Raw genomic sequence first — 72089 nt, forward strand, 5'->3', positions numbered from 1 at the left:
CATGTTGACATAAAGAACAACTTTATCAGAGATATTATAGCGTAGAAAGAAGTGATCCTACAATACATTTTAACCAATAGAATGGTTGTTGATCCATTTACAAAGGCAGTTCCTAGAGACATATTCGTGACCCACAGAATGTCATTAGGATTGCATAGAATGTGATATGTGTTATTGTAGAAGATCATTGGTTTATGTATTTGTGGACATATGTATTGTACTTGTTTGTTTATTGTGACTTGATGTTTTATCAATAAGTACAAATACATTATGAGATTGACATATACACACATATATTATTGAAAAGTGTTGACACCTATTTAAATTTATTAAAAGATAATATTTGATTAGAGGGGGATTTTGAAAAAAAAAATGAATTCAAAATAATTCAACAATCAGATTTTGAAGCCACTTCTTTGTTGAAGAAGTTGAGTGAATATCGTCGGATCTTCAACGATTTCAAGTCTTTCCTCTATAAAAGGAACGCGAGGTTTCGGAACCAAGGGGGGCTTATCTTTGTCTTTCGTTGAAAAAAAAAAAGTGAAAAGTGAAAGGAGAAGAAAAGGAAGAAGATAGAAACGTCAAAAAAGGAGGGGGATTTCTCTTCGAAGAAAAAGAATACAGAAAAGGGCAAAAAGCTTCTTCCCTTTCGGCTGAAAGTACAGCAGAAAGAAAGACAGGAGTGGACGTGCATCAGACCAGCAAAAAAGGAAAAAAGAAAAAATGAAACGTGCACTGTTCATCTTCCTCGTAGGCTCTTCTGCTGTGTGACGCCTCCCCGCAGCCCGATCTCCTCGCCGGTGCACCAGCAGTCAAGCCACCGCACCATCGGCCACCCCCATGCGAGCACCACCCACGAACTCGCGCCACCGTTCGTTGCCCCTGCTGTGGCCATGAAGACCCGACGCCTCCGCTCGTCCGTCCGCAAGACCCACACCAGTGCCGGCGACGACGATTGAAGAACAGTCCCCCGAAGTCGCGATGCCGCCTCTGCCGCCCCTGCTCTCCATCCGCCGCCAACGCCGTTGATCCAGCAATCCAGCGGTCCGCCTCTGCCCAAGTTTCTGAAGCTCCACTGCCGTGATCGTCCCCCCTGCACAGCATCTCCACCGCTCGCCTTCACAGTCGTGCTATGCCCTCCATGTACACCATCGTCGCTGCAGCACCGGAGCTGCCTCTCGCTGCAACACCAGCAGCCGTGCCTTGAAGCACCGCAGCGCTCGAGACTGCGCTGGTCATCTCCCCCGAGCAACCACCGCTCGGCCCCTGCGCCGGCCACTGCACCATCAACTCCGCTCAAGCCCTCTTGCTGCTGAACTTGCACCGTTGCCCAGCCTGAGCTCTGCCACCGCGTCCCCTGCCCGGGTAACGCCACTCCGCCAGCTCGAACCAGATCCGCACCGCCTACAACCCGCCGGTTCGCGATTCAGCCGGTCATCGCCGCGCCACTGCCCAGACACCCGCAAGCTGCAGCACCCGTCGCTGCGCCCTACTCGTCGCCATACCTCCGCTCACCCGTTGCTTGCTGTACCTCCGTGATCGAGAAGCCCAAAGCCACTACTATCCCGCTTCTGTCCGTGCATTGTCGCTTCTTCCCTGCAGGTGCACCAGCGACGACGAGCCGTGCGAAGCACCTGAGCTACCCCCACAAAGCCCGCCATGAGCTTGATCAGAAGCTGCTGTTGCATTGCAACCGTCACAGCCCGATCCCGACGCGAACCACCGTTCGTGAATCTTGGCGCCGATCCAAATAAGGTAGTTTTCTTTAACCAAATTTCTTCTCAATATTATTATATAAACTGAAATGTTTGATGTTAATCGAGGCTTTAGGCATTACCTAATAGGATATTATTGGTAAAAATTACTATAATTACTAATTTGGTCCGTAAGATTTCGGACCATTTTTTTAATTATGTTGATTTTGACGATATCTTGGCTTTAAAATCATTATAATTATTAAGTTGATCCGAGAGACTTCGGATTAATTTTTTAATTATTTTGATTTTTCCTAATTGTTGTAATGTTTATGGATAAAATAATCGTTAATTTAATCCGTGAGATAACGGATTATTTTTTCAATTATTTTAATCCTTCATTTGATAAATATCTTGAGTTGTATTTGATAAATTCTTGTTTTGGAAAACATAAAAATCTAAATATTGCATTAGAGCATTTGGGTTTAAGTAAATTAGGACTATATTTTTAGGGTTAGTAAATTAGAATTGCATTTATAGGATTATAATTTTTAGATTATACTTTTAGATGGGTGATTTTTGTTAGGGCTAATTTTAAATAATGTTGGCATGTCTTGATTTTTTATATAGCTTTTAAGATAAGATATAGTTTAAGTTAAATTGATTCCTAAAATAAATTAGAATAACATTCACTTTAGTTAGTCTAATTAGTTTTTTTTTTAATTCTGAATTTCAATAAAAAGAATCCAAAAAATATTAGGTACATATTAATTAATTTGCATAATAGGTTTAATTAGAATATTGTCATATCTAGAACTTAGGTACTTAGGTCCATACACATTTCATATTAAAGCAACACACCTAGATGTTTTTTAGATTAAGTCAATTTTCATTTAATAAAACAAAAAGAGGAACAAAAAATGTTATGCATGCCATATGAGTTATAGTTTTTAATATAAAAAAATGAAAATGCTAAAAGATGATCATTGCACCATTAAGTTGCTTTCTTGTCAATAAAAAACATTATGTCATTAAAAAAAATCATTTCCTTGGTTAGTTAATAGGTTAATTCATAATTAATCTCATATCATCATTATTTAGCATAGGTTGCATATATGCATTAAAAAATGAATCATCAATAAAATCATAAAAGAGCATGCATATAGAAATACCATGTCATTCATCCCATATCACGTAGCACATGCATATTTAGGATCATATAAATTAAATTGCATACATATAGTGATAAGTTTAAGTCATACCATATGAATTGCATCTCGCATGTCATTAAAATAAATTCATGTATATTAAGTTAGATTAAGATTGCATAATAAAAATTAGGTGTCATGTCATTCAGAAATCATGTTTAGGGCTTGCATTTTTATTAGCATTTTTTATTAAATGTTACTTTATTGATTGTGCACCTGCATGATCACCATTTGCATGTTAGTAGCTTAAGTTAAAATTAATCAACATTGCTTGCAAAAATATTTTTAAAATAAAAATAAAAATAAAAATGTACCGAAAGGGCGTTAGACTAATCTAGCGTAACTATGTCCCCGGACCTATTGAATCTCTAGTTCGCAAAAGTAAAATATTCTCCCATACTTTACTCGGGTTTCTAACCAACCCTAATTAGTTAGTGGCGGCTCCAAATTGAGTATAATTACATGTTTAAATAGATTAATTTCTTAACATTAAGTCGCGGTTGGTAGAACTTGGGAGAGTCCATACCAAGTCTTCGGACTTAGTAATCCATTAGCCTTCTTTAAGTAATTCACATTCAAAAAAATCGGGAAGGTCGTGACAAAAAGTATGTCGGCAGGCAATGATTGACTCACTCACATGAGCAATCACCTCAAAGGCTATAGTTAACACATTGAGATGAGACGTTATGTACGAACAAATGCTAAAGAACAATTTTAGTACATAAAATAAGATGTCGCATTGATTGGAGTCAAAATGAGATATGTGATTTATTTGTAATAAGACCGAACATAATAATCCCATAATCATGTATGCCTGTAAAATGCCGGATGCGAGTACTTAATTTGGTGCTATAGAAAGCGAGCTGATATAACACTTGAGCTAAACATGAGTTTGTGAGAAGCACGTAACTATGTTTAGGCTAAGATCTATATAGTGGATATATTTAATAAATGACATACACTCTTAAAGAAAGAGAAATCCACTATAGCATGTAATTCATACTACATATGCATTGTTCAACCGACAAGGGAATGTTAGTATAATTATCCTTATTTACTCATCGTGTGAGCTCTTGAAGTAATTTATAATTTACCTCATTTTATGTCATATATTACTTCTGACTATGTTCTCGAAGTGAAATATCAATATTGCTATTTTAGCATGTTATCGGCGGTCATGAATAGATATGGCCTTATGAGACATGTCTAAGAAAGCAGTTATTTTGAAATGGAAAGAGACATGAGTGCGAAGGAAGACTATTGTTATTTTACATCTATCACATGTATTTACTGGTCGACCAATTATATCACCTTATGTGCTTACAGATATAATTGTAAATACATGGTGTTTTGAGAATAGTCAAGTATAGCCTTTAAGGGATAGGTATACTTGGACTGATATAACAAGATATGTCTAGGGTACTGTAAGACATCAATTGTTTATTTCTTTTTAGGGTTGTAGCCATTATGTCATCCCTAACAGGTGCATAATTTGAGCTCCCAAGTGCAGGTGTACTCACTGGTCGAACGGTTTATTTGCTAGTATGAATTATTTTGTAAAGTTGATGAATGTCGAATGCCTTATATTATTGATAGAGTGTTATCAAGCTTATCATGTCCAAGTGGGAGATGTTGTACTTTAATTAGTACGTCCATGATGAGATGCGATTGGAACCCACCGTTTCATCTTGATATGCTACGATGACAATGCACCTTTTGAAAATGTATGAGGGGAGATATATAAAAGACTTCTGAAGATAATCGTTGACATGGTTGGTAGAATGTACGTTAATTTCTCTTATTTTCTTGTCCCATTTCCATCAAAAGAAAATGAAGGCTTTTCATTTCTCTTTTACAAAAACAATTAGCATTTACGCTGTGAAATTGAATGTTTTCCTCATGGTTACATTCAGACCAACGTGAGGTAATATTGTTTGTGATTCATCCGCAATTCAACGATTGTTCCGGGGTAAATTGTTGACTACGCATCAGAAACAGATAAGTCGTCTTCCGCCGACTTGACTTCCAACATAAAGAGTGAAGAGAACCAAACCAGGACTAATGGGGACCCCATGCAAGAGAAAACAAATGAGAGAGAGAAAGAGAGAGAGAGAGAGAGAGAGAGAGAGAGAGTGAGGAGCAGAGGAAGGACGACGATCAGGATTGTTATTGCAAGCACCTCTTGAGCCCGGCAAAATCGCAACCAATGAATGAATTGGAACTAGACCACGATCATCTCCCAAAGACTTAAAAAAAATGAAGAAAAAAACGATGTGATCAGAGACTACTACCAGTTCATCAACTCAACTTCCCAGACGGGGGGGCACGCTCATTGATGCGACTAAAACGACACCGTCGCTCCACGGCAACAAAAAGTCACCCTGTCTTCTTTTGTATTTTCCTTCTTCTTTCTCGGTTTATTTTTGTAGGTCTACTCCCCTTAAATTGCATGCGCTAATTTTAACATCATCAATATTCTAACCCAAACTATTTTTACCTGGTAAAAAATACCGACTTTAACTCAAACCCCAATTTCAACACAAGTTTTTGGCATAAAAAATATCGATACGTAAATTCAAACCCCATTAAATTTCCATGAAAAATGCTATATAGGTTGAGTCCGAGGGCAAAATTTGTTATCAACTAAAGAGTTTTTGCTTTTTTAATAAGACCAAAAGTATTGAGCTAAAATTGTAACCTGAGCCAAATTTTCTATGCTAATAGTGTTCATTTTGATTCCAAAATTGAGAGTCGTGATTCATTCTAAAAGATGAAGAATCCAATTTTAATAAGGTTTTGCATCATGTGGGATGAACAACGTCACTGAACATAAACTTGTTGGCGTTCTGTTTGAAGTACCCACTATTTGTGTTAAGCCAAAAATCATAACCTGATTTAAGATTAATACTATAAAAGGTAATTAGGGTTGAAATTTGTTACCAACCAGAGAGTTTTTGCTTTTTAATAAGATTAACGCATTTTAATACACGTGCCTTGTACAAGTTTATTTGCAGAAAAAATTACCAACAGAAATTGGTACTTCAACATGAGAAAGAAAAAACACGAAAATTTGTTCTTTCTAGAATCTACACAACATAATTTTAGTCTATGCTAAATTGTTGTCTACAATTGAAATTCGCTTGTTTTCTCAAGAAAATGAGCTCCTCCTCCTCCTCTGTCTGAACCGAGTAAGGCGCTACTTCTAACAATTTACGGAAAGGTTTTAGCAACACCTCCTCCTCCTCTGTCTGAACCGAGTAAGACGCGCTACTTCTAACAATTTACGGAAAGGTTTTAGCAACAAAATATATTTATTATAAGTAATTTGGTATAATAAAGAACCCATAAAAGTTAAGTTCTCACGAGAATATACGCAACGTAATTTAACAACTAAACGATGCTAATTTTTTTTCTTAAATTACAATTTGGCCTCAATAATTTTTTTTTAATAATATTAGTGTACTATGCTCACGAAAATTGAAATGCACTGGAGTGATATACTTGTTTGAAGACTTCACGAGAAAGGAGAAAATGATGAATCCTCTTAACCTCATTAGACTCGATTACTATATTAAAGTTGAATAGCCAAGGATATACCGTGGCTCGTTTTGAAAATGTCAAAGGATTCTACCATGGATGCACTGAAATATCTATATATTTGGCTTAAGAAACTAATAAATTTTTCTTCTACTTATGAGCCTTGATATGAATCATCTATCCTGTGGAAATTAAAGTTACTGTCTTTTAAGCTTGTGGAACTTTAGTTTTATCATTAAGAAAGGGAGGAATGGTTTATGATGAAACGTCCGTAGTTGTGTTCTCCTTTCTAATTTAGGGGCTTTTATGACTACCATGGAGATAAAGAGATGCATGTTTATCTTTATTTTCCCAATCTAAAATTTTAAAGATTTGACATTTTTTTGTGACATGAAAAACTATTTAAGTTAAATTTGGCATCGATGCACTAGTTTGGGATAATGAGGTGAATACAAAGGGTTAATATTACAAAAAACTCAAACCCAAATACTTGTGACAAATTTAAACCAAATTAATTTTCGATAATAAAAAATTCTAAACTTGTATACTTGTGGCAAATTTACCCTTAACCAAAAACCTTGAATCGACATTTGTGACAAATTTATCTTCTATTGGTTTCCATTAAATTTGATTAATATTACAAAAAAATTGCAACCGGTATACCTATTATAAACGAAGGGTAAAACCCCAAATTGATACTAAAGGTGACTGGTTTTCGGTCCAGTCTGGAGGTGTGATCGTAGTTGGGAAAGGGAAATACTAAAAGAGGAAAGGAGGCCTTGCATGAGACATTGTTTTCCGGTTTGTAAGAGACATTTTTAAAAATACAAAATAAATAACAAACAATCAGTTTGGGCAAAATCGAGTTCCCTAGACACCAATTCCACTTGTTGGAACTAGGAACCGGACCGGCATTTTCACGAACTGAACCAAAATGCTAGTTCAGTCCAATCTGGGTAGTTCCCAATTTGGTCGGTTTGTCTTACTCATCCCTAATTGATACATATTTTTATTATCACATATCATCTAACTCAGTAATTTAACGATAAAAATCAATGAAAACCTATGTAAGATAAGTTTGTTACATATATATGAATTTGAGATTTTTCGTGATATGTCAAATAAAAATTAGTTTAGGGTTATATTATAAGAGTATATTGTTTTGAGGTTTTCTATATTACTGTGGGAATAAAGCGGCACAAATATGGCAGTTTAGAATTTTTTATGAAATTAATCCAAAATTAAATACCAAACATCTAAATATTAAACTTTCATAATGCATGAACACATGATACTTTGCAAGCTCAAAATTCTTCATTTTTTACGAAAGTTTTGAAGATATTGACAGCAACGCGGTGGTGAAAATCTCTGGCAAGGGAAAATCTGACACCTGAAATGTGGCAGGTTGGTTTTCCCCCTTCCTTATTTTTATTTTTCGGTTGACCATGGGTAAAAAAGTGTTGGGAATTACTGATCCCCGATAACCCGGATTCGACACTAAATCGAACCCCTAAATCAATGCGGAAGCGAAGCCCAAGAAAACGACACGCATCACCGATCGTAAAGCACACCACGGAGTCGAGCGTACCTTGTTAGCCACAGATTAAACACCAAACGCCAATGGAGGAAGAGAATCCGGTCGAATCGATCCGATGAAGCCTTGAAGGGAAGAAATTGGAAGCCGTATGCCTACTGTCCTTTTGGGAGAGAAAACACGCGAGAGAGAAAACGTAATTCTTATTCAACGCACATTACTTTCTCTCTCTCTCCCTTTTTATACCCCTTCTTTCCACGGGCCCTATTCCCGTGGGCCGGGCTTTCTGGGCCCAACTTTATGCGGATGGGCCTTAAGCCCAAATCAAATAAAGCCTTCATCTCCCACTCGCACATGGTGGTCCAAAACCAACATGGGCGGACAGGCTCTACTCAGGCCCATCGAGAATAATCCATCATAGACTCTCTCTTTAACATGGTGGGCCAAATAGATTCTCTTTACCTCTTCAACATTCATACTGGTGAATAATCCGTGCGACCAGCATACTTTGAGAGCTCGTTACTATACATCTGTTAGGAATATATAGCAGCTCATAATGGGCGTCACACTCCGAGTAGATTTAGTATGCAGTACCCTAGATCGATCGTTCACATTTATATCTCTCTTAATCTCTTTTAAACAATGATATATATTGTATTCACAATTATAATTATCACAAAGACAGTTATAATTGGTCGACCAGTGAATACAAAACTATAATGTGATTCTCCAAAATCGATCTTCCTTTTCCTTCAAACTCTCAATTTCAGTCCAGCTTGCTTTTCTAGAAATGCCCCATTAGATCGAATCATCACATGACCATTGGCAACACCCTAAGATAGCAAACACTAAATAGAAATCTTGAGAATAAGTAAGAGTCCCGAGGGGACTAAAAATTGAGGAACTCTTTTCCTCAAGAGTCTCACACGTCATAAAAGTTGAGATCAAACTTTTGCCACTCTTATTGGTCGTCTTATGCATACGTAGTATGAAATACGTATTACGGTATTAACTCCTTTCCCATGGAGCGTATGTCTACACTTTTCAATACCGTACAGATGATAGTTCAGACATACCTAATGTCTAACTTGAGTTCACGTATCTACTCAATCACAAAATTCATCAGAACTCATATCTGGCATTTTAGACGTATAAAGTAAAATATGTGGGTTATTTTACTTTCGGACATAGTAAGTATTATGTCCTCATCTTAACACTCAGTTAAGGCGACATACGTGTTTTAAGCTTGAGCTCTCGATTATCACCTAGATAATAAGCTTAAAAACAGTCTCATCTCTATTTATCACACAAGAAATAGAGGCGATTACCCGTGTGAGTGGGCTAATCTTATATCTGTCCGACATACTTCTCAACTTAAAATAATGCACTGAGCATTAAGATGCATAAAGATCATACAAAGATTCATAAGCATTAATCAATGAAAAACAAAATTTCATAAATGTGAACAACTCAGGGAAATTACAATTCAGTACATCAGACTCTACGCAATCCTAGAGATTTTACATGACCACAAAACACATCTCTAGGTATTGGCTTTGTCATAGGATCTGCTACCATTCTATGCGTAGATATGTACTGTAAGTTCACATCCTTTCGTGCAATCATATCTTTTACAAAGTTATACTTGGTATCTATATGTTTGGTCTTGCCATGATACTTTGGATCTTTGGTGTACGCTATAGCTGCTTGGCTATCACAGTTAACCAACAATGGATTTGCAGCTTTCTCAATAACACCTAAATGATCCAAGAATCTCTTAAGCCAAACTGCTTCTTGTACTAGCTGGCGATAATGCCACGAACTCAGCTTCCATCGTGGATAAGGCTATGCAGGTTTGCTTCTTACTACTCCATGATATTGCGCCATTGCTCGGTAAGAAAGCAAATCCCGAGGTAGATTTCCTTTCATCTAAATCTCCTCCCCAATCAGCATCCGAATAGCCTTCAAGTCGCAGATCCTTTCCTTGGTAATTCAACTTGTAATCAGCAGTTCCTTTCGATACCTCGCATTCTTTGACAGCTTTCCAATGTGCTTTGGACCTGGATTGGATTGGTATCTACTCACCATTCCAACTGCAAAACATATGTCGGGCCTTGTACACATCATAGCGTACATCAAGCTCCCAACAGCACTTGCATAAGGAACATGTTTCATTTGTTCCTTCTCTTGTGGAGTCCTTGGACACAGGCTATGGCTCAATCCTTCACCTTTTGCAATAGGAGTGTCTATGGGTTTGCAATCTTGCATACGAAACCGTTCTAAAACTTTGTTTATATAAGTTTCTTGCAAAAGAGACAACGATCTCTTCGAACGATCTCTTGAAATCTTAACTCCAAGAATGTATGCAGCCTCACCCATATCCTTCATCTCAAAGTTGGAAGACAACCAACTTTTGACAGTCTTAACAAACTCCATATTGCTTCCAGAATTAGTATATCATCAACATATAATGATATGATCACAAATTGATCCTTGGATCTTTTGATATATACACAATGATCCTCATCAATCATCGTAAAATCATATGCCATTATGGCATTATGAAAGCGTATATACCATTGTCTTGATGACTGCTTAAGACCATATATCGACCTCAAAAGTCGACATACTTTTTCTTCTTGGCCTTTCACTATGAAACCAACAGGTTGTTCCATATATATCTCTTCCTCTAATTGTCCATTGAGGAAAGCAGTCTTTACATCCATTTGATGTAACTCAAGATCCAGACTAGCCACTATTGTCAGAATAATGCGAATCGAGGTAAATCTCACTACAGAGAAAATGTATCTTCATAATCAATTCCTTCCGTTGATTATACCCTTCGCCACAAGGCGAGCCTTATGCCTTTCAATCGAGCCATCAGCCTTTCGCTTTATTTTGAAAACCCATTTGTTCCCAATAGCTCACAGCGTCCTTTTTGCGATCAACCGGTTCCCGACTTGGTTTGATTTCATTGACTCCATTTCCTCTTCCATTGCATTGATCCATTTTTCCTTACTAGGGCAATTCAGAGCCTCATTAATATTTCTTGGCTCATCCTCATCTTGTGGAGCAACCATAAAAGTTTCCCTTCAATGCCAAAACGTCGACGGGGAATACTTTGGCGACTTGTTCGCCTAATGGGAGATTGTACACTTTGCACATCATTTCCCATTATGCTCCCACTTGGATTAGGTAATGATGTCGTCTCATCAAGTGGTTGCAATTGAGAATGAGTTGAATTCAATTCATCACTTCTCATATTACTCCCACTTGGACGAAGTCCACTAAGGTCATTATCCTGATCCAAGGTTTCAAATAGAGAACAATCTTCCCTATTTCGCCCTTCTTAGGAAATTCATCCTCTAAGAATGTGACATCTCGTGATTCAAACTCAGTTATACTTCCACTTTCTTGCTCACCTATGAACACATATCCTTTCGAGTGTTCGTAGTATCTTATGAAAATACTCTTCTTTCCTCTCGGGGACCCAATTTCCCAAATTTGTGAGAGGATTCATGTGTATAGGCGGCACAACCCCATGGCTTAAGAAAACTTAAGTCCGGTTTTCTACCTGTCCATAACTCATATGGAGTGGAAGTAACCGATTTGGAAGGCACCCGGTTAAGTAGATAGGCAGCTTAACAATGCATCACTCCAAAAGGTGATAGGTAAGTTAGCATGCGCCATCATAGACCTAACCATTTCCGGTAGGGTTCTGTTTCTTCTCTCTCGCAACACCATTTTGTTGAGGAGTATACGGAATAGACAACTGTCTTTCTATTCCTTTTTCATCACATAATTTTCTGAACTCATCGATAAATATTCTCGACCTCGATCGGATCTCAATGTTTTTATTTTCTTGTCTAATTGATTTTCTACCAGGTTCATAAACCTTTGAAACAACTTATTGCTTCAGACTTATGAGAAATCAAATAGACATATCCGAATCGAGTATAATCATCAATAAAGGTGATGAAATAAACAGCCCCATGCCTTCCTCTCACATTCATTGGACCACGTACATCGAATGGATTAAATGCAAAGGAAATTCAGCTCTTTTCCCTTTCCCAAATGGTTTCCGTGTTGTTTTTTCCTTCTAGGCAATGCTTACATATGGGTAAATCGACTTTTTCAATGTTACCCAACAAGCCCTCTTTGGCTAGTCTATTCATACGTTGTTGGCCAATGTGACCAAGTCTAGCATGCCACACATTCACATCATTATCATAGGTATTAGAAGATGTGATAAGGGAATAACAAACATTAGCATTAACATAATCAATATCTAATACAATAAAACCATCCAGAAAATAGCCACAACCATAGTAATTTGTCTCCAAAAACAAATTCACACCTCTACTACAAAAGTTCATACTAAAACCTAATTTAACCAACATTAATACACACACTAAATTCCGACGAATCTCCGGAGCGTACAATACATCATGAAGAAACAAGGTGCGTCCACCACGCATATTCAGTTGGCATGTGCCAATTCCTTTCACTTCAGCTCGGAGTTGTTTCCCACATAGATCCACTTAGTTCCGCTTGGTACTCGTCGGAATTCCACGAAGGATCCTCTATCCTTTGCTACATGGTCTGTCGCTCCTGAATCCACAGTCCACAAAGGATTAGACTCAGTTAGGAACACAGAACTCGACACATAAGTAAAGTTCTGAAAAGTACAAGGGGTGCATACCTTCTTTGGCTCACGACAGTCGCGAGCATAGTGACCCTTCTTGTCACAATTTGTAGCATTTCACCCTTGCAAGCTTTTTCATGCGAGGACGCTTCCCTCTTCCATGTTGGTTGAATTTGGGTTTCTTCCCTGAAGGACCTGCTTCTTCCTTGCCTTTCCCCTTATCAAACCAGTTAGGGCGCTTGCGCTTGGAGCTCGAAGCTCCATTTGAGCTAGAACCAGCATAATAGAGTTCAGCATCCGGCTTAGCCGCCAACAAAGCGGTCCTCTTCCAGCTCAAGATGACGCACGCATCCTCAAAGGTTTTGATGTTTTAATTATGAGTCGGGTGCACCTTCATATGCTCCCAACTCGAGGCAAGGAACGAATCACCGCTTGCACTTGCTGCTCATCTCGTGAGGACATGGCCAAAGATCTTTCAGCTCGCTTATCATGTTTGACATCTTTCTAAGATGTTGCTTCATGGTCTGACCATGAGGCTTCTTATAAGAGTCAAACCTGATAGTGAGCTGCCTCAGTCTAGTCACCGAAGTATGACCATATCTAGCTGCCAATGCCTCCCACAATTCCTTGGCATTATCAAAACGCCGAAACTCTCGCATGACGTCATTTTCCATGCTGCTCAACAACGTGATGCGAGCTAGAGAGTTCATTCTTTTCCACGCTAAGAAAGCTTCTTTGTTTCTTTTGTGCTGTGCAGTGGTTCCCTCTTCAGGTTCTTCCATGGTCATGACAAGAGCCTCAAGTGCTTCTTGCTCTTCCAGCACATACTGGATTTTCATTTGCCAAATTTCATAGTTGTCACCATTGAGCTTTTCACCTTTGTTCAGCTCGGCAACTATGCTCTTTGTGGTCAAGCCATTGATCCGAACAAATCGACAAATATGCACGAATTATTAATGCCTATCATTTATGCATCCCTATTTACATAGACCCATCATATTAATGAATAATTTCAAGTAAGGTTTCAGAATCAAAAGGTCACTATGTTTCCAATCATCCTCCAAAATCCTAACTTAAAACTATCATCAATATAATTTTCTTATGCAAAATCAATTCTATGAAGCTACAAAACTTCTAAAACTACCCATAGCTAATTACCCACAAAGAACCAGCAATAACAGAAAAGCAATATATAATAGAACATCTAATAAAAACAATAATGCTTTCAATTAACACAATTAGGTAGTAATCATTACATAATATGTCCACAAATCACACTTAACATATATCAGCCAATACAACTAACACCAAGTCAAGACACGAACGGGAAAGATCCTCTTTTGTTCAATTTCTTGATCTTTTCCCTTGAAACAATACAATAATATTCATTTACAAAATCCATCACAATTTTCTTATAGGAAGCAGCTCCGTTGATATCCCATATGCGATTCAACACATCTTGCCATTCAGTGGAAGAGTATTTATGAAAAATCGCACCATCTCGATTGTGACATAGGACGACCATTCCATATGACCTGTTGAATTTTCCCGTTGACTTCAAGGACGTGATCAATTAAGTCACCACTCTCCCATCGATGATCGCCGCCCGCCTATCAACTTAGACAAACTGCCTTTCCTTTTGTTCATCGGTCACCGCGCGAATAGGTGTGCGCAACCTCGGGGAGGCATTGTTCCTGCAACAAATGCAGAACAAATAAGGGATTACATATAATCCACATAGACTTAATTGAAAAAGAAACACATTCTTTTCCCTTTTTTTTTTCTTTTTTTTTTTTTTTGGGTCAACGGTCAACGGTCAACGGTCAGTCAACGGTCAACGGTCGTCGCCGGTCAACGGTCGTCGGTCGTCGGACCGGACGGACCGGTCGGACTAGACGGACCGTTCGGGCGGACCGCCGCACGTGCGCGCGCGTGCGCTGGATGACGCCACGCGACGTCGCGGCACCTCGCCACGCGCGTGCCATCGCCCGGCGGTCGGGACCGTTGGGTGACGTCATGATGACGTCAGCACGCGTCGGTCCGTGGACCGGCGCGTGCCGGTTCGCCGGCCGGCGGCGCGCACGCGCCGATTCGCCGACCGGCGCGTGTGAGGCACGCGCCTGGCGATCGAGCGCTTCCGGGCGCGTCGCGCCCACGCGCAGCGCCTTCCGGTGGCGCGTGTAGGCGCGTGCGGCGTCGGCCGGCCGCGCTCGAGACATCTCCAGACTCGTCTCGACGTCGCCTTTATCCCAGTGCTTTCATAATTTGTTTTTAACATTCGAAAACTCATGAAAATGGCCGAAGAAGTCTCGGGTGTCGGGATTTTCGCCCGGTTCCGTACGGCCGAAAGTTTCTTCGCGAAAACTCAATCAAAAACATCAGAATTGATCGGGAAAAACGTGAAACCTGGCTCGATACCAATGTTGGGAATTACTGATCCCCGATAACCCGGATTCGACACTAAATCGAACCCCTAAATCAATGCGGAAGCGAAACCCAAGAAAACGACACGCATCACCGATCGTAAAGCACACCACGGAGTCGAGCGTACCTTGTTAGCCACAGATTAAACACCAAACGCCAATGGAGGAAGAGAATCCGATCGAATCGATCCGATGAAGCCTTGAAGGGAAGAAATTGGAAGCCGTATGCCTACTGTCCTTTTGGGAGAGAAAACGCGCGAGAGAGAAAACGTAATTCTTATTCAACGCACATTACTTTCTCTCTCTCTCTTCCCTTTTATACCCCCTTCTTTCCATGGGCCCTATTCCCGTGGGCCGGGCTTTCTGGGCCCAACTTTATGCGGATGGGCCTTAAGCCCAAATCAAATAAAGCCTTCAAAAAGGAAAAGGGAAAAATCAAATGAAAGGTTGAAAAGTGTTGTCACTCCTAGATTGCTTTGCAATCGTAGAGATTTCATCTTTACGGTCACTCGATTCCGAAACAAGTGTGTGATCGAGGTGGTGTGCGCCGTGGTGCGAGTGGAGGGAAGCGACGAGGAAAGGAGATCGTGGTTTTCACAATCGTATTTTCCCACTCGCAGTCGGGTACAATAATAGCATATAACACTAGACTAACACTTCTTAAGAATATCAGGAGAATTTCCAACTTTCTTGATAAGGCAATCGACCTGCGGATATGCTTATGTTTAAATATCACGCTCTACTTGTAGCCTCCTAGAAAATTAGCTTATGTTTTGTTCATTGATAAAATTAGGATTATAAATTTTGGATATATTTTTTTCATTTTTACCAAAAAATCAATTTCATGCAAGTTTTGGAAGTAATAATCTTATTTCATTCACTGTTTAATTTTCAGAGGAGGAAAATTAATTGACATTCTTGGATTTTTTTTAGTTAATTATATATGTAACACGATAATCCATTAAAAATAAATCCAACGTGTGCTTTGGAGAAATGAAGGAATACAAAGAGATTTATGACTAACCAATCGGACCCGATCGGAATCAAAGACAAAAGAAGAGATCCATCTTCTATGAAGAGGATTTTGCAGAGGCTCGTCACGCAAAAGAGAGAACGAACGAGAGTGTCCAGCTCAGTGTAATTACAGTTCCTATGAGGAGTAGAGGAAGGACAACTATCGGGTTGTAATTGGAAGGAGACGGTCGTCTTTTGGTTCTTTTGTTACTCAATGTAACGATCATCTTCTTTACATGGCGGTTTTTGAATTTTTGAGTTCGAAATACAAGTCATATACCTCTAGTATCTATCAACGTGTGCTTGGGCACCGCTTGTGTAGGCATCGACCCATTAGCGATGTTTTGAGCTCTTGGATATCTACTTTCATGACCTTGACCTCATCCCTACGAGGGCTTTCTTCCTCGATCACTTGGACGCATTCCGGTCCCTCAATACATTAATCGATGTGTCCTTGTCATGTAGCGGAGCCATAGCTTGGTTGATGCCGGTCGTGAAGTCTTCCCGAAACGAGACCTCAACCTCCATGATGCGGTCTCTCAAGTCATTGAGTCCTTCCATGAATTCGGTCATGGCACTCTGTACCTTCATGAGCTTCTCATTGAGCGCGGCTACAGCGTCCATCGAGGCTTCTCTTTTCTTTGTTCAACTGCAAGTCTTTTGACTTGAACGGCCTTTGCATCCATGACAGCTTCAAACAATTGGTGGAGAGAAGCTCTAGAAGAGAGAAATGAGCATTTTGTACTACTAAAATGGTTGGATGGATACAAATGAGGGGGAGAGCACCCATTCTTATACTTGAGACCTTCATATTACCACCATTGATCGAGAATTCATCTGGCGAACGAGATCATACCACCCAACCTACCAACTATCGACACTAATGGCAGGAGAGTTCTAGACTTTGGCTCAATTACCATATTGCCCGCCCTTGGAACATTCCGGAAGCTCCCTTGTTGGAAATCCTAGCGATCGTAGGAGGTCTTCCTAAAAAACATGCAATTTTTTAGCCACAAAAACCTCTTGGTCGTGCCAACATGATACGTTGTTATATTACATCATTTCTCTCACTTTATTATATTGGAAAAATTAATATTCAATTACTAATTCTAACTAATGTTATTTTTTCATGTGAAATTAGTTGTCTCTTTCTATAGAGGCTTTTTAAGAATTTTATATATTTTTATATAGTATGAAATCAAATAATTAGAAATTATTTTAATTATTTTGCTACTATAGCAGAAATTTATTGGTTCTTGGTATTATAATATGCTTCAAATTAAGATAAGTAATGATTATGTTATATAACAATTTTTTTTTTTTTTTTTGATTCTCAATATTATAATATCTTTTCCTGGGTTCAGGTTTGTTATTAGAATAATTGTACTTGTAAATTGATGTCAGGAAATTTGGTATCTCTCTTTACAAATTTGAGTTTGAGATAAAGCTCAACGGAAGTTCCAAAACCAATCAAATCGGATTGACTCAAATTGGATAAAAACATAATCTAGTTAAGCCCCCGCTATCTTGGAGTTTTGGTAAAAATGATAAGAGTAATTATATTTAAGGGAAAATTCCAAACAATGACCCGAAATGAATCTTTTTTCAAATAATGACTCAAAATGAACTTTGTGTCAAATAAGCATCTGAAGTGGATTCATTGTTTCAAATAAAGACCCGAAGTGAATTTTGTGTCAAATAATGATCCAAAGTGATCAAGTTAATATCTATTGAGGACCTTAGTTCACTAGCAAACATTTTCCGGCGATTAAAATTGGGGCAATTTTGTCATAAATTTGTGATTTGAAAAAAAAAAAAAGGAAAATTCTAAATTAATTAAGTTTAGGTTATTCATTTAGATGTTTATGTTTTCTTCTTTCTTCTCCCCCACTGCTCCTCAACCAAATTGCTACCCGATCATTGTCATGACTCAATTCTCGTCGCTCCTCACCTTGCTCAACCAGCGGAGAAGACAAAGAAAGAAGCATTTGGTTTTCTTCTTGTTTTTGAATTCGTGCCTCAACCGGCAAAGAATTTGGGTCTTCGACTTTGTGGAGGATGGGTACAAGGAATGGGGAGAACTTCAGTCTTTGACTTTGCAGAGAATGGATACAAGGAATAGGGAGATTGTAGAAACCTAGGGTTTTTTTTTTTTTTTTTTTTTTAGGATTTGTTAATTTTCCCTATATTTTTGGACAAAATTGCCAAAACTCCGGTCGTTGGAAATGTCACATCGAATATTTGGCTAACCAGCAAGCTCAGGTTCTTATTTGGAATTGATTCAACTATTTCGGGTCCTTATTTGAGACGATGGGTCTACTTTAGGTCTTTATTTGACACAAAGTTCATTTCGGGTCTTATTTGAGAAAATTAGTCAACTTCGGGTCCTTATTTGGAATTTTCCCTATATTTAACGTTAATACCGAAACGTCAAATTGATACATGTGTGATTAATTTACAAAAAAACTAATTTTTGATCACAAAAACCCCAAATTAGTACTCCTTTGATAATTTTACCTCCAAATACCTATGAAAAGTTTATCATCTATTAAATTTTACTATTAAATTTATGAATTGAATATCACGTGAAAATTGACTAATATACCGGTTTGAGATTTTACTTTCTATTTATCACAATTATACTAGTTTTGTGGCTTTTTGTAGTATTAATCCAATTTAAGATATAGTATATTTGTTGTAAATGTATCAGTTTGGGATTTTTGGCAAACAAAAAAATTAGTTTGGAATAAATTTGTCACAAGTATATCAATTTGGGGTTTTTCATAGTATTAACTCAAAAAAAACTTAGAAAATATCGGAAAAATGACACATGAGTCTTCAGTGTGGTTCTTGAATTTTAGCTCAATGTGTAATATCATTCACAATATTTTAATTAATTCTATGTTGTCATTGAACTTAAATTAATAGAAAAATAATATTAAATATTTTCATATAATTCATGGACTAGTTTGAATATTTACAAAAAAATTCAGGGATTATGTTAAAGAAATTAAAAGTATATAGACCGCATTATATTTTGAGCCAAAATTCAGGGATCATTTGGGTCATTGTCCAGGATAAATTTGACCACTTGATTTATAGCGACAATCCCACGTGCTGGGTATAATTTAGAAATTAATAGACCCATTATACATCGAAACTATACGTAAGAGAAAAGCATGTAAAAACTCTTAACTGGTGAGGTTAGGTTCTTTGACTTATGCATCAAACTGCATTCATATTTATAAGTTATCAATTGATGTTGATAAATTTAGGTTAGATGAAATGGTCAAGTACTTTTTCAATTTTTGTAGAATAGTGCGCTCGATTCAACCATAGAACTCCATTCTACTCATCTTCCTTAGCAACGATACTCGAACCGTGCTAACGGTGAGCTCACCAAGCGACTTGCATCCTTTCGTACAAAATCTCTCAAGGAATGACATCACGAATATCCAAATCATTTGTTGAATTTTTTATGTTTAACAAAAACTTGTGACTGTCATCAAATTCTTTCGAAAAGTGTGACATACAGAGGATAAAATCTCCAATTGATACGTCTGTCAATTGTTACGTGTCATTCATCTCAATAATTTAATAATAAAATTTAATAAAAATAAATGGAAGGTAAATTTGTCATAAGTATACTAGTTTGGTTTTTTGTAAATTGTAGTGACAAAATTAATTTGGAGTAATTTATTACAAGTGTGCTAGTTTGGATTTTTCGTAATATTAATCTCTATTTTTAATTTTTTATCACAACACCAACATCAACCATTATAAATATAATTACTCTAATAAATTCATTTATTTGTCTATCTTGGTATCGAAAGTTACTTTATCCTTTTAAATAATTTTGAATTCAAGTTTAATGTGGAACGCAAGGGGCTATCAAACAGCAATCCACATTATACGAAACAGGGCATACAAGAGAGCTAAAGAAGATATAGAACTCCAATTGCTACTTCATGTATTTGGCCTAAAAAGGATCATTTCAAAAAGGGAAAATTTTAAATAAGAACTCAAAGTATTCTCGTTTTATCAAATAAAAATCTCAAATAGAACTTGTTTAAAAAAGAATATAAAGTGTCCTCATTTTCTTAAATAAGAGTTTAAAATTAATATTATTTCAACTAAGTTTATGAAGTGACCATGACAATATAAAAAAAGAGCCTCACCTCACTAGCTATCAAGGGCATTTTCATCCTTCAATATTTTAGATTTTTTATTTTCTTTTTCTATTTTTCTTTCCAAAAAAAAAACTTAGAATTAAAAGAAGAATCGCACAAGCCCACCACCTCATTGCTAGTGGAGTGGGAGTGATGGCTGGTGGGGTTGCCAATGGCTCAGCGGGGGCATGTTGGTTCTCGCCAAAACCAAGAGAGGGAGGATTCTCTCCTAGATCTCAGTGAGGGTCACTAGCCCTCACACAAGTCTATCGGCCCTACCCTAGACTAGCACCCTACTGGCTAGCATGAGGGCTAGCGACCCTACTAGTCATTGCTACCATGGGGCAATGCCCAAAGGTGGGAGGGGCCAACCCACTTTGTATTTTTGCTATTTTTTTTTTCAAAAAAATATTTTTTAATTTTTATTTTAATTCACTCTATACATCGGTTAAAGTTATTTTTTGACGTAATTACTCATTTTAGCTAACTAGTGAGGTTAGATCCTTATTTGAAATAATTATAACCACTTCAAGCTTTTATTTAGAATTTTTCCTTTCACAACATTGAGATTTTTGATTGAGTAGAAAAACATTAGGTACTAAATTACATCAAAAATAAAAGTTTAAGTCTTACGATTCTATTACCCCTAACATTTGTATATGTTATAATTATATATATTGACACACACACATACTTTATTAGATGAATAAATAGATAAAGATGATCAAATTTCAAATCAAGGTGCATCCTAAGAATATGAGTTAGAGTTCCAGTTCAATTCAAGTTTCGAGTCTACTGTATTGACCAATCAAGATGAGTTGAGCCGAGCTCTACTTTACCGAAACTTTATTCGAGTTGAGCTGGAGTTAATAAAATCAAGCTCGAAACCTCAAGTAGAGTATCAAGCCTTGAAAGATTGGAGTCAAGTTAAGCCTGAGCATTTGAACTGTGCATTGGCTTGACTGGACTCGATTGTACCCTTAGATCATACATATCTCCAATCATGCAAGAGGATATCGATTTTAACCCCACCCATCTCCGCCAATGCCACTGCCCTAACCACCTACGTCGCCCAGCAAACATGTGGCAATAGAGACAGTCGCGAAGTCAGGGAGTGGTGAACACTGTTTATTGGATACAAGTAGCAGCTCTCTAAGTTGCAATTACAATGCATCTGAAAATAAAGAAAACCATGAGTTGGACATTCTGCGCAGGAACCGGCTTCAGATTGATTACTCATCACAGCTTCAAATGGTCTATTGCAGGAACCCCGTCAAGACCTTTTGAGTATACGTATTTAACATAGTCTTTTGCAGTTGTTTCTCGATAGAGCGGAGGGTTTTGTTCCGACAACAACTCCTTAATCGGTCCATACTTTCTGGGAGAATCCTCTTGCTCGAAATGAGTTCTGAAGAAACAGGCCACCGAGATTCTCGGTCTGACGTTCTTTGCCAATACTCTGTGATAGACGCTTTTGAACTTACCATTGGTGATTAGCTGTGCAAAAGATAGCCAAATGTATTAGCTAATCAATCTCCTCTCTCTGAGAATGTTAAATGCACAGATGAAGATAGTTTACTGAAGACTGCACTTTCAAGAACAAAACTAATAACTTGCAATAATGAGTCACGGGAATGATATATCTCCATCGATCAAGCCATTAAGAAGACTAAACTGATCCAGTAAGTGAAAAAATTGCCAAACTAAAATTGCCTGAACATTTCCTACTCCTACAAGCATAACCAAGTTGTGCAATACCAGCATGCTCACATCATTGAAAACACCAATGTTGAACTCAAGCTTAATTTCAAGCAGGCAACAGAAAAATTCTTTTATCAGGAAAATGGGGAGAATGGACAGTTTTTTACCAAATCTCACATCAGCTTCCCTCCAGCATGAAAACCATTCTTTTATCGGGAGAGATCAATTTTTGGACCACCATTATCCATACTATGCTTTACATATGCTTTCAGAAGAATCTTCTTACTCCTACCATTGTTACACTTCAAATTTTTTTATGAAACATGATAAATGCCGCGAATGGGGCAAGCAGAGTACTATTCCAGTGCATCTCAAGTGTTTTTTGAACATATCAATCTGTCCATATTCAGTTCTTGACTGACTTTAGTCCAAATAAATCTCATAAATGTGAAGGCCAAAAGATAGCAGATTATGGCAGTAAATCAAATGTAATAGAAAGGGAATCAATCATGAGGGAGTTGAGTTCTTGTAGCTGAGCAGTCGCCCTTCATACTGGAATATCGGAAGGGGAATATGCAAACAGTCAAACATAGGACACCCATGAAGTAAAGAACCATGTTGAACAGGCTTACCTGCATCATGTCGCCCATGTTCACCACGAGAGCACCATGAACGGGGTTGACATCTACCCAGTGATTTTCATGGAGGACTTGAAGGCCGCCGGTCTGGTCTTGCAATACCACCGTGAGGAAGGCGCTATCCGTGTGCTTGCTCAGACCTTGAGTCAAGTCCGGCTCGGGACAGATCGGATAGTAGTGTCCTATGAAGTACAGTCCTTTGGCACAGCCCATGTCCTCAAGATGCTTGGGATTTAGTCCCAGAGCTTCCGATAGCAGTTTGAGGATGGTAAGCCCCAGTTTCATGAGTTGACTTGAATATTCCATTATTATATCTCTGCAAGCAGAGCACACGGAAATTTTATCATACATCTTACATTCACGAATGTTGCCATGTGGAGCATCGGCATTTTGGCTAACAGGTTACCTGCAAACTTGAGGAAGCTCTTCTGGGTTCGGCGGGTGAGGAGCCATAGCACAGCACAGCGAATCCCTCCAATTCGCAACCGGTGCTCTGTAGAAATCAAAGTTGGTGTTGTATATCACCTTCTTCGACTCATCTCTAGAGTACAGCTCCTTCTTGACCTCGCTCTCCTGCTCGTGAAACCTCCGCACGCCGTCGATGATTCCGCTCAGGACTCCATCTCCGATCCCGTGGTTCACCACCTGGAAGAAGCCCCAATCCTCGCACGCCTGGCCAACCTGGCGGATCGTCTCCATGCGCTTGCCGGAATCCTCTTGAACTCCTTCCAAGTCCGCGATCGGGATGCTGAAGCTTGCCTCGGTGGGACCGGAGCGGTCGGGCGATCGAGGCTGGCGGTCGACGAAGATAGGAGGGAGCTTGGAGACTCCAGAGTCGACGAGGCCTTTCACGCCAATCCTCAAGGCATCGAAGGCTTTCAATTCGCTCTCACGGTCGTACTCATGCTCTGCTTGGTCAGGGGCTTCGCCGGAGTTGGTGGCCGCCATGTCGGTCGGCGAAGGTTCGCGCACAACAGCGATGTTATGCAGGAGGAGCTCGGTTTTCAGTTGCAGGAAGTGGTGAAATGGAGGAGATTCGGATGCATTGTAGTGCAGAGGACATTGGAGACGACGGCCACCACCACCGCATTTTTAAAAAGCGGTTGGTCCCACGGTCGCGATCACTACCGGTGGCTAGGACGGTTGATGGACCGTTGGGGCCGACAACATTGAAAAAAAACCAGAAAAAAATAAAATAAAATAAGAGGCCGAGTCCTCTCAGTTTTTCCTTCACCACTTTCTTAAAAAATTCCCGCTGCTTAACAAATTATGGCTTTATATACACGATTCCCCTCGCTATTTCGATTTTGAAATGGACCATAATTGCAACCTCACCTGCTTTGTGGCGGTAAAAAGCAAGGCACTTCGATTTCTAACCCGACTACTCAGGACCTCCTATTACCCACTTCACCCGAGCAAAAACAAGAATTTCATGAGGACGATGGGACATAGACAATTATTCGGACATATAGTGACGGTAGAGAAATATATATGTAAAGAGCATACAAACTCCGCTAATAAGAGATGTAAGATGCTTTTACCATCTCCTATCACGTATAGGTCAAATTAGAAACAATTGAAACTTAATGAATAGAGGGTCATGCATACAAAATAAATTGGGGTAAACCTTAACTCTAAGATTATGTTGGAATGTCTTACCCAAAATACACAAATTTATAGATGGAGAAAGATATTTTAATCATGTAGTGATTATATTTGTCTATATGATTCAAGAAGTTAAACGCACATCGGTCAAATCTTATTGATTTGACAGCTTGTTGATATTTTGCATGTATCAATCTTATGTTTATGCATGGGCCACTAAAATGTGCAAATAAAAAAAAAAAAACTTAGTTTATGTTTTCAGCTAAAGGGAAGAAAAAAATTTCTAGGTTATGGCTTATGCTCGTGCTCTGTTAGTTTTTGGCTGTGAATGTTCAGGGCAACAAATTTACCATGTGTTTCAGCAATCTTCAAGCATGAAATGCATCAATTTATGTCAGCTTGGTACTACATAACTACAATATCTCGCAAGTCTTGTAGGTTGAAAAGATAGGACAATCAAGTTTGAGGCGGAATTAGTATACATCAAGGGTGTGTGTTTGCGTAGAGTGACGAGGAAACAGCAAAAATTCACCCAATAGAATAGGAAGTCGTACAATGATTGCTAAAGGGACAATTGGAGTTTCTTTCCTAACACTTGTCCTTCCCAAGATTTTTTTTTAAAAAAAAATTAAGGGCACTTTCAAAATTATTTAGATAGTGAGAGCACATCATGCCATGTCAGCATCTATCTTACTTTTTTTTTCCTCCCTTTTACAAATTTTTAATACCTTAAACAAATGATAGAGAATCTAAAAATTCGCCTATTTCAAGATGAAAAACATTTTAGCCGACATTGAATGTTATGTATGATGAGAATTGTTCCTAGTTAACATAATAATTATTACTTTTTTTTAACTTAAAAGTATATCATAATATCGATACTTTATGTTATAATAAAATAATAAATAAAGCTATTACTATTTGTTTAATTATATACTATACAAAAATATATATAAAATTCTCAAAAAGCCTCTTTAGAAAGAGGCAACTAATTTCACAAGAAAAAATAATGTCAATTATAAATATAATTTAATATTAATTTCCCCAAAATAATAAAATGAGAGGAATGAGTATAATATAACAACGTATTACATATCGATTACAGAAACAATATTTCGGAGGTATATCATTTGTATTTCAAACCAAAAAATTCAAAATTACCTCTCATCAAAAAGACGACCGTTGCAACGGTCTCCTTCCTATTATAACCCGAGTGTTGTCCTCTTCGGGAGATGTCGATGGTCATCGGAATTTATTTGGTTTAAGCTCGTCCTTTGATCATCTATCGATCTCTTGCGTTGTTGTTTTACACGGCTTATTCTGAACCCCTTTGTTGTTCGGTGGATTGGCAGTGTCCTTTTTCCTCTTGAATTGTACCTCTCTTCGTTTGAGGATGTCCGTCTTGGAAGTGTTTGGTTTAGCTCCTGCTTCGGTTGTGTATGTATTTATCGAACGATTGACTGTTATTTGGTGAATTCGCAGTGTTTGGCTCTTTTTCCCTTGGAGCAAACTGTTTGTCGGAGGATGTTGTCTAAGGACAATTAATGGCGACACTGGTTAGTTTGTTTCATAAAGCAAAGCATTTCGCCATCTTTTTTGCTTTCCAGTTGTGTGACAGCCCAAGGAAGGGGAGAGGTCCTCTCTAGTCCCACATCACTTAGGGAGTCATAAATGAGTTTAAACATTTATAAGTGTTAAATATGTTCCTTTTTAACCTATATGACGCATTTCACATACGGTTCCGCTACGCTGAAAACAAACCCGTGAGGGACCCACTATGGGGCTGCCAAAGCGGATGCCTTTAAGTCCGTGAGGACTCTGTGTCCAAAGCGTTACATAGTGGTGTTATAGGTTTAGATGACGATGAACTGATTAGTGATTGTTATAGGTTTATATGACGATGAACTGGTAATAGTCACTAATCACATCTCATACCTTCTGAGTTCTGAGTCATAAATGAGTTTAAACATAATTTTTTGTTATCCGTTTGATAGGTCTATACACCGCCATCCTAACCGCCTTCGTCGCCAAGCAAAAATGTGGTAATAGAGAGTGGCAAAGTCAAGAGTAGTAAACATTATTTATTGGATAGGAGTTCAGGAGCTCTCTAAGCTGCAATTATTACACACTTGGAACTAAAGGAAACCGTGAATTGAACATACGTCCTGATTTGGTCATCCTCCTTTACTCTACATAGGAACCAACTTCAGATTAATTACTCCTCACAACTTCAAATGATCTATTGCAGGAACCCCGTCAAGACCTTTTGAGTATATATATTTAACATAATCTTTCACAGACGTTTCTCGATAGACTGGAGGGTTTTCTTCCGATAACAACTCCTTAATTGGCCCGTACTTTCTGGGAGATTCCTCTTGTTCGAAATGTCTTCTGAAGAAACAGGCCACCGAGATTCTCGGTCCTACGTTCTTTGCCAGTACTCTGTGATAGACGCTTTTGAACTTGCCATTGGTGATTAGCTGCACAAAAGATTAGCCAATTTTATTAGCTTAAATGGACAGTTTTCCACATATCTCGTATCCGCATTCTTGTTCAGCTTAAAAAACCTTTTTTTTTTTTTTTTTTAAGGGAGAGAACACTTTTTGGACCTCCATTATTCGCATTCTCGTTCAGCTTAAAATACTTCCACAACCACTCTTCACGCAAACCCCGAAGTCCTCTTACTCCTACGATTTCTACACTTGAGATATTTTATGAAACATGATAACTACCGTGATTGGCACAAGCAATGAACTGTTTAACTATTTCTTAAGTGTTTTCAGAGATATCAATCAATCCATAACAGTTCTTGAATAAATTAGCCCAAAAAGATTTCGTAGTTCATCGCGAGGGAGTTGAGGTTCATGTTGGCTGGCAGCAGGGGTGTAAATGGGTCGGGTCGGGTCAGGTCTTGATGTTACCCGACCCGACCCGAAACATAAGGGTCGCGCGTTATGACTCGACCCGACCCGACCAGAAACACATCAGAATATCGAATGTGTTTCGGGTCAGGTCGGGCCGGGCCGGGTCGGGTTTCTGGGTTTTCACTTTTTTTTTTTTTTTTTTTTTTTTTTTTTTTTTCATTAGACCATCTAATGTGACGGAGGCTTGGTACAACCCACGGATGAGAATGCCACCTACCATTGCAATCTGTTGAAATATCCTGCAGTTGCAGACAAGAAAATGAGAAACATACATATGGAACAATTCTCCTTTCATGGAAACGTTCGATTCTCTACTCATCATTTATCATTGTCGCGGTTTACTTCACCAGTGATTGCATCTCAAGTCGCTGTTCTGCTTCTTTCTCTTTGGTTTCTACTTCTCTTACAAGCTTAGGCATGCTTGTTGATTGCTGATGCGTAAACACACCAAGCACACAAAATCAAAAACCACACTGTTCCTAGCAAATGCTCATCTAGATATGAGATAACAAGATTAATCCACACTAAGCCAACCCGAGGGGAACCAAAAAGGGGTTGTGCATGTGGTGTCATCAAAGCTTCATGGCAGCAAAAATATCAGTAAAGGAACTCTGACCAAGATCAATTCAATCCAATGTCAAAAGCATGCAATATCCTGCAACAATTGAAATGGCTAGTTAAGCCATCATTGTACCATCTCTGGCTTTTTCAGTGCCAGACCAAATAGTAAAGAAGCAACAAAATTTACCAGTAAGATATTGAACTGCTCTGAAAGAATATCTGATACTATGAAACGTTGGTCACCACAAAACCGAAGAGAGAAAATCAAATTTGCTCATCTGATGGAAGGAGGGTAGAAGGGATCATGATAACTTCTTCCAGGTTGGCAGTCCAGCACAAAAGGATATATTGGTCTGCCATGAATAATCTATATCCACAACATATCAACAAGCATTCATATGTGCAAGTGAAAAAAGGGAGAACACACAACACAGTGCACGCTAACTGCATCCTCATGATAATTCCCTTGTAGGAAAAGCAACTACCAAAACCCAGTATCCTTAAAGGTCAAGGAGAGGAAACTTGGAAGTGATATATAGACAAACGGTTAAACAAATCTCTTATAGGAGTCCAACAGACTGAAAGACAAATGCGTCACTCACAATTCTCAAAGTGTCAAACAAATAAATAACCGGAAGCTGTCCCGTTAACTTGTCATCCCAACTGAATGTGGGTTTCTGCAACACATGCTTAGGTCAAGTTTTCTCGCAACAAATTAACAAACTTTATGCAAAAGCATGACAGTTCCGAGACCCAAAAGAAGTCCCAGATTCTGCTTGTAGCAAACGAGTCCGGAAAAGGAATACTCTTCCCCGCCAATAGTTTAGCATACAGAGAAATTCCCAATAAAACCGACCCAATCACCCCCTCCGGGACGCTGACCCTCCCTGTTCTGTTCATGAACTTCAAGAACAACGGGAAAGAACTGAGAACCAGAGCACCAGACGAGACACCGCAAAACCACGATATACCCAAAAGAAAGAAAGAAACACCAATGGAAGATAAGCATCCAAGAAACCAAAAAAAGAGCAGAGATGGCGTCTAAAGAACGAAACCTTACCAAGAACGAGAAGAGCTCCGAGTCCAACCCTCTGTTTCTTCGGGTTCGTGAATTTAAAGACCCTGGATCGTCAAGCCGCGTGGGCGAGAAATCGCGGCAGATTTTCTCCCGACTCTGAGGAAAAACCGAAAGCCACACAGCTCCAGCGTTTTCCCACTAAAACAATAGGAATAGGCGGCGGCTAGGGTTCCAGCGTTGAGACAAGGGGTGGGGAAGGCGACGGCGAGGTGGAGGCGCGTCGATCGGAGGGCGGCAGCGGAATCCACGAGAAGCGCAGTCGTCGGAGAAGAAGCCGAAGGGCAGGGGTTCTCGAAAACACGTCTGTTTAGTGTTTAGTGTTTGTGTTTGGTGACTTGTTTGGAAATTGGAACAAGGGTGTTAACGTGTTTCGGGTCGAACAATGTTCCAACCCTAAACCCGACCCGAAACATGTATTCCGCTTGTTTCATGTTTGTCACTCGAACACGACCCGAACACAAAACACATTTTATATTTGTTTCATGTTCGGGTCGGGTCGGGTTTTTTACACCCCTAGCTGGCAAGTCGCTTCATGCTGGAATATTGGAAGGAGTATAATACGCAAACAATGAAAGATAGGACACCCGTTATGAAGAACCGTGTCACCTGTAACATGTCGCCTAGGTTCACCACGAGAGCACCCTGAACGGGCTTCACATCTACCCAGTGATTTTCGTGGAGGACTTGAAGGCCACCGGTTTGGTCTTGCAATAGCACCGTCAGGAAGGAGCTATCCGTATGCTTTGGTATGACCTTGAGTCAAGTCTGGCTCAGACTGCTGGGAATGACTGATCCCCGAAAACCCGGATTCGACACTAAATCGAACCCCTAAATTAATGCGGAAGACGAAGCCCGGGAAAACGACACGCATCACCGATCGTAAAGCACACCACGGATTCGAGCGTACCTTTTAGCCACAGATTAAACACCGACGTTGATGGAGGAAGAGAAACTGAGCAATTCGATCCGATGAAGCCTTGAAGGGAGGAAGAACAAGCCGTATGCGTTACTATTCTTGAGAATACGCGTGGGAGAGAGAAGACGTGAATTCCGATTTCAACCATCGTCTTCTCTCTCTCTCTCCTTTTATACCCCCTTCTTTCCACGGGCCCTATTCCCGTGGGCCGGGCTTTCTCGGGCCCAACTTTGGCGGATGGGCCTTAAGCCCAAATCAAATAAAGCCTCCATCTCCCACTCGCACATGGTGGTCCAAAACCAACATGGGCGGACAGCCCTACTCAGGCCCATCAGAGAATAATCCATCATAGACTCTCTCTTAACATGGTGGGCCAAACAGGATTCTCTTTACCTCTCTTCAACATTCATACTGGTGAATAATCCGTGCGACCAGCATACTTTGAGAGCTCGTTACTATACATCTGTTAGGAATATATAGCAGCTCATAATGGGCGTCACACTCCGAGTAGATTTAGTATGCAGTACCCTAGATCGATCGATCACATTTATATCTCTCTTAATCTCTTTTAAACAATGATATATATATTGTATTCACAATTATGATTATCACAAAGACAGTTATAATTGGTCGACCAGTGAATACAAAACTATAATGTGATTCTCCAAAATCGATCTTCCTCTTTCCTTCAAACTCTCAATTTCAGTTCAGCTTGCTTTTCTAGAAATGTCCCATTAGATCGAATCAAACACATGACCATTGGCAACATCCTAAGATAGCAAACACTAAATAGAAATCTTGAGAATAAGTAAGAGTCATGAGGGGACAAAAATTGAGGAACTATTTTCCTCAAGAGTCTCACACGTCATAAAAGTTGAGATCAAACTTTTTGCCACTCTTATTGGTCGTCTTATGCATACGTAGTATGAAATACGTATTACGGTATTAACTCCTTTCCCATGGAGCGTATGTCTACACTTTTCAATACCGTACAGATGATAGTTCAGACATACCTAATGTCTAACTTGAGTTCACGTATCTACTCAATCACAAAATTCATCGAACTCACATCCGGCATTTTAGACGGATAAAGTAAAATATGTGGGTTATTTTACTTTCGGACATAGTAAGTATTATGTCCTCATCTTAACACTCAGTTAAGGCGACATACGTGTTTTAAGCTTGAGCTCTCGATTATCACCTAGATAATAAGCTTAAAAACAGTCTCATCTCTATTTATCACACAGTAAATAGAGGCGATTACCCGTGTGAGTGGGCTAATCTTATATCTGTCCGACATACTTCTCAACTTAAAATAATGCACTGAGCATTAAGATGCATAAAGATCATACAAAGATTCATAGGCATTAATCAATGAAAAACAAAATTTCATAAATGTGAACAACTCGGGAAATTACAATTCAAGACATCGACTCTACGCAATCCTAGAGATTTTACATGACCACAAAACACATCTCTAGGTATTGGCTTTGTCATAGGATCTGCTACCATTCTATGCGTAGATATGTACCGTAAGTTCACATCCTTTCGTGCAATCATATCTTTTACAAAGTTATACTTGGTATCTATATGTTTGGTCTTGCCATGATACTTTGGATCTTTGGTGTACGCTATAGCTCGCTTGGCTATCACAGCTTAACCAACAATGGATTTGCAGCTTTCTCAATAACACCTAAATGATCCAAGAATCTCTTAAGCCAAACGCTTCTTGTACCGCTGCGATAATGCCACGAACTCAGCTTCCATCGTGGATAAGGCTATGCAGGTTTGCTTCTTACTCCCATGATATTGCGCCATTGCTCGGTAAGAAAGCAAATCCCGAGGTAGATTTCCTTTCATCTAAATCTCCTCCCCAATCAGCATCCGAATAGCCTTCAAGTCGCAGATCCTTTCCTTGGTAATTCAACTTGTAATCAGCAGTTCCTTTCGGATACCTCGGTATTCTTTGACAGCTTTCCAATGTGCTGGACCCGGATTGGATTGGTATCTACTCACCATTCCAACTGCAAAACATATGTCGGGCCTTGTACACATCATAGCGTACATCAAGCTCCCAACAGCACTTGCATAAGGAACATGTTTCATTTGTTCCTTCTCTTGTGGAGTCCTTGGACACAGCTATGGCTCAATCCTTCACCTTTTGCAATAGGAGTGTCTATGGGTTTGCAATCTTGCATACGAAACCGTTCTAAAACTTTGTTTATATAAGTTTCTTGCAAAAGAGACAACGATCTCTTCGAACGATCTCTTGAAATCTTAACTCCAAGAATGTATGCAGCCTCACCCATATCCTTCATCTCAAAGTTGGAAGACAACCAACTCTTGACAAGTCTTAACAAACTCCATATTGCTTCCAAAGAATTAGTATATCATCAACATATAATGATATGATCACAAATTGATCCTTGGATCTTTTGATATATACACAATGATCCTCTTCAATCATCGTAAAATCATATGCCATTATGGCATTATGAAAACGTACATACCATTGTCTTGATGATCGCTTAAGACCATATATCGACCTCAAAAATCGACATACTTTTTCTTCTTGGCCTTTCACTATGAAACCAACAGGTTGTTCCATATATATTTCTTCCTCTAATTGTCCATTGAGGAAAGCAGTCTTTACATCCATTTGATGTAACTCAAGATCCGACTAGCCACTATTGCCGAATAATGCGAATCGAGGTAAATCTCACTACAGAGAAAATGTATCTTCATAATCAATTCCTTCTTGTTGATTATACCCCTTTCGCCACAAGGCGAGCCTTATGCCTTTCAATCGAGCCATCAGCCTTTCGCTTTATTTTGAGAACCCATTTGTTCCCAATAGCTCGCGTCCTTTTGCGATCAACCAGTTCCCGACTTGGTTTGATTTCATTGACTCCATTTCCTCTTCCATTGCATTGATCCATTTTTCCTTACTAGGGCAATTCGAGCCTCATTAATATTTCTTGGCTCATCCTCATCTTGTGGAGCAACCATAAAAGTTTCCCCTTCAATGCCAAAACGTCGACGGGAATACTTTGGCGACTTGTTCGCCTAATAGAGATTGTACACTTTGCACATCATTTCCCATTATGCTCCCACTTGGATTAGGTAATGATGTCGTCTCATCAAGTGGTTGCAATTGAGAATGAGTTGAATTCAATTCATCACTTCTCATATTACTCCCACTTGGACGAAGTCCAATAAGGTCATTATCCCGATCCAAGGTTTCAAATAGAGAACAATCTTCCCCTATTTCGCCCTTCTTAGGAAATTCATCCTCTAAGAATGTGACATCTTGTGATTCAAACTCAGTTATACTTCCACTTTCTTGCTCACCTATGAACACATACCCTTTTGAGTGTTCTGAGTATCTTATGAAAATACTCTTCTTTCCTCTGGGACCCAATTTCCCAAATTTGTGAGATGACTCATGTGTGTAGGCAGCACAACCCCATGGCTTAAGAAAACTTAAGTCCGGTTTTCTACCTGTCCATAACTCATATGAAGTGGAAGTAACTGATTTGGAAGGCACCCGGTTAAGTATATAGGCAGATTAACAATGCATCACTCCAAAAAGTGATAGGTAAGTTAACATGCGCCATCATAGACCTAACCATTTCCAAAAGGGTTCGTTTCTTCTCTCTCGCAACACCATTTTGTTGAGGAGTATACGGAATAGACAACTCGTCTTTCTATTCCTTTTTCATCACATAATTTTCTGAACTCATCGATAAATATTCTCGACCTCGATCGGATCTCAATGTTTTTATTTTCTTGTCTAATTGATTTTCTACCAGGTTCATAAACCTTTTGAAACAACTTATTGCTTCAGACTTATGAGAAATCAAATAGACATATCCGAATCGAGTATAATCATCAATAAAGGTGATGAAATAAACAGCCCCATGCCTTCCTCTCACATTCATTGGACCACGTACATCGAATGGATTAAATGCAAAGGAAATTCAGCTCTTTTCCCTTTCCCAAATGGTTTCCGTGTTGTTTTTCCTTCTAGGCAATGCTTACATATGGGTAAATCGACTTTTTCAATGTTACCCAACAAGCCCTCTTTGGCTAGTCTATTCATACGTTGTTGGCCAATATGACCAAGTCTAGCATGCCACACATTCACATCATTATCATAGGTATTAGAAGATGTGATAAGGGAATAACAAACATTAGCATTAACATAATCAATATCTAATACAATAAAACCATCCAGAAAATAGCCACAACCATAGTAATTTGTCTCCAAAAACAAATTCACACCTCTACTACGAAGTTCATATTAAAACCTAATTTAACCAACATTAATACGACACACTAAATTCCGACGAATCTCCGAGCATACAATACATCATGAAGAAACAAGGTGCGTCCACCACGCATATTCGCGCTGGCATGTGCCAATTCCTTTCACTTCAGCTCTGGAGTTGTTTCCCACATAGATCCACTTAGTTCCGCTTGGTACTCGTCGGAATTCCACGAAGGATCCTCTATCCTTCGCTACATGGTCTGTCGCTCCTGAATCCACAGTCCACAAAGGATTAGACTCAGTTAGGAACACAGAACTCGACACATAAGTAAAGTTCTGAAAAGTACAAGGGGTGCATACCTTCTTTGGCTCACGACAGTCGCGAGCATAGTGACCCTTCTTGTCACAAAGCTTGTAGCATTTCACCCTTGCAAGCTTTTTCATGCGGGGACGCTTCCCTCTTCCATGTTGGTTAAACTTGGGTTTCTTCCCTGAAGGACCTGCTTCTTCCTTGCCTTTCCCCTTATCAAACCAGTTAGGGCGCTTGCGTTTGGAGCTCGAAGCTCCATTTGAGCTAGAACCAAAGATAATAAAGTTCAGCATCCGGCTTAGCCGCCAACAAGCGGTCCTCTTCCAGCTCAAGATGACGCATTGCATCCTCAAGGGTTTTGATATTTTCATTATGAGTCGTGCACCTTCATATGCTCCCAACTCGAGGCAAGGAACGAATCACTGCTTGCACTTGCTGCTCATCCGTGAGGACATGGCCAGCATCTCTCGGCTCGGTTATCATGTTTGACATCTTTCTAAGATGTTGCTTCATGGTCCGACCATGAGGCTTCTTATAAGAGTCAAACCTGATAGTGAGCTGCCTCAATCTAGTCACCGAAGTATGACCAAATCTAGCTGCCAATGCTTCCCACATTTCCTTAGCATTGTCAAAACGCCGAAACTCTCGCATGACGTCATTTTCCATGCTGCTCAGCAACGTGATGCGAGCTAGAGAGTTCATTCTTTTCCACGCAGAAAAAGCTTCTTTGTTTCTTTTGTGCTGTGCAGTAGTTCCCTCTTCAAGTTCTACCATGGTCATGACAAGAGCCTCAAGTGCTTCTTGCTCTTCCAAAGACATACTGGATTTTCATTTGCCAAATTTCATAGTTGTCTCCATTGAGCTTTTCACCTTTGTTCAGCTCGGCAACTATGCTCTTTGTGGTCAAGCCATTGATCTCGAACAAATCGACAAATATGCACGAATTATTAATGCCTATCATTTATGCATCCCTATTTACATAGACCCATCATATTAATAAATAATTTCAAGTAAGGTTTCAGAATCAAAAGGTCACTATGTTTCCAATCATCCTCCAAAATCCTAACTTAAAACTATCATCAATATAATTGTCTTATGCAAAGTCAATTCTATGAAGCTACATAAACTTCTAAACTACCCACACTAATTACCCACAAAGAACCAAAGAATAACAAAAAGCAATATATAATAGAACATCCAATAAAAACAATAATGCTTTCAATTAACACAATTAGGTAGTAATCATTACATAATATGTCCACAAATCACACTTAACATATATCAAGCAAATACAACTAACACCAAGTCAAGACACACGAACGGGAAAGATCCTCTTTTGTTCAATTTCTTGATCTTTTCCCTTGAAACAATACAATAATATTCATTTACAAAATCCATCACAATTTTCTTATAGGAAGCAGCTCCGTTGACATCCCATATGCGATTCAACACATCTTGCCATTCGAGTGGAAGAGTATTTATGAAAAATCGCACCATCTCGACGTGACATAGGACGACCATTCCATATGACCTGTTGAATTTTCCGTTGACTTCAAGGACGTGATCAATTAAGTCACCACTCTCCCATCGATGATCGGTCAAATATCAACTTAGACGGCCTTTTTTTTGTTCATCGGTCACACGCGCGAATAGGTGTGCGCAACCTCGGGGAGGCATTGTTCTCGCAACGAATGCAGAACAAATAAGGGATTACATATAATCCACATAGACTTAATTGAAAAAAGAAACACATTCCTTTCCCCTTTCCTTTTTTTTTTTTTTTTTTTTTGGGTCAACGGTCAAAGTCAACGGTCAACGGTCGGTCAACGGTCAACGGTCGTCGCCGGTCAACGGTCGTCGCCGGTCAACGGTGGTCGGACCGGACGGACCAGACGACCGACGGACCGGTCGGACCGCTCGGGTGGACCGGCCGCACGTGCCGCGCGCGTGCGCGGATGACGCCACGCTGCCAGACGTCGGCGGCACTGCCGCGCGTGCCATCGTCACCGGGTCGGGTCGGGTCGGTTCGCGGGTCGGGTCCCCCGCCCGGCCAACCGAATCGTCATCGCTGACGTCATCGATGATGACGACGCAGCCCAGGCGGCTTGGCCGTTGGGTGACGCCATGATGACGCGCACGCGCCGGGTCGTGGACCGCGCGTGCGGTTTGCCACCGGCCGGCGGCGCGCACGCGCGAGTCGCCGACCGGCGCGCGTGTGACGCACGCGCTGGCGATCGAGCGCTCCGGCGCGTCGCGCCCACGCGCATCGCCCGCCGCGTGTGGGCGCGTGCGGCGTCGCCGGCGGCGCTCGAGACATCTCCGAGACTCGTCTCCACGTCGCCTTTCTCCCAAAGCTTTCATAATTTGTTTTTGACATTGTAAAAACTCATGAAAATTGCCGAAGAAGTCTCGGGTGTCGGGATTTTCGCCCGGTTCCGTACGGCCGAAAGTTTCTTCGCGAAAACTCAATCAAAAAACATCAGAATTGATCGGGAAAAACGTGAAAGCGGGCTCTGATACCAATGTTGGGAATGACTGATCCCGAAAAAACCCGGATTCGACACTAAATCGAACCCCTAAATTAATGCGGAAGACGAAGCCCGGAAAACGACACGCATCACCGATCGTAAAGCACACCACGGATTCGAGCGTACCTTTTAGCCACAGATTAAACACCGACGTTGATGGAGGAAGAGAAAGGCCGAGCAATTCGATCCGATGAAGCCTTGAAGGAGGAAGAACAAGCCGTATGCGTTCGTTTTCTTGAGAATACGCGGGAGAGAGAAGACGTGAATTCTGATTTCAACCATCGTCTTCTCTCTCTCTCTCCTCCCTTTTATACCCCCTTCTTTCCACGGGCCCTATTCCCGTGGGCCGGGCTTTCTGGGCCCAACTTTGGCGGATGGGCCTTAAGCCCAAATCAAATAAAGCCTTCATGACATATTGGGTAATAGTGTCCAATGAGGTACAGTCCTTCAGCGCAGCCCATGTCTTCGAGGTGCTCGGGATTGAGTCCCAAAGCTTCTGATAGCAGTTTGAAGATGGTAAGCCCCAGTCTCATCACTTGATCTGAGTATTCCCTTAATATATCTCTACAAGCAGAGCATGTGGAAGATTGATAATAATCTCAAATGCATGAATAACTTTTTATGTATGAATTGAAGCACTGTACTCAATTGTTCTATGGACGCTATACTAAAATGATTGACTCTGAATTCCATTAGCTTGGTCAGAAGCCCCAACATAAGTAATAACCGTTAAAACTTAAAAGCTCCTACTCCCACATTAGCCTTTCCCAAGATTGAGGATACAGTTTGCCACGATCGAGTGCCATGTTGCAGGCAATCGCTTGCTCCTGGGCTGTGGAGCAGGTAAAGTTCAAATTTTTTTAATTTTTTTTTTTTTTTGGGTATCTTTGTAAATTTAATATGCTGCAGATAAAATAGGTGACAACCAGGTCAATCCTGGTTTCGGCAGACTCCGGTTTAAGGGTATCAAAGCAGAGAAACAGAACTAGTTTCTAGGTCAGTATAAGAAGGGCTTCGGTAGTAGAACTGCTCATAATTCAAGTTGAGACAAACTCATCCGCTAAGTTAGTAGTAGAACTAGTTGAAAGTAGATAAAACTTAGTCAGATTTGCAGCTTTAATCTTTAATCTCAACACTAGCAGAACCTAGCTTGACATCAGATCAAGATCCAAAACAAATTGATTTGAATCCAAATATAGATATGACGTTTCGCGTTATCTTCTCTTTTTTATTTCTGGTCTAGAATAGTTGATTGAACGACCTCTATTTGAATAATTCAGTAAGTATTGTACACATAGCAAAATAAATTTCTTCAAAATAAAGTTACTAATTCTAGCAAGAAATACATCACCATATATGCTCTAGCCTCCCGATGGAAACTCAGCTGATGTAAACTAAAGCCATCGTCCAAATTTGGAGCACTAGCATTTTTGCAAATGGTTACCTGCAAACTTGAGGAAGCTCTTCCGGACTCGGTGGGTGAGGAGCCATAGCACAGTACAGTGAATCCCTCCAATTCGCAACCGGTGCACTGTGGAAATCGAAGTTGGTGTTAAAAATCACCTTCTTCGACTGGTCTCTGGAATACAACTCCTCCTTCAACTTGCTCTCCTGCTCATGAAACCTCCTCATGCCGTTGATGATTCCGCTCAGGATGCCATGTCCGATCCCATGATTCACCACCTGGAAGAAGCCCCAATCCTCACACGCATGGCTAACTCTGCAGACTATCTCCTTGCGCTTGCTGGAATCTTCATGAACTCCTTGCAAGTCCACGATCGGAATGCTGAAGCTTGTCTCAGCGGGATCGGAGCAGTCGGGCGATTGAGGCCGGTGATCGACAAAGATACAAGGGAGCTTGGAGACTCCAGAGTCGACCAGGCCTTTCACGCCGGTCCTTGAGGCGTCGAAGGCTTTCAATTTGCTCTCCCGATCATGTTCGGGCTCTGCTTGGTCGGGGGCTTCGTCGGAGTTGGTCGCTACCATGTTGATCGGCGAAAGTCTGTGAGTAACAGTGATGTTCTATGGAAGGAGCTGTAGTGCTGAGGATATTGGAGACGACCACCACCATTTTTTTAAATGTGGTCGGCCCAACGGTCACAGTCACTTACATAGTGACTTCGCACGTAAGAAATTTCTAAAAATTAAAGGCCTAATCCTCTCAATTTTACCTTCATCTCTCTCTAAAAATTTCCTGCTACTTAACAAACTCCCTTGCTATTTCGATTTTGAAATGGATCATGACCGCTATTGCACACGTTTTCGGAAAAGCAAGCCAATACCTTCAAGCTGGTAGTGGCACTTCGATTTCTTCACTACCCCTACATAGGGATCTCCTTATAACGAGACATAACAATTAGATGATTTTTCGTGAATGCAGTGGCGATAGTGGACCAATCCAGCCCCCCTCCCTGTGATGTCAACATCCTCCCTTGGCAAAACCCTATAACTGACGTCGACAAGGAATGAACCCTGGACGATGCAGCGAAGGCTTCATGGTTTCGAACATCCATTGATGGAAAGACGTTCAAAATCGAGGCCCTCCCTGATAGTACAAGGCCGGCGGCGTGCACTATTTGTAGGAAAAAATTATTCACAACATTCGGAGGTAGGACGGGCTACCTGAGGAATCACCAAAACAAGCATAACGCATGAACGTCCAAGCTCGGGCGAAGCTCAGCCCATGCAACGGGCCATATTGGCGGCAGCCCTTTCATGTACTAAGAGAGAAGAACCAGCAGCCACTTGCCCCCGAGCAATCTTTTGACTTCATCAAAGATCCAAAGTTCATGCAGTACGTGCACGTGGCGCTGTAACCGCATTTTAGGCCCGCTCGCAATCGACGAACACGAGGAACAAGAAATATGAAACCTACTTGAATTAGAAAAGTTTTCTTTCTTGGGCTCAAACTCGACATGTATAATAACAGACTGCAGTCCACAGAACTGCCGGGCTAGAGCCATTGACGTAGGAGGAGGATTGGATCATTGGAGGGTAGCTGAAATAATGAGGGACTTGTTGAAGGTGTTCGATGGTGCAACAAAGGCTCTGTCCACAAGTGACTTCCCCTCGAGCAGCCAAGCATTGTCGTTCTATTCCTGATTTTGATAAAAATTACCCACCAAATCATTGCGAAAATGGAGGATATGCCTCTTGTTTTCTTGGTCTTTTGTTGTTTGAATGCAAGCTTCAAGACGAACCAATTCGAAGCTCTGCTTGCTCAATATTACGAAAATTTGGGCCTATGTGAATCGACTGATGTGCGGCAAATCTTGGCACAGGTGAGGAGCTGGCTCGGAAAATCTATACGCCATTCTGTCGGATACAGTTCTAGGAACTCTGCCCCACGAACGGAGATGTATTTTTCTTGAATTATGAACTCCATTTGGTTGTGCTTTTACTTTTTTGGATTATGAACATGCTTTTTATCATTGAAGTTGTACTTTTCCTGATGTATTCATGTCTCATTTAAGTAAAAGTGGGCAGTGTAATTTTAATTAAGCTTGTGAGCTATTAATTTTTATTTAAGAACTTTTTTTAATTTATAAAAATATTAAATTTCCCATGAATTTTTTTAATCAGACCAAACCATTTCTAGAAAACAACTAACAGTGGGTTTTGGTACTATTATTTTTGAATTTATTAAGAATTTTATAAATTATTAAAATAAAGAATCGAAGCCCGAGCAAAATGTGCCCGGGTTCAGCCCGTGTGGGCTGGCATGACCCCAAATGAATGCTAGACAATGAAGGATGAAGAAAATTGGAATGCTTACGTCATTCAACGGTGCTTGTGATTTAGTTCCATGCGTGTTGAAAGCATCCAATACCTCCAATGGCAGGGTTGTTCCAATTTTAATATTTTAAATAAATAACAGAGAATTTGAAAATTCATTATTTTCATGGTAAAAATTGTTTTTAGCAGAGATTAGATGTTATGCAAGATAAGAAAAGTTCGTAATTAACATAATATTTTTTTCCAAACACTTGTACTTAAAAAAAATTAAGGGCACTTTCAAAATGATTTACTTATTGAGAGCACTATGTGCCATGTAAGCATTTCTTTTTCTTTTTCTTTTTTCCTTCTTTCAAATTATTAATATTTTAAACAAATTTCGCCCTTTTTATGGTAAAATTGTTTTTAGTAGACATTAATGTTAGGCATGATAAGAAAGGTTCCTAATTAACATAATAACTTTTACTCATTTGAATTTAAAGTATATAATAATATCAAATACCAATAAATTTATGCTATAATAACATGATAAGTAAAACTGTTACCGATTATTTAATATCATACTATATAAAGAATATATAAAATTTTCAAAAACTCTCTTTGGAAAGAGACAACTAATTTCACATGGAAAAAGTAGACGTGTAATTCTTTATGAACTTTCCTAGTATAATGTTTTGGAGGTATGACTCTATTTCGAACTCAAAATACTCTTCTTTAAAAAGAAAAAAAAAAAAAAAAGACGACCGTTGCCAGCGTCTCCTTCCCTAACCGATCGTCCTTCCTCGGCTCCCTCATTCCAGTCTCGTCCGGCGTTCCTGTCTGTGCTCGCATTCCTCTCTCTTTCTCTCGTTCGTTCTCTCTCGCGTGACGGGCCTCTGCGAAATCCTCTTGGGAGAAGGTCAGTTTGTTCGTCCGTTCTGGTTCTCGATTGATTGTGGATGGGCATGATGATTACTTTCTCTTCGGGACGGTCCCAATGGTTGATCGGGATCATTTGGTTTGAGCTCGTCTTTTTATCATCTATTGATTCCTCGACCGGTCGATCAACTGCATCATTGTTTTTTTCCGGCTTGTTCGATTTTTTTTTTTTTTTTTGTTCCGGTGAATTGGCAGTGGCCTTTTTCCTCTTCGTTTGGGGGATGTCCTTGTTGGAAGTACTTGGTTCAGGTCCTCATCTGATTTTTTATGTGCTTGATTTTTTTTTTTTTGATGAATTTGCAGTGGATTCTTTTGCCTTGGAGCAAAGTGCTTGTCTGAGGATGTTGTCTAACGACGATGAATGGGGACACTGGTCGGTTTGTTTCATAGAACAAAGCGTTTGGGCTTTCCGGAGGACTGAGGATCTGTTTTTCTGTCTTTTGTTGGTAGAGATGATGAACTAGTAGTCTGGGCATTTATTGGTTTTGATTGAAATTTGTTCTTTTTTTTTCTTTATTAATTTTGACTTTGGGAGATGATCATGGTATGATCAAGTTCCAATTCTTTGACAGGTTGTGATTTTGCCGGGCTTGAGAAGTGGTGATCTGTTGCATTATTTTTGTGAAATCGAGTTGATGATCTCTGACAATCATCGGATAAAGCTACCTCTTTTCCAGACAGTTACAGTGTTTGAATGGAGGTTGTTCTTCACTCCTGTTATTTTCCAATTCATATGAAAACCAATTCTCATTCCTTCAGAGATTTGGTTGATATATGAACTGTCTTGGTTCTTTCCATGCAATGTGTATGCTCACTTTGGATCATTGCTGTTGAAAAAATAACACGGGTGTCCTTCCTAGAAATAGTCCCTCCCTTGTGTCTGCATACTTTATTCTCGTGCTGCATCTTTGATTGTGCATGCAATTCCTCTCTTGTTTGCTCTTTGCTTGACATCCTCTGCCGAGTACTCTTCAGAGGATACACGTTCTTGAACCGCACTCTTGATCCTTTTTCTTTGCCTTCTGTTAGTCATATTTTGTATGTTTTTCAGTTGAGTTAAATTGAATTAGCAGAACATATTCCTGCAGGGATAAAATTTGGTTTGAGTTTTTCACATATTTGGTTAGCATAGAGTTCAGTCTGCTTCTTTTTGTAAGCTGTCTATTTGCTGCAACTGGGAAAAACCTACCCATTTACCCTTTTAATTCTAATCCAATTTTGATTAGATGATTAACGTCTACATTATTTCTATGTTATTTTATCAATGATGAACATCACACTTGCTTGAGTGGAAAGTCGAGCAGGAGGTTTCTACCTTTCCTTCTGATTTCATATGATATTTCAATACTTGCATGGTGATATTAATTTGTATTGATAACCTATTTTACCCATCAAGCATAGCTGTTATATCTATTTATAAATAAGATCTCCATTTGCAACATGATCCTTTTGTTGTAGATGATTTCTCTGCTAGATAATTTAACTTATGGTTCTAAATGAATCTTTATTCTCATCAGCTATACAAGGGTGGTTTGTATTCATTTTTCTTCTAATTGGAATTGTCAAACAGTTTCGTTTGATTTGTTATATTGCCTTTGAAGGCACAGATTGTAGTATCTGGGCAGTCTATTGCGAGAACAGAATTGGTTTAGGTCCTGATTGAATTTGTATGAATGTCTTGAGGTTCATCAACATTATCTGGTTCAAGTTTCCCTCTGGTTATTTTAATTAATAAAATTGCTTGCATGAAATGTATGGACTTATTCAGCTTTTGACAGGTGCTTGCTCCAGTTTGGAGCGATCTCTTCAGATAAGTGTGTCGTGTGAAGATGGTATAGGATTCTGTGATCGAAGAATTCAAGTTTGACAAGTGAGTGAAAACTGGAGGCAGTCACGATTAGTTGAGTTGCCGAATCATCTTCTTTGTGGAGAGGAGCCATCAGCTGAAATTTGGTCCTTCTAATTTGGAATGTCTATAGCTGCTTGAGAACCCGGATGGATCTGGTTCTATCTTTAAAGGAGATGCACAGAATGTGTATATGCATGGAATGTGTAGTTCTCCTCTTGTAGGTTGGACTCTTCTTGCTGCAAATAATGTTGCGTTTCTTGTCTTTGTCTGCAAAATTCACTGGATAAACTACAATTGAATTGTGTGTCCAAAGCTGGTGCTTTTAAATCGTGCTTCCAATTGTAGTTGTTGCTTTCTTGGTCATTAGGTGGCACACAATGTTGGGAGTTTGACTTTATCAGATGGTTAACCCTACACTTACGATGTGGGATATTGATTGCAGTTATTCACTAATTATGGCAGATCAGATTATCCATATCTACATTCAATTTGTTTGGATCACTCTGTAATCACTCTCCCAGGGAACTCTCTCTTCTGGATGCTCTTATGTTCTCCTGATCTAAATTAGCCTCACAAATGATTTTCCATATCTTGTTTATTGACATTGTGAATTACTTGGCCACAAGTTTCCTCAATCCCTGCACATGGACTCTCCAATTACTCTCCAAAACTTGTTAAGCAGTACCAATTTCTTCTCAGGAAGCTGGCATTGATAAACCTTCAAACTACATCTGCAAGAATCATGAATGTGGGAATTTGGATGATGTGGATGATGGTTAAGATGTTTTTATCACCTTTTATCCACCTACTCTTTGATTGAGATGCTACGCTGTTGTTTCTTTTGACAGGCCGTATGATGTTCGAGCTCTGAATAAGTTAGCTGATGTTGAATTTGAGGATAAACAGTTCTCAAGACCTCGCATAGGAATTCACACTTCCTGCACAGGATTTGTGGAGCTGCTCTAATTTGTTGTCGGGTTCTTACTTTGTCGAGCAAATTTTTGCGATTTTATACATTAGGACAACTACAACAATTGTGATTGGCTGAATATAGATCAATCATAATTGGGCAGATCTTAGGACAAGCTATAACAGGGGAATGGTGACAGCAAATCCATCATAAGTATGGTTCCTGGCAGATTTGAGGTCCCTTCTCTTTACATTCTCTCTGCATGATCATCTCTTTCTTCGGATGACAAAGTGGGAGAAGTGGGTTGTCTTGCCGATTCTGACTCTGTTTATTTGAAGAAACTGGGACTTTCTATTTGCATGTCCCTGTCTTGCTGATGTTGAATCTCTAGCATGGCGCATTGATATGTGTGCTCTCAGCTCCTTCTTCATCATTGCTGACAAATATCGAGCATTGTTGATAATGGAATGCCACAGATTTTGCTCTTTCTTATATATGGTTGCGTAACTGGGCTTAACTGCAAGAAGGTATTGTCAATCCAACATTACTGAACTGTTCGCAAACTTTCTGCATATCCATGTTGCTAAGATTTGGATAGGTTAGTGAGGTCATGTTTCAATCTCAAGTTCACTTGACTTGGCAGAGGTGAGATTTAGAATGACAGTCCTCTGTACTAGCTTATGTGCTGTGATTCTTATTTTGGATTATACTTCCAATGTCACGTTTGTTTACATATTTAAAAAGAAGTTTCTATGGCAAAAGAATTTTTTTGCAGATTATGCAACTATAGTGCCAACCTTAGGAAAAAATGGAAAATTGCAGCGAGGAAGGATATTCTCAACAATGGGGTGGCCATTGAATTTATTAGAGCGCTAATGCTGATAGCTTGGCTAGAGAGAATCCAAATTGTCTGATTCAAAGAACAATATCTGTTGCAGAGCACATCCTATTTGTGGTTTAAAATTGTCTGCTCTTTTGAACACTTCTGTTTTCTTTTGTCATAGTTAAGTCACCAAAACATCTAGAAGATAAGAGTTATCGGGCTTTCATTGTGGTGTGGCCAGATAAGAGAAGAACCAGATCCTTTTGTTGCTGCTCAAGTAGTGATGGATGCCTTGAGATTGCAGGAACATGTGTTGCCAAGGGAGCAATAGACTTGTTTTTGATCTGTGGGTGCAGTTCATACTGGCCAAACCACTTAACCATGCTTTGTTTATATACGTGTGGATGGTTTAGGTTAGATGAAATGACAAACAGAAAAATAAACAAGTCCTTTGGTAGTTGTTCGAACCAAATTAATCTATTGCTTTTCTGAAAGGGTGAGTCCAGATGGTGAATGCTTCCAATTGATTCTAGTCCCTTCAATTTTCATCAAAGAGGATGTTATTCAGTTCTCTTTCTTTTGTAGGTCAGAATTAACTACGATGTGGAGTGTTCTTCAATCCGCAATGGCTTTTTCTAGCTGGATATTAGAGTAATGATTTGCTTGGACAAGATCTTGATTCTTTGGCATTTTTATGTGAGTTCAGTTGGTTTTGGAAGGTCAACAGCTATAGACTTTCTTCAGTTGTAGGAATTGTTTAGGAGTCTGGAAAGCATGAGGTCCACATTAGTTCTGGCCTGCTTCTCTTCATTCTTATCTCATATGTGAACTGCAATCAGTGATTGGATCGCTCGTAAATCATGTAGATAGTTTGTGTAGGTTTTATTCATCATGGTTTCTTACAATAGATAATTGGAAAATCTTAGTTTGGTTGGCACTTGTGACTTTTGATTTATTTCTTCTGTTAACTGATTTTGGATGGCTCTTTTTGAATGTTGTAAGATATAGCTGTTCTGTGCTTTGGCAGATTAGAGCCTTTCTCTGTGGGACTGGATGAAGAACTTTTCATTGGCTTGGTACTATGACTGGTATGCTTTCTATTAATGATATTTTGTTTGGTACTATGACTTTTCATTGGCTTGGTACTATGACTGGTACTATGGCGAGCTTATCTCTTCCCTGCAAATTCAAAGCCCTCTGCCTCAGCGCCTCTTCTTCTCCTCCTCCTTCTCGCAGTCGCATCGCTTTCAATTCCCTCGGATTCTCCGCGAGCCTCTTGCACGACGTTGTCTCCGCAGGGAACCCTCGACGGCAACCTTCCGATTCCACGGGCTGGCTTTATTCTCAAGTCTGACTTTCGTGTTCGGTCTTCGTTTTCAAGTCGTTTGTTGGCGAGCGATGGCGAGAAGAACCCGCCCCATTTCTCTATCACGTGTGAGGCCACTCCGACGAAGAGGTCGGACTCCGCCGCCAAGAGGGCTCGCTAGGCCGAAAAGAGGCGCATTTACAACAAAGCTCATAAATCTGAGATTAGGACGCGTATGAAGAAGGCGTTTGTTTCGGTTAATTTGATTATTGTGCGAAGCATTCTATAATACGCGCTATCGGACCCCCGTCCTTCGGTGAAATCGTCCGAATGATTTTTGCTGTATATGCTAGGGGTGGTGGTTCTGCTACATCGGATATCTGATTAGGTTGTGGCTATTAAATTTGTCAAAATGAGTCTTAAACTCATATACGACCCAATTTAAAATGTAAATGAGTCTTATGAGTCACTCAATTTTGAAAAGACCATCTTAAATGGGTTGAGTTTAGAACCCATTTTCAACTCAGTAACTCAACTTATTAGGCTCACTCACACTTTCTCTTCATCTTATAAAAATATTTTTAAAAAATCGAAATTACTTTTATTTTTCTTTTCTTCTTCCTTCTTCCATTTCCTTCGGTAGTGGCTAGCGACGGCAACGGCTGGCTAGGTGAGCTTGAGCTCATTGATCAGGTGAGGCCGAGACCTTGCAGAGGTCAATCCTCGCCAATCCAGTGAGAATCGACCTCGTCGACAACTAGCAAGGCTTAGGACCTTGCTGATTTATCGAGACTCGAGCTCGACCTCAATAGATAGGTGGAGCCTCGTCTAAGGCTGGCAAGGTTTGGCTTACTAGCCGTCGTAGTGGCTGGTAATCGGTGAAGGAAAAGGAAAAATAAAAAAAGAAAAGAAAAAGAGAGGCCATCTTAATAAATGCAAAAAGGAAGTTGCATGGAGCTCATCTTAATAAATGCAAGGTGGTCTTTGTGAACTTGAGAAGAGAGGCCAAGAGAGGCCAACATACAAGATGTCTCTTTCCCATGTGAGCATCATGAAGTGCAATAATGATTATTCTATGGTCATTGTCACCGAATGATGAAGACTCACTTCTACATTATAAAAGAAAGCAAGAGACATGGGACAAGAATTGAGCCGAGGTGGCCGAGAGAACGCCAAGTTCCTTTGGTGGCTAAGAGTGTGCCAAGTCCTTGGTGGGTACAGAGAAGATAGGGCGCCAAGTTCTTTGGTGGTTGAGAGGGTTGAGTATTGTTGTAATTACACTTGAGTAATTTAGCTAGACAAATTCTTGTGAGTAGAATTTGTTTAATTCCTTGCATGAGGTTTCACTAAGAATTATGAGGGGCTAAATACTGTGAACTCGAGAAGAGAGGCCAACGTACAATATGTCTCTTTCCCATGTGAGTCATGAAGTGCAATAATGATTCTTCTATGGTCATTGCCACCGAATGATGAAGACTCACTTCTACATTATAAAAGAGAGCAAGAGACGTGGGACAAGAATTGTGTTGAGGTGGTTGAGAGAGCGCCAAGTTCCTTTGGTGGCTAAGAGTGCGCCAAGTCCTTGGTGGCTAGAGAGAAGAGTGCATGCCAAGTTCTTTGGTGGTTGAGAGGGTTGAGTATTGTTGTAATTACACCTGAGTAATTTAGCTAGACAAATTCTTGTGAGTAGAATTTGCTTAATTCCTTAAGTGAGATTTCACTAAGAATTGTGAGGGGCTAAATATTGTGAACTTGAGAGGAGAGGCCAACGTACAATATTTCTCTTTCCCATGTGAGCATCATGAAGTGCAATAATGATTATTCTATGGTCATTGCCAACGAATGATGAAGACTCACTTCTACATTATAAAAGAGAGCAAGAGACGTGGGACAAGAATTGCGCCGAGGTGGCCGAGAGAGCGCCAAGTTCCTTTGGTGGCTAAGAGTGCGCCAAGTCCTTGGTGGCTAGAGAGAAGAGAGTGCGCCAAGTTCTTTGGTGGTTGAGAGGGTTGAGTATTGTTGTAATTACACTTGAGTAATTTTAGCTAGACGAATTCTTGTGAGTAGAATTTGTTTAATTCCTTGAGTGAGGTTTCACTAAGAATTATGAGGGGCTAAATACTGTGAACTCGAGAAGAGAGGCCAACGTACAATATGTCGCTTTCCCATGTGAGCATCATGAAGTGTGATAATGATTATTCTATTGTCATTGCCACCGAATGATGAAGACTCACTTCTACATTATAAAAGAGAGCAAGAGACTTGGTACAAGAATTGTGCCGGGGTGGCCGAGAGAGCACCAAGTTCCTTTGGTGGCTAAGAGTGCACCAAGTCCTTGGTGGCTAGAGAGAAGAGTGTGCGCCAAGTTCTTTGGTGGTTGAGAGGGTTGAGTATTGTTGTAATTACACTGAGTAATTTAGCTAGACCAATTCTTGTGAGTAGAATTTGTTTAATTCTTTGAGTGAGGTTTTACTAAGAATTGTGAGGGGCTAAATACTGTGAACTTGAGAAGAGAGGCCAATGTACAATATGTCTCTTTCCCATGTGAGCATCATGAAGTGCAATAATAATTATTCTATGGTCATTGCCACCGAATGATGAAGACTCACTTCTACATTATAAAAGAGAGCAAGAGACGTGGGACAAGAATTGCGCCGAGGTGGCCGAGAGAGTGCCAAGTTCCTTTGGTGGCTAAGAGTGCGCCAAGTCCTTGGTGGCTAGAGAGAAGAGTGCGTGCCAAGTTCTTTGGTGGTTGAGGGGGTTGAGTATTGTTGTAATTACACTGAGTAATTTAGCTAGACAAATTCTTGTGAGTAGAATTTGTTTAATTCCTTGAGTGAGGTTTCACTAAGAATTGTGAGGGGCTAAATACCGTGTACTTGAGAAGAGAGGCCAACGTACAATATGTCTCTTTCCCCATGTGAGCATCATGAAGTGCGATAATGATTATTCTATTGTCATTGCCACCGAATGATGAAGACTCACTTCTACATTATAAAAGAGAGCAAGAGACGAGGGACAAGAATTGCGCTGAGGTGGCCGAGAGAGCGCCAAGTTCCTTTGGTGGCTAAGAGTGCGCCAAGTCCTTGGTGGCTAGAGAGAAGAGAGTGCGCCAAGTTCTCTGGTGGTTGAGAGGGTTGAGGATTGTTGTAATTACACTTGAGTAATTTAGCTAGACAAATTCTTGTGAGTAGAATTTGTTTAATTCCTTGAGTGAGGTTTCATTAAGAATTGTTAGGGGCTGGGAAACATTGAGAGAATGTTTGAGTGCTCAAGTGATTGTAATCTTCATTGTCTCACTTGTGTTTATAGTGGAATTCCATATTGCTCTTCCCATGAATGTAAGTTCTGATATTCGAACCGTATCATGTAAATTTGATGGTGAATTTCCTTTCACTCCTTCCAACTAATTTTATCCTCGTTTGTCTATATTCACAACAATTGATAGCGAAGCTAGTGTTGGCTAACTTGAAGTGAATTGATAACGATGGAAGAGGAAAAGGTGAGAATCGCCGATTTGACGGGAACGATTTTGCTTTCTAGAAGATGCAGATTGAAGATTATTTGTACTAGAAAAATTTGCACTTACCATTATCTAGGGAGAAACCATACTCGATGAAGGATGCCAAGTGGGAATTGCTAGATAGACAAGTGATGGGTGTTACTCGGTTGACGTTGGCTCATAACATCATGGTGAACATCGTGAAGGAGAAAACCACTACGGAACTAATGAAAGCCTTGTCAAATATGTACAAGAAGCCCTCCATGATCCAAAAGGTCTATTTGCTGCAACATCTATTTTACTTAAAATAGGCAAAGATACATTAGTGGCTGAGCATATCAACGAATTTAATGAAGTTGTTAACCAATTGAGTTTGGTTGAAATCAACTTTGAAGATGAGATATGTGCGTTGATTCTATTATCCTCATTACCTGATGACTAGAATACTACTATTACTACTGTTAATAATTCCTTTGGGTCAAGGAGCTTGACATTTGATGAGGTTCATGATTTGATTTTGAGTGAAGACATTCTTAGGAAAAAATTTAGTGAACCTATACCTATTGCCTTAGTAGGTGAAAGTAGAGGAACAACTAATACATGTGTTAATAAGAGCAGTATAAATACGAATAGACATAGTTAGTTTAGGATTATAGGAGTTGTCTATTGGTCTTGTGGCAAGAGTGGGCATGGTAGAAGAGACTCTATTATGCTGAAAAATGAAAAGGGTAAGGGAATAAGAGTTGAGTCTATAGATGATGTTGCAGTTATAGATGAGAATAATTCTGATAATGTAGATTGTGTCTTGTCTGTCATTGAGGATTCATCATTTGATGGATGGATAATGGATTTTGGTTGTTCATTTCATGCTACACCAAATTGGAACTAGTTTATCACTTATCAGTGCATGGAAAATGGTAAAGTCCAGTTAGCGAATAACACTGAGTGTGATGTTGTGGGTGTTGGTGATGTTAACATCAAAATGTATGACAGTATTGCGAGGACATTGATTGGAGTAAGGCACATCCCAGAGTTGGAAAAAAACTTAATTTTCTTAGGTACCTTAGGTTCAGCTGGCTATGGATATTTTTTAGAAGGTGGAATGTAAAGGTTGTTTGAGGTGCCCTGGTGATATTGAGAAGAATCAAGCACGGAGACATGTATGAACTTCAAGGTGAGACAGTGATAGGTTTTAGTTCGAAGACGTCAAATACATCTATTCAAGAGTCTATTGACTACTTGATAAAGACCTGGGTGTTTGTACCGATGTGCAAGTTTGATGCCGTTGTCAGAAAGATACAGTTGAAAAACTTTGATTAAGACGAAGATTGGTAAGTCGATCAAGCATATGTGGACTAATAATAGCATGGAAGTTTGCTCAAAGCTAGTAAATAATTTTTGCATGAAGGAAGACATAATGAAACATTGCGCTAGTACCGGTAAACCATAACAATTTGCAGAATTGATTAGTAGATCATTACTAAAGACGAACGATAAAATGATCTCTAGTGCTGGTGTTGGTAGGAGAATCTTGGCTGATGTGCTTAGTACGGTAAGCTACTAGGTAAATAGATCCCCATCAACAGCTAATGACTGGTGGACTCTCGAAGAAGTGTGGTCAGGTAACGTTGCTAGTTATTCTATTCTTAGAATGCTTAGTTGCGCGTGCTATTTTCGAGTGAATGATGGTAAGCTCGATGGGAGGGCAAGACATATTCCATGGCTATGCTCAAAGCGGGGCGGTCAATTGTGGTGCCTTGATATAAAATCACCTGTTGATAGCAGAGAAGTTACGTTTGACAAGTCTCCAATACTTTTGGCTAAGAGTGTTTGTGGCAGTGTTGATAAGGATCTGGACGGTATTTAGCTCAAGGTGGAGTTACAACAAGAAACTCTTTAGGTAGTAGGTACTAGTAGAATAATCAACACAGATGATACTTGTAGCGAGATGGAGTTAGTAAAGCCAATGGTTGCTGTAGCTACTAAATTTGACAATGTGCGTGTTTGACCTTCTGTCAAATATGGAAGCAATGATGGTTTTGTTTTATTTGTGGTACGGGAGGTTATGTCGGAAATTCTTATGGAGTAGCTAACTATGCAAGTGGAGTTGGCATCTTGATGAGGTCCACGATTATGACAAAGTTTAGGTGTGGCTTAGACTTGGAAGCACTTTGTGGCAGTTGAGCCCATTGGGGCTGTGGGAGAGCAGTGGCGAGTTTTTCATTGAAGTGATTGTGAGTTGACTTAAACGTCGAGCCAAGGTGGAGATTGCTTAAAATATGTCTCGAGTTTGAGCCTATTGAACAATACTCAATGTAAAAAAATAAGATTGACCGACCTTGTGATTTTGTAAGACTTCTTCTTTGATCCAGCTACACATGATTGCATTTATGTTTAGCCCCAATTGTGAGAAGAAGAAAATTGCGTATGGATTTCATTTTGCATTTATCTCTCTGCATGTGTAGAAAGCAGTAAAGAAAACTTGCGTGTTTTATTGACTCTCTTTCCTTGGTTCTATACGGAGCTGTGATCGAAGTCAATGAAGAGACTTGCCCAAGCACCAAATATGGGAATTCCTCTATCTACATATGAAATAAAGGAATCCCCGTGAAGAAGCATATGGAAGCCTCAGTTGAAAGAGCAATTAAAAAGGAAGTTGCTTGGAGCCCATCTTAATAAATGCAAGGTGGACTTTTTGAACCTGAGAACAGAGGCCAATATACAAGATGTCTCTTTCCCATGTGAGCATCATGAAGTGCAATAATGATTATTCAATGGTCATTGCCACTGAATGATGAAGACTTACTTTTGCATTACAAAAGAGAGTGACAGACGTGGGACAAGAATTGTGTCGAGGTGGCCGAGAGAGCGTCAAGTCCCTTTGGTGGCCAAGAGTGCGCCAAGTCCTTGGTGGCTAGAGAGAAGAGAGTGTGCCAAGTTCTTTGGTGGTTGAGAGGGTTGAGTATTGTTGTAATTACACCTGAGTGATTTAGCCAAATAAATTCTTGTGAGTAGAATTTGTTTAATTCCTTGAGAAAAGTTTTACTAGAAATTGCAAGAGGCTAAACACTGTGAGTTATTAGGTGTAACTGGGGGCTGAGAAATACTGAGAGTGTTTGAGAGCTCAAGTGATTGTAATTTCCATCATATCACTTGTTTCTATGGTGGAATTTCTATGCTGCTCTCCCCATGAATGTATGTTTTGATATTCGAACCAAACCACGTAAATCTGGTATTCGATTTCCTTTCCTCCCTTCCGACTAATTTTATCCAATTTGCTTGTCTATATTCACAATAGATCTCCTCATGCTAGATAACACAGCCTCATCTTCTCTCGGCCACTCCAAGATAAACCCCATCACTTCTTGAGATGAAGAAGAAAGTAGGTGTAACAATATTCTTGGAAGAACGAGTTTACAAGAATATAGGACTTCCAAGCGTTGACGGATAACCTCGGATTCAATATTAGGATTTGGATTTAGTTTTCTACTTAAATACACATCAAGTGTGAAAACTGGAACGCTGTAGATCAAATTGTTGTTCCAGCCCAGTTCTTTAGTTTAACAGTATTGGCGCAAATCTATCTATGAAGAAAATCGGTGCTTGGTTTATAAACTATGTAGACCGGCTCTACATCAATCATTAATTATGTAGGTCGGAGAATGTGAGATTCATATGATAGATAGCCTTGACATTGGATCTCCCTGCTATGAATATTCGGGTACATTGAGTATAGTCTCTAAAGCACTTACACCAAGTGGCTCGATCGTATGACATAGTCAAATGATGAAGTCTCTTTGCATATCAAAGCTAAGACATAATATGAATAATGAAAAGTAATAAACTAACCAGCAAACTCATATAATGCTCGGGTTTAATTTCTGCTAAGACATAATATGAATAATGAAAAGTAATATACTAGCCAGCAAACTTGTAGGACGCTCGGGTTTAACTTCTGCTAATGTAGGCATTCCCTTTCCAATTTGTAGCACCAGATTTCTGCCAAACTCACAGCTTGAACTGCTGCAGAGCTGAAGTCCCATCGCCTTTCGCATTCGCGCTGAAGTGGGAAACGTACTCCATGATGGTGGTTTCTCTGTACTTTGGTGGATCGCCCTCGGAAATCAACTCCTTAATGGGTCCGTACAGTTTTGGTGATGGCGGCGTTGCCGTGTAAAAGAAGCATGCCACAGACGCTCGCGGCCCCATGTTGTTCGCCACAACTCTGTGCTCGGAGCTCTTGAATATGTCATTTGAGATAAGCTGAAAAAAATGGTCTGGTTTGTGATTAGAAGTGCACACTCAACTGCTGGATAAAGAGTTAAGGCGTAAAGTGCTGTTTGTTGATTCATTCGTGTGCCTAACAGGGTCTCTAGTGATAAAACGTAGGGAGAGAGAGTACGTTAGGTGAGACTTGCCTGAAGCAGATCACCGATGTTAACTATCAGTGCTCCTGGCACGGGGCTCACATCGATCCACTGATTCTGATAAAGAACTTGGAGGCCTCCAACATGGTCTTGCAGGAGCACGGTGAGGAAGTCGCTGTCTGTGTGCCTGCTGGTCCCCATAGTGAGCTCTGGTTGTGGGCATTTGGGGTAGTACTGGTTCAGAAGGACGAGTCCCTTGGCGCACTCCATGTCCTTCAGATGATTCGGCTTCAACCCCAGTGCCTCCGACAGTAGTTCGAACAAGGTGGTTCCCAAATTCATCACTCGCTTCGAGAATTCCAGCATTATGTCACTAGGGTGTTCAAAAATTTAGTGGGTCAATTCGTCACAAATTCCTAGTCCGTTAGAAGCAGACACCCCAACAAGTTATTATAAGAGATTGCGGTTATATATTCTGTGGAATAGCTTACCCGCATACCGCTGGCAAGTCCTCTGCCTCGAGAGCATTAGGTGCCATAACACAGAACAGGGTGTCCCTCCAATTAGCCGCCTCTGTTTTATACAAATTGAAATTGCTGTGGTAGGCGACGCTTGTCGTGAAATCTCGCGAATAGAACCGTCTCTTCTCTTCAGCACCTTGCTCATGGAAACGGCGCACTCCATCCAGCATCTCCTCCAGAACAGTCGTGGGGATCCCGTGATTCACCACCTGAAAGAAGCCCCATGTTTTGGATGCACTTCGAACTTCATTTACAACCTCCTTGCGCCGAGATGGATCTTTTGCAATATCTGCGAGGTCAACTATAGGAACATGGAAGTGGCCGTTGCTCGATGCCAGTGCACTTTGCAGGTTCTCCGGGTGATCTACGAAAATGCGAGGAACTTCTGTAATTCCAGCATCAACAAGGCCCTTGACACCTGCCTTTGATTCATCGAAAGCCTTTTTCTCGCGCATCTGATCAAACTTCTGTGTTTTTTCATGCGCTTCATCTCTGCTGAATACTTCCATTTTTCTTCCTTAGTGAAAACACTTAAGAGTTCCAAGTCCGATCTTACATTAAATATGGGAGAAATTGAAAGACAAAGGTCCTGTGGTATTTAATGACTGGATCCAAAAACAGTTGAGAAGAAAATAGAGTATTTAATGACCGGATCCAAAAACAGTTGAGAAGAAAGAAGAGAACAATTATGTACATTGCATCACAATGAAAGTCGTTAGAGTATAAGGGTAAAATAGTCGTTAGGAGCTTTAGGGTTTATATATATATAACATTACTGAATAAAAAGAGTATTTTTCTCTCACATGGTATCAGAGCCAGGTTTGCCACAATAATGACATCCGTGTGGCCCATGAGGTATTGACAAACACATAAGATTGTCCATTATTATTTTGTTGACCTTGGCCTCTCCCTATTCTTGTGCCTCAGCCTCCCCCTCAGCCACCAGGTCCATCATATCCTCCACGACTTCCTCCATCATTCCTAATACCACTGCTAATTTTAGACTGGGACACAAGAGCTAAACTATCTATCATAGATGTACCCTAAAAAGACTCACGAGATACTCGAAGAACCCATGCAAATGTATTAGTGAGTGACACAACATTCTCTCCTCCAAGAATGTGAGACCTAACAGTTTCATATTTAGGCCCTAAATCTCCTAAAAATCCCATCACGGCCAATTGTTCTCTTTGAAGTTGCATTTGTTGAACATTAACTAAAATAGGGAGAACTCCATTCAACTCCTCATACATTCTCTTAAAATTAGCAAATTACTATGTGATAGAGCGTCCCTTCCTTTTAGATCAATTAAACTCTTGTGATAACTCATAAATCCACGACAGGTTATTTTGACCAGAATATAACACATCCAAATACTCCCACAGTTCTACATCATGTCTCTTTTCTCACGTGCAACTCTTCCTCATAGGAGTTCTCTCTTGTGACCTCATGCCTCGCGTGATCCATGCGACTTGCCCAGCTTGTGAAACACCCTCGCATGGCTCTTTCAAGCCAGCGCTCGCATGACTCCCTTGTTGTGGCTCGCTGCTTGCTTATTTTGATCACATTCAAAAAATTTGCTACAAATTACATGGAAGACTAGGGTAGCAACAACAGTTTGCAAATACATCTTGTGCTGGCCCTTCTCCACAGTCTTCTGAAGGCAAGGTAGTTGTTATGTTTGAGGAGGAATTTTCCCGATATAACTAGATTCAAGTTTCATAGCCTGCTTCTTCCACTGCTACTTTGGTTTAGACAGGTAATGCTACTGCATGTCTTTCAGCTGCTTCCTGTCCTTTGGTCATTGATTTAGGGGCTTTTGATCATATGTCAGGCCTTTTAGGTATATATATATTTTCTTTTACTCCATCTTCATCCATAGTTACCTTTAGCCGATAGATCATCTACACATGTTGAGGGGTTGGCATTGTTCACCCAATTCCTTCATTGCCATTGTCCTCAATGTTTTGTCTTCCACAATTTCCATTTAACCTCATGTTAGTTAGTAAATTAATTGAAAACTTTTAGTGTTCAGTGACATTCTACCCTCATTCTTGTATTTTTTAGGATCTGGCTACAAGGAGGACGATTGGTAAAGGACGTGAGGCAGAGGGCTGTATGTGCTGGAAGACGCTCCATCAATTGCTTGCCCTTGTGTTATATCACTATATCAGATTCATTGTCATCCTGGTCATCCTTCTTTACATAGTCTTCAGAAGTTAGATTCTAGTTTTCATTCTCTTTCTAGTCTAGAATGTGAGTCATGCCAACTTAACAAATTACATCATATTAGCTATCCGCCTTGAGTCATTAAACAAGCAGCGTCTCCTTTTTTGTTAGTTCATTCAGATATTTAGGGCCCTTGTCATGTCGTTTCCAATTGATATTTTGTTACTTTTGTTGTGACTACTCAAGAGTTATTTAATGAAAAGTTGTTCAGAATTATTTTCTATATTTCATGCATTTATATTTGAAATTTATACTCAATTTGGTGTGCATGTTAAAATTTTGCACTTTGATAATGCTGAGGAGTACTTTTCTGCACATTCTATAATTTTATGACTCAACATGGTATGATCCATGAATCTTCTTGTTCTGATACACCTCAATAAAATGGTGTTGCTAAAAGAAAAAATTGACATTCGTTGAAAGTTACTAGATCCATGTTATTTGAGATGAAAGTGTGACATCCTGAAATTTGACCTCGTCTCGGATGTATGAAATGGTTGTTTCGTTGACGCGCTTATGGTTAATTTACTCGGAATTAATCACTCACGAGTTAAATAATTTATTAGGTGAGGCCATTAAGGGATATAAACGCGACACACTAGAGAATTCGATCGAAAATCGCACGCTTGATCATAAAAGTTGGCAAGGGTCAATACAACACCGTTATAAATCGATTAGCAAACAGATATAGGTCGATTCGATGGAATCAAATAGTCGAATTGCGGATTCCGCACGACTGCGATATTCGTGTTGAACAGCAATAACCTGATTTTCTATCGATATTATACTCAGGACACGTAATTGAACCCTTGCGATTTTATGACAACCAAGAGTCATATATGATTCGGAGATGCACAAACATGGATCGAAAATTATCGACCACAGGTCAAACGCGCTAAAATCCATAAAAGCTACCCGATAGGTTAGGTCGTACTAAAGTTGTATTCAGTCGATTTTAACCACGAAATTAAATTCAGTTTTGGGAATCGGACGTTCGAGCATGTCACGATTCATTTATTGAACAGTGTCTCATCTTTCGGTGAATTTTTGTCGAGTCCGAAAATTTTGCGGAAAAACGATTTTTGGAGAAAGAGGAAAAATTAAAGGAAAATTCGGATAGGTAGAATAATTGGATTTTTCTACCCTAATTAGGTTTTGTTTGTGACAAATTGAGGTAATTTTGTGATTGGGTGGGCAATTGACTTTAGGAGCATATGTGATGAGTGTTAGATATTTCTCCTAGGTTCTCATTGGCTAGCCTTTCCCTTTCATTTTCCTTCTCTCTTCTCTCTCCCTCTCCCATGCGTGAATTTTCTCCTTGTTGCAGCCGACCAGCCCCATTTCTCTCTCAGCTTCTCCTCACGTCCATTTTGTTCTCCATTTTCCCTTCTCTGCCGCCAGCCCCTCTTTCATTTCTTCTCAAGATCTCCATCATATCTCCATTTTCTTTCACCTTGCAGCTACCCCCACACGTCAACTACCACCACCAAAGTCCAACTTCACCGCCAGCCTCCCTTTTCCCTCCCCCCTGGTTCTGCTTCTCTTCACTTTTTTGCTGTCGCAACTCCTCACCAACCTCACGCCAGCAACTCCATCTTCACCGTCCCTCATCACCTTCACAGCAGCTTCACGTCCAGCAACCACGCCCCAACCAGCAGCTCCTTTACCATTGCCTGCAGCCAGCCACCACTCTGCTGAGTAGCCACCGTCCGAGACCAGCCCCAAGCAACTGAATCTCCTCCTCCTTAGACTGAGAGTTTGTAGGGCAGCCACAGCCGCCGTCGAGCCTCCGTGCTAGCTGCGGTTGTCTTGAGTTCTTGTTGCCGTCGCCGTGAGCCCACCGCTGTCTTAATCCTATGAGTTAACTCCATAATCCTTGATTAGGCCAATAATTACACTTAGGAGGTGTTTAGTTTAGTGCTAATCATGATTAGATTATTACTAAGATGGATTAGTGTAAGCATGGTTAGGTTAGTTTACCTTAGTTAGGTTAGTTTACTTTGGTTTGGTTAGTTAATCATGGTTAGGTTAGTTAACCATGGTTATGTTAATTAATCATGGTTAGGTTAATTAAGTTGGATTAGCTTAATTAATCATAATTTATTTAATTAATCATAATTAGTGTAATTAGTGACGGATTAGCCGTTTCGTAAAATTTTATGCTCGTTTTCTAGGATGCAATTATGCATGAATTTGAGTGTTGCACGTGCAATATTATGTGATTGGTTGTTTTATGCTAATTATCCATTATTATTGCAAAAGATGGTTTTATGGGCCTTTAAATAGAAAGAAAATTTAGGTGTTGGGTTTGGACACCAAAATTTATTTGCTCAATAAAACAATGGGGTTTTAAACTAGGTGCGTGCAAAGTTTGATGGATTAATTTTGAGTATGTGAGCACCTACGAATTTATTTCGAAAAGTTTTGAACAAAAAAAAGAAGAAGGGAGAGTTGCAAGGTTTGTTATTTGAAAAGGAATTTTGGTGTTATTGGCTAAATAATGTAAATGAAAGCTAGTTTGATTGATGATATGCTCGTGTGGTCACGTAATTGAACTGTCTCCCAACGGGAATTTGGGGACGATGCCCAATTTTTATCGAATGTTCGGCTGAGGTCCGAAAGCCGAGTCACAATTGAGGCCGAACCGATGCTCCTTTATGGAATGCTGTCTAGGCGGGGGTTTTAGACATTGCTATGCTCAATGGGGGCGGGAGGATACCCGGTTTCACCGGATGACCACCGAATTTTGAGTTGGCCGTGGCCGAGAGGTTGTAATAATCGAAACACGCTTGAATGGTTGTGATGCTTTGCGCTTGATTATGGGGCAAAATTGTTAAGCATGGTATGAAACGTGTCATAACAATTTTATCTTATAATCAGGACCCATGTGAATGTTTGAAGAGTGAGAATTAAGTGTTCTGGTTATTAATTATGCTTATGATATTTATAATAGCATATGTGATGCATTAATGTGCAGGGACATGCCGATGCGAGGTGAGTTTTGTATACCGTGTGTTTAGGACCGCCTTCGAGGCGAATTTGCGTCATAATTGGGGTTTAGGCTATTGACTTGCTGAGATTTTATCTCATCCTGTCGTGAATATACTTTTTTAGGGCCGTAGCATGGAGATCTACTGAGTGCGGATGTGGTGGGCGCAAGATGCGACACTTTTTGGTTGGCCCTGCCGTTAGTGAAGTTAGGTTAACCCTAGTCCCTAAAGGTTTTTGAGGGGGGGTCAATAGGAAGTGGCCGTAGAAAGGCTTGTAAGTATTAAATTTCCTAGGGTTAACAGTTGATAAATGAATATATTGTTTTCGGTAATGTTTGCCGTTTTTCACTATCCCTATGTGTGTTTGTTGGCGGAGTGTTTATTTAATTTGCTTTCACATGTGCTTAATTGAAAGATAAAAAGAATGGGTTGCCGATGCGTCCTAGGACATCATATTTTTAATCGATCGCCGAGGGATGTTGGCACTCTCGGGGTTCGGGGCGTGACAGAAGGTCCCTAAAATTTTTTGGTCTGATGCTAAACTAATTGTATGCTATCTTATTAATCGCATGCCCTCTTTTATATTGCGAGGTGGCATCCCATTTTCTAATTTGTTTCCAAATGAGCCACTATTTGTCTTACCACCTCGAATTTTTGGTTGCGTTTGTTTTATTCGTGATCATTGACCTGAAATATCAAAAGTTGATCCAAAGGCCATCAAGTGTGTGTTTATAGATTTTTCTCATACTCAAAAGGGGTATCATTCTCCATCATTAAGAAAATACTTTATAATTGTTGATGTCTCATTCTTTCAATCCACTCATTATCATGATATTCCAATTACTGTGTCTGAATTGGATGAAGACTTATATGTGACCACTATTTGATCTACTACTTCAACAGTTTCACCGGTATCTCCACAGGAACCGCATCCTCTCTAGGTTTATACTCGATGTCCTTGAGTAACTACTACTCCCCTCTTTCTCCTGTCACTACTACGTAATCTTTTGCATCATATTAGCCATTAGACTCTTCTTCTATATCTAATCTTGATTTTCCTATTGCTCATTGAAAAGGTACATGTGTCTGTACTCAACATTCTATTACAAATTTTATCTCTTACTCTTCCGTGTCTCCTTCTTTTCGATCATTGTCCCTAAGTTTGTAGCCGAAGCATTACAAAGTTCTGACTGGAGGACGGCAATGGAAGAAGAATTAAAGGCTCTTGAAATAAATCAAACTTGGGATTTTGTCACTTTTCCTTTAGACAAAACTGCTATTGGTTGTCGATGGGCGTATGCTGTGAAGGTCAATCCTGATGGTTCTATTGCTCATTAAAAAGCAAGACTTGTTGCCAAAGGGTATGCCCAGATGTATGGGGTTGATTATTTGGACACTTTTTCTCCTGTTACCAAACTTACTTCTATTCTAATTTTGATCTCTCTTGCAACTACAAATAACTAGCCCTTATTTCAACTTGATGTTAAGAATGTTTTTTTGCATCGTAGTCTTAGTGAGGAAGTTTATATGGAGCAACCTCCAGGATTTATTACTTAGGAGAAGTCTAGGGGACTAGTTTGCAAATTAAAAAAAAAAAAAAATCTTTATATTGTTTGAAGCAATCTCCATAGGCATGGTTTGGAAGATTTTCTGAGGCCATACTTTCTTTTGGAATATCGAGATGTGAAAATGATCACTCTTTCTTTTATAAACATTCAAGGGAAGACAAACTGTTCTTGATTGTATATGTTGATGATGTTATCATCACAGAAGATGACTTGGTTGGTATAGCTGAGCTAAGATCTATCTTCAACACCAGCTTTAGACTAAAGACTTAGGAAAATTGAAGTATTTCCTAGGAATTGAAGTTGCACAGTCAAAGAAAAGTATTGTTTTGTCACAATGAAAATATGTCTTGGAATTGCTTACTGAGATGGGTATGTTGAGATCAAAGCCTCTTGATTCACCTATGGAGCAAGGAGCTAAACTGACTGCTGAGGATGGGGAGATCTTTGATAATCCTAAGAGATATAGAAGATTGTGGGTAAGCTTAATTATGTTACAATTAATTGTCCAAATATTGCTTTTCCAGTCAATGTGGTAAGCCAGTTTCTATCTTCCCCTGAACGTCTCATTGGGACGGTTATTCATATATTGTAGTACTTAAAGAAGACTCAGGGGAAAGAGATTGTGTACCAAAACCACGATCATAGCAAAGTTAAAGGATTTTTTATGCTGATTAGGGAGGGTCTCCAAATGATAGGAGGTCAACCACAGGCTATTGTACCCTAGTTGGAGGGAATCTAATATCATGGAAGAGTAAGAAATAGAGTGTTGTTGCTTGCTCCAGCACCGAGTCAAAGTATAGAGCCATGACACAAGGATGTGTAAATTACTGTGGATTCAACGATTATTGGCTGAGTTAGGTTTCAAAGCTTCAACACCTATGATCCTATGGTGTGATAATAAAGCTACAATGCATAGAGCTTCCAATCCCGTGTTTTATAAGAGAACAAAACACATTGAGGTTGATTATCATTTTATTTAAGAGAAGTTATAGAGTGGATTGATTCTTCCAAGTCATGTTCGAACGAGTGAACAACTTGCAGATATTTTTACTAAACCTCTGGGTAATGGGAGGATAGATTATATTTGTAACAAGCTAGGCATGATTAATATCTATGCTCCAACTTGAGGAGGAGTGTTAAAGTATAAGGGTAAAATAGTCTTTAGGAGTTTTAGGGTTTATTTTATGTGTATATATATATATAGAGAGAGAGAGAGAGGGAGGGAGGGAGGGAGGGAGGGAGGGAGGGAGAGAGAGAGAGAGAGAGAGAGAGAGAGAGAGAGAGAGAGAGAGAGAGAGAGAGAGAGAGAGAGAGAGAGAGAGCATTACTGAATAAAAGCGATTGGAATTCAAGAACAAGGCCAAGAAGCAAAAGGCAATTATTGTGTAGCAAGCTCGTCGAACTTTCAAGATTTGGGTTTGGCCTTTCCTATGTATTGCCCGATTAAACGCGGGCTTATTGGAAAAGCATTTTGGTAACGAATGAATAAAAAAGAGTACTTTTCTCTCACAAAAGCGATTGGAATTCAAGAACAAGGCCAAGAAGCAAAAGGCAATTATTGTGTAGCAAGCTCGTCGAACTTTCAAGATTTGGGTTTGGCCTTTCCTATGTATTGCCCGATTAAACGCGGGCTTATTGGAAAAGCATTTTGGTAACGAATGGCTTAAAATAACATAAGTGATGAACTTGAAGTAGTAATCAGACAATTGAAAAGGGGGTCATCATCTCGGACCACACAAGTTATGAGAAACCTTATCAGTTAGCCAGCTCATCTTCTGTACTTGAGTACTTCAAAAACTTAATGAGCATCATCTATATCTATGTACGACTATCCACAGCCAGTTTTGAAACTGATGTCCAAGTGTAATCCCCATTTGCAAATTGATATCAAATTGATTTCTGCAGATTAAATCAATTTGCTTGCTCAAATAAGAAGTTTATAGCAACATAGGCTCTCAATATGGTACTTCGACGCAATGGTAGCATGAAAAAAAAAATCTTGTTCCATACACAATCAATACAAATGGCTACTGAGCAAATCGGAATTCTAAAACTTGTACTGACGACACTAATTGTTCAAGAAGGATTCTGCATCTCTTCCTTACAGAAAATGTAGAGTTCACAGCTTGAAGTGTTTGAAAGGGGAAGTTTCATCAAGGCCATGTTCATTGAAGTGGGCAAGATAGTCCCTCTCTGTGGTCTCTCTGTAGATTGGAGGACTGTCCTCGAACAACAGTTCCCTAATAAGCCCGAAAAACTTCAATGACGACTGGAAGCTCGCGCTAAAAAAGCACACCACCAAGATTCTTGCGCTTGCTAATACTCTGTGCTTGATGTCTTTGAACCTTTCATTCGTTATAAGCTGAATGAAAGAAATAAGAGGGACAGACATCATCAGCATCCACCGCATTATCGAACTGCTGGCGAAGAGCAAGAAATCCCCAGGCAAAGAGTATCTCCTCATATCCCCAAGACCTTGCCTTTGTTTTTCGCATAAATTTTGGCTGAATCAATACTTGACCAATACTTCATATTTGACAATAATGGGGTATGCACTTGTGATAATTTTGTCAACACCCTTCAAAATGAATTTCAGGTGCAATTTTCCCCGAGGACAACGGAGGTGGCGGCGGCGGCGGCGGCGGCGATTGTCATGAAGGACTTGGAGGCCTCGAATGTGGTAGTAATGGCATTTGACCACGAGGCCCTCTAAGCAGTCTTCCCCGGAGGTTGTCTAGCCTCAGCCCGAGAGACTCCAACAAGAGCTCCAACAGCAACACGCCTAAGCTCCTCACTCTCTTGGAGTAGTCCATAAGTATGTCCCTACAATTTTCAAAGTCCGAGCCCATTAACATATCTAATCAGATCTACCTTCACTCAAATGTTTAAATTAATGAGTTATGGTCCAACTAATATATATATTAATTGATTTACATCACACGAATTATTCAATGTGGGATTTCTATAACAAAACCAAAAAGTTTGCTTTGTCTATGTGAAAAACAACATATTTTAACTTCGCAGTCTAAAAGGCATTGTTGCTTCCGGGACCGCATTAATGGAGTTAAATCTTTCTTTCTTGCATCTGGCATCCGTTGTAAGGGGCATTCCATATAGGAGCAATGTCTCGTGTAAACGTGTTAGGACGGGTTCACTACCCTGCTTAAACGCGTCAAGGTACCAAGTGTTCACACGCACATCCGACCCCGGTCAAGGGCATTGTGCTTTGCACTTAAATGCCTCAACTAAAATAATGTGATTGGCCTATTTTCTTCGTATTAAAAATACCGGTAATAAAATCGTGTGTGGGTACACGGTTAAATCGGACCATAAAAATTGATATCCCTCATTTTAAAATCTCACTATTTGATAGAGTACTTAAAAATATTTTTGGTGTCAAAACCCAACACCCGAAAGGTGCATGACCAAGTCATCTGATTTCTAAGCGCGAGTCGTGGCCAGCCATCTAGGGTGTGGGTGTAGCCCCACCCTATAAGATGCGATGTGTGTCATTTGAAAAATATATGCTCCAAACGTTTAACTGTTTATGATGGTAGATGTAGATACAAAAATCTTACCCATGAGTAACTGCAACGTACATTAATTTACGTAATGATGAGTTTAAGAAGCGTCGGTTGATGGAAAGATCTTGAATGACTCCTTAAATAGTGGGTCTCCCATTCTTTGCCATGCATGTCTCAAGCCAAGAACGGCTCCCAAATATGGTCCCATCGGCAAGAATCCTTCTCGTGCTAGTGGCCATTATGGCTCTCCATCAAGTTAACGCTGCTAACATAATTGAAATCATCAGAGAGTGTTAGCTGGGTTCACTCCTATGTGGAGGAAGCCCAATGAGTTGCAAGTCCAAAAAGGGCTTGAGCCCATATAATAAGTTATATGAGAAAATAGGATTTCTCACTATCTATATAAAGAGGTAGCAACATAAAAGGAAATAGTAACAAGAGAAAAAAAGAAAGCAGAAAATCTGGGATTTTGGGCAATATTTGATTTACATCAAGCTAGCGTTGGAGGTCGATTCGTGGTCCGATTGAGCTGAAATTTTGTCAGCATGTTCGTGGCACAATTTAATCGAATCTGAACGGTTTGATTTTCATTTGAAGCTCCATACATCAGGTTTTTCATGGATTGATCAAAACCTGCGTTTTTTGTCAGATTTATCCTTGATCTCTTGTGAAGTTCATGTGTATTGCCAAGAAGTATGTTCTTGAGGTGTTTGATGCTATGTACCTCTAGTATTTGCTAGAGAAGAACAATTTTATTGATAGTGAAGATTTTCAGGTGGACTCCGGTCCCGTGGTTTTTTGTCTCCTCACATCGTTACACTCTTCTATTGCAGCGTGCAGTGGCCGGGTCATTTCCACTATTTTAATCTATACGATGGCCGAGACTCGAACCGTATGGATCGTTGGATAATAAAACCGGAGGGTCCATGTCAGTACGTTCCTCTACAAAAGGAGCCTTACACTGATTGCAGGAAGTGGAACTCCTGATGACCAACGGTATCAATATAAAAATCTCTACGATTGCTACATAGCCCCATAACCCGGTGGGATTTTATAAAACGTTTAATATTTGGGTGGAGTCCCTCCCTTTAAAGTAACGAAGGTGGGCGTTCTGTATTTACCACAAGCGCTCCTGCATATGGCAAAAAAAAAAATAGTTCTTCTGCGTAATCAATTTAGTTTTAAGAGTCTTGTATATGTCTAGGACTTCTTTTCCTATTCTCCACAAGGATTAGACTACATACATAGATTTAGCTAACATCATAGAAATTCTTTACCTTAAACGATAGCGAACTCTCTACGTAAATCTCATGTCTCCGAAGTTTATAAGGAACTGTGTGGGACAAGGGTTGCCTTTCTTCGTTGCCGCCCCTCTTTTGGCATTTTCAGCATGTCCCCTGAACTCGTTAAGGTCCACTACGTAGACAGGTATCTGGAGAAGATTTGATTAGGACAGACAACTTGTGGCAAACAGTTCTCGTCTTCACACTGTTCCTAGAAAAATGCCACAATTAGTCGCAGACGATTCTCTCTCTCTCTCTCAAAAAGAAAAAAAAAGAAAGAAAGAAAGAAAGAAAGAAAAAGGAAAGGCCTTTTAATGTTGGCATCCCTAGGATTGCATGGTGCGTCGAGCAACAATGCGCATGTATGCAATGCAAAATGCTATGATAGACAAGCTGTGACTTGAAGTGCACGAAAAAGGCCTTCCAAGTCGATGATTCAATTCATGTAAAGTACTTAACAATATCAGCATTTTACCAAATTTATATATTCCGGACCACCCACTTCTGTTGAGATCTGTGCACCCCAGGGAGCACCTTCTTTACAACTTCAAGCTTGCCATACTTTGAAGCAAATTTCCTAAGGGGATGTCATGCAATGGGTAACATCTTCCACAGAACCAAATCGATGACCTCAAATTGTCTCGGGCGGACTTTTTGGTTGAACGACCTCACTATTCGATTCTGTTAACATTGACCATTGAACAAAACTTTCAGCGTCTTTTCGTCGATCAAGTTATCTATTTAGCCCTCTGCTAGATTCACTTTACTTCTGTCAGCTTTGTCTTTGATACTGCTCTTAATGATGATACTTCTAGCTTTCTCGGGTCTTGCCTCAAGCCAATTTCTATTTTTTCTTTTTCTTTTATACACGTCAGCAACGTCAGCCATTGCTGGGGAAGTTTTTTTTGGGCATTTTCATCCCCTCCTATCACACGATTACAATTCTTCATGTCAACACTAGCCATCCCACGTTAGACAACCAGCATTCATGTCAGTGAGTTCTGACCAAATTTAGCTGGATGGACTCAATTTGCACAAAGCAAAAATGTTTAGGATTTAATTAAGCATATCTTAGACTCTGAAACTGGGCTTTAAAGATGTCCGACACCACCGGCAACAAAAACTTGTGTAAATGGAAAACTACCTGCTCTTGAACTTCGTGGTCGGTCCATAAGAATAGGTTGATCGTGAGCCGTTGTTCTGAGTACGCTGGCCCCTCGAGCCAACCCTCAACACCCCCCCCATCCTCCTTCAAAATATAAACCTGCATGCAAATCCCAAAAATGACTAAATACAAAAGAAAAAGCTTCCTTATTGACTAGACAGCTTCCATAACCATCAAAGACTAAGTTCAAATGGAAGTCTTGTATGCCATCAATGATTCATTGGGAAGCTACTCGTGCCCATCTCGGTAGGTAGTCACCGTCTTCGACAGCATCCATTTTACGTTTACGTTAGCTGCCTGCCTCACTGCGCTGTTCATTTGTGGCCGATAAAGGCGACGAATTTGAACTGAGATTTTGAATTTTGCAAGCACCCTGTCGACAATCAACTTAGGTGTTAACAATCAATTTCTGTAACATTAAGGTGAGGCTAAATCTACCACCTTAGTAATTAAGAGCCAAAGCTTTTTATAGAGTTGGACAAGTTTGCCCGTGAAATGAGTAATCATAGGAATATAATTTGCCGATGTAAACCCCACAACCAACTTCTGTAGAAAAATTAAATGCTCTCTCTCTCTCTCTCTCTCTCTCTCTCTCTCTCTCTCTCTCTCTCTCCAAATGCCACAATGACGATCTCTCTCACTTATTTCCACTTTCCTCTCTCCTCTTAGAGCCAAGCTCCATCGACAATGTCGCAACCCTCCCTAAGGATTCTTGTGTAGAGAGGGAGCTGGTCTAACGGTTTGTGGAATAGGAACGGGCGGTCCCTATATTTGAGGTGCTTGCTTTTGTTCAGTGTGGGTGTCCTAACCCATAACCCATTGCGACATTTGAGGGATCAATTAATTAATGAAAATTTTCTATCTAATTATAGTCACCAATAATCTATCTATGTCAGTCTCACTTCCCACAAACTAGAGATTCTAAGGTTAGAGACTTTGTTTTACTAATTTTCTCGTTAACGACATTTCGGTACCACTTCTCAATCTTTTGCGAATGAGTTTCATTCGATATTCACCCATTTATTATCCTACGCCACTAAATAATGTCCATACATGGGTGTGCAATTGATTTAGTCAATGATCCAAATCAATGTGACAAAGGAAAAATGCAAGAAAATAAACCCATTATGATGTCAAGTAAAAGATATACATGGCCTTATTATTGAGTCCTGGGACATGATCCCTGTGAACTAATTTTGAAATTTAGTCTATGTCTAATCCTAACCTAGAAAGACCTATTCACTAAGACTCTACTTGATTTGCGGAAAAATGAATGATTTGGAAAAAAGAAATTCTAAAAATGATTGCTTGCATTGCTTACGAAAATGAATGAACAACAAATAATTTCATCATACGTGAAAATATTTAGGCATTGTTTGGTAACCATTCAAATAGTACCTAATTCGGATTTTTTGTTTCCGGGAGCAGTTTGGGAACAAAATTACGTTTGGTATATTTTTGTTTCCAAAAACAAATTTTTATTTTTTTGTTCCCAGAATTAGATTTGAAATAGAATCAAGAATAAAAAAAAAAAAATTGATTCTTGTTCCGGGAACAAATCTAAGAATCAAAATCATATTTATCTTCTTCTACAATTTTCTCTTCTTCTTCATCTACCGCCATCCTGCAGTTGCCGTCCGCCGTCCGCCATTGGTTGCCGGCAACCAATCCAGCGAGCTCACTAGAGGCAAGCCCAGCCACCAACAAGGCTTGCCTAGCCCTGCCGGTGGCGAGGTGGGCCTCACTAGGGGCGAGCAAGGCCCGCTTGGGCGAGCCTCACTGGCAAGGCTCAGCCTCGCTAGATTTGGCGAGGCCGAGACTCAGCGGGGTTGGGCGAGCCTCACCGGTGGCCAGGCGGGCCTCACCCAGCCCCATTGGTGGCTAGGTAGAGCCTCGCCCAGCCCCGGCGAGGCCGAGCCTCAGTGGGGATGGGCGAGCCCTGCCCAACTGCTGGCGATGCTCTGGTGAGGTTGTCGGCCCTCGTCTAGCCAATCGCCGGACTAGCGGCAACCAAGCCACTAGAAGAAGAAGAACATGAGAGAGAAAGGAAAAAAAAAAAGGAAAAAAAAAAAAAAAGGGAAAAAAAAAAAAAAAATATTTAAAAATTAAAAGAAATTGATTTGGAATAGAATCAATGAACACGGTACCAAACGCAAATCTATTTCAGAATCAGAAATTTTGGACAGTTGCTAAATGGCTTAAAATGCTGAGAAATTGTTTCCGGGAACAGAATAAAAAAAAAAATCATTCCTAATCAAAATCTGTTCTCAAGAACAGAATCGTTATCAAACGCGCTCTTAGGCTAGTCAAATGCCCCATGAGAACGCTCCTAAAAAAGGGTTGTTCTACCATGTCGTGCCCCTGCACATGGCAATCCATCGTGCCCGAGCTGTAGGCTAACATAAAACATTAGTGATCTAACCATCAAAATTGTTAATGACATTCGACTGCTAATATCGTAGATAAAGCATTACTCTTAGGTAAGATAGGAAACCCTGCCATAGGTGTGAAAAATACGTGAAGCACTAAAACACCAATTTCGAAAGAGTAGTCTTCCTTATGATAGTTTATTTGAAATATAATCCAACTAATTATCCACGACCATCAAAACAAAGCTCGGAAATGAGCACTTCCAATTCACCTCCCCCTAAAAAAAAAAAAAAAAAAAAAACTAACTTCTCCACTACTAATCACTATCGCCATCATGCTGCCAAACAAGATGATAAACATGATGTTTATGCTATTATCATATTCATGTCTAGTGCAACTCCATGTAATAAAAGTTTTTGACCATGCCATCAGCAAGTCTTTACTCACCACCCCACCCCCCTCAAAAAAAAAAAAAAAAAACTAACTTCTCCACTACTAATCACTATCGCCATCATGCTGCCAAACAAGATGATAAACATGATGTTTATGCTATTATCATATTCATGTCTAGTGCAACTCCATGTAATAAAAAGTTTTTGACCATGCCATCAGCAAGTCTTTACTCACCACCCCCTCAAAAAAAAAAAAAAAAACTAACTTCTCCACTACTAATCACTATCGCCATCATGCTGCCAAACAAGATGATAAACATGATGTTTATGCTATTATCATATTCATGTCTAGTGCAACCCCATGTAATAAAAAGTTTTTGACCATGCCATCAGCAAGTCTTTACTCACCACCCCCCCCTCTCTTCTTCAATCATGATCTAAACATCATAGATCATAGATCAGTCGAACAAGATAATCCTCTACAGAGTTTCACTTCGGATCAGTAAACTCGGCGACTCGGGCAACTCACAGATTGGAGGGATCAACAAGAACAAGTATGGTAAACCTAACCATGATTCCATTTCTTATTTTTACTTCAAAAGCATAAAGCCTCTTCTAAATGCACAATTGTTAAATAAGCACGAGCTTGCCAGGCACTACAAACATATACTCTATTAAATTTAACCACATCTGGATGCTTTGCCGGGGAGCTAATGCTTTAAAAACTACACAGTTCAAATGTGTCCAACTGTCATGGTTATGGGCATCATTAGTTTATTGTCGATTCATTCATCATTGATCTTTTGGTTAATTTGTTAATGTGCTGATTCTGGATTTGATTATTCGGTGAATTGGCAGTGGCTTCTTGCTTCTTGGAGCATTCATTTTGTCTGAGGATAATTAATACAATGAAACTTGGTTAGTTGGCTACATAGAGTAGGGCACTTGGGCTTTGTATGGAGGACTGATGATCTATTTTGCAGTCTTTTGATCGTCATCAGGACGAACAATGTAATGAAATTTTGACCACCTTCTGGGCACTAACTCGTTCTTCAGTTTATTATCTTTATGGAGTGTCTAGATGATTATTGTCCAGTTGTATTTCTTTTAACAGGTCGAAAGTTCATCTGGATTTGACAGCTGATGATCACACGTCCTTTAATGGGGCTGAATTGATGATTTTTTTAATGTAAGTTAGGTCCTGCTTATTGGATTTTAGGCAATCATTGGTTTGAATGAAATTTGTCCTCCACTTTTCTAGTTAAGGTAAAACGATCTGTTCCTAGTTTCTCTTTTCGTTCGCAAGTCAGAGTTTGGTTGAGGCAACACTGTACCTCATGTGAAGTTGCAGCATAAGCATCAATTCATAGGACAAGCTCTTCTTGCAAAGCTCTTTCTTGTCTGCAAAGGTCCACACAAGGTATGGCTTGTTCCTCTTCATTCTCATGTGTGCGCTGCAATTTCAAATTGGATTCTAGTAAATCACAGAGTAGTGTATGTACGATTGTATGTGTCATGCTTCTTTCCCTAGCCTAGAATTGGCTCCAGCCAGTACCTAGTTTGCTCCTCTTTTGCTCCTCTTCTTTTGGTATAGCGCATGAGGTGCTTTCATGCTTTTTCGGCAGGATTAGGTCCTCGGGTCGGTTAGACACTGTTGATGGCTATATATGTCTATTTGTTGGTTTTCTTTGGTTGTTGATACTAAGAAGACTTGTTGCTGATAAAATTGAACTACTTCAGTGCATGCTGGTAGCATCTTATTTGAAATGTCGAACTTCAGATATTTATCACGATTTGTATTCCAACATCTTCTGATTTTGTTCTATCTGTCAAGCTTGATGAGCCAATTACTTTCTTGGTCTAATTTTAGAAGCATCTAGCT

At 39.9% G+C, this 72089-nt stretch overlaps 3 protein-coding genes and 2 long non-coding RNA genes across 9 annotated transcripts; 1 reads left to right on the plus strand and 4 right to left on the minus strand.

Moving 5' to 3' along the window:
• Nucleotides 1-21151: 21151 nt before the first annotated feature.
• LOC104417238 (1-aminocyclopropane-1-carboxylate oxidase homolog 1) lies at nucleotides 21152-23637 on the minus strand. Its single transcript, XM_018861797.2, has 3 exons — nucleotides 22970-23637; nucleotides 22558-22879; nucleotides 21152-21721 (listed from the first exon to the last, which is right to left on the minus strand). Exons 1-3 carry the CDS (start codon nucleotides 23509-23511, stop codon nucleotides 21464-21466), a joined length of 1122 nt encoding a protein of 373 aa, XP_018717342.2. The 5' UTR covers nucleotides 23512-23637; the 3' UTR covers nucleotides 21152-21463.
• Nucleotides 23638-26246: 2609 nt separating this feature from the next.
• On the minus strand, nucleotides 26247-38741 carry LOC104417239 (1-aminocyclopropane-1-carboxylate oxidase homolog 1). Its single transcript, XM_039299999.1, is given in 5 exon segments — nucleotides 26247-26648; nucleotides 29338-29475; nucleotides 29477-29505; nucleotides 37165-37319; nucleotides 38200-38741. Coding segments are annotated over 5 exon segments (1122 nt in total). The 3' UTR covers nucleotides 26247-26390.
• On the minus strand, nucleotides 27292-29170 carry LOC104428017. Its single transcript, XR_005545958.1, has 2 exons — nucleotides 28714-29170; nucleotides 27292-27747 (listed from the first exon to the last, which is right to left on the minus strand). It is a non-coding gene; the product is annotated as an uncharacterized LOC104428017 (long non-coding RNA).
• Nucleotides 38742-41228: 2487 nt separating the features above from the next.
• Nucleotides 41229-46686, plus strand: LOC104414530. 5 transcript variants are annotated; one of them, XR_005545267.1, is made up of 6 exons: nucleotides 41229-41388; nucleotides 41712-41854; nucleotides 41981-42108; nucleotides 43187-45686; nucleotides 46018-46144; nucleotides 46227-46686. It is a non-coding gene; the product is annotated as an uncharacterized LOC104414530 (long non-coding RNA). The 5 variants fall into 5 exon arrangements; XR_005545266.1 differs by having other exon boundaries at nucleotides 46018-46078; XR_005545269.1 differs by having other exon boundaries at nucleotides 43187-44694; nucleotides 46018-46078; nucleotides 46227-46681.
• A 6777-nt stretch (nucleotides 46687-53463) lies between these two features.
• LOC104414531 (1-aminocyclopropane-1-carboxylate oxidase homolog 1) lies at nucleotides 53464-55246 on the minus strand. The gene is made up of 3 exons (XM_010025679.3): nucleotides 54657-55246; nucleotides 54217-54538; nucleotides 53464-54061 (listed from the first exon to the last, which is right to left on the minus strand). The coding sequence occupies exons 1-3, from the start codon at nucleotides 55193-55195 to the stop codon at nucleotides 53807-53809; spliced, it is 1116 nt and encodes a 371-aa protein (XP_010023981.2). The 5' UTR covers nucleotides 55196-55246; the 3' UTR covers nucleotides 53464-53806.
• Between the last annotated feature and the right edge of the window lie 16843 nt (nucleotides 55247-72089).

This window comes from Eucalyptus grandis, chromosome 8 (assembly GCF_016545825.1).
Source record: "Eucalyptus grandis isolate ANBG69807.140 chromosome 8, ASM1654582v1, whole genome shotgun sequence".
Classification (NCBI taxonomy): Eukaryota; Viridiplantae; Streptophyta; class Magnoliopsida; order Myrtales; family Myrtaceae; genus Eucalyptus; species Eucalyptus grandis.

Coding starts and splice junctions, on each gene's coding strand:
- LOC104417238 (XM_018861797.2), bottom strand. CDS start 23,511: ATGGCGGCCACCAACTCCGGCGAAGCCCCTGACCAAGCAGAGCATGAG. Junction 22,880..22,969: donor GAGCTTCCTCAAGTTTGCAG/GTAACCTGTTAG, acceptor CTCTGCTTGCAG/AGATATAATAATGGAATATT. Junction 21,722..22,557: donor ACATGGGCGACATGATGCAG/GTAAGCCTGTTC, acceptor TCTTTTGCACAG/CTAATCACCAATGGTAAGTT.
- LOC104414531 (XM_010025679.3), bottom strand. CDS start 55,195: ATGGAAGTATTCAGCAGAGATGAAGCGCATGAAAAAACACAGAAGTTT. Junction 54,539..54,656: donor GACTTGCCAGCGGTATGCGG/GTAAGCTATTCC, acceptor TGAACACCCTAG/TGACATAATGCTGGAATTCT. Junction 54,062..54,216: donor ACATCGGTGATCTGCTTCAG/GCAAGTCTCACC, acceptor CATTTTTTTCAG/CTTATCTCAAATGACATATT.